The sequence below is a fragment of the Amblyomma americanum genome, chromosome 1 (assembly GCF_052857255.1).
Source record: "Amblyomma americanum isolate KBUSLIRL-KWMA chromosome 1, ASM5285725v1, whole genome shotgun sequence".
Lineage (NCBI taxonomy): Eukaryota > Metazoa > Arthropoda > Arachnida > Ixodida > Ixodidae > Amblyomma > Amblyomma americanum.
In genome coordinates, this window is record NC_135497.1 from 144,079,492 (window position 1) to 144,139,376 (window position 59,885).

General features: G+C 47.3%; 1 protein-coding gene and 2 long non-coding RNA genes across 9 annotated transcripts; 2 read left to right on the forward strand and 1 right to left on the reverse strand.

Annotated features, from left to right (window-relative positions):
- Window positions 1–533: 533 nt before the first annotated feature.
- Window positions 534–10,211, forward strand: LOC144113802 (uncharacterized). 7 transcript variants are annotated; one of them, XR_013310867.1, is made up of 6 exons: window positions 619–857; window positions 2,463–2,614; window positions 3,736–3,827; window positions 7,791–7,855; window positions 8,919–8,984; window positions 10,042–10,211. It is a non-coding gene; the product is annotated as an uncharacterized LOC144113802 (long non-coding RNA). The 7 variants fall into 7 exon arrangements; XR_013310871.1 differs by lacking the exon at window positions 2,463–2,614 and having other exon boundaries at window positions 572–857; XR_013310870.1 differs by lacking the exon at window positions 7,791–7,855 and having other exon boundaries at window positions 599–857.
- A 6,782-nt stretch (window positions 10,212–16,993) lies between these two features.
- On the forward strand, window positions 16,994–28,927 carry LOC144114117 (uncharacterized). Its single transcript, XM_077647623.1, has 6 exons — window positions 16,994–17,057; window positions 18,842–18,903; window positions 19,191–19,706; window positions 24,774–24,955; window positions 25,006–25,210; window positions 28,859–28,927. The coding sequence occupies exons 1-6, from the start codon at window positions 16,994–16,996 to the stop codon at window positions 28,925–28,927; spliced, it is 1,098 nt and encodes a 365-aa protein (XP_077503749.1).
- A 327-nt stretch (window positions 28,928–29,254) lies between these two features.
- On the reverse strand, window positions 29,255–30,847 carry LOC144136341 (uncharacterized). The gene is made up of 3 exons (XR_013315597.1): window positions 30,763–30,847; window positions 30,290–30,383; window positions 29,255–29,687 (listed from the first exon to the last, which is right to left on the reverse strand). It is a non-coding gene; the product is annotated as an uncharacterized LOC144136341 (long non-coding RNA).
- Between the last annotated feature and the right edge of the window lie 29,038 nt (window positions 30,848–59,885).

Consider the following 59,885-nt stretch of genomic DNA (forward strand, 5'->3'; position numbering starts at 1 on the left):
AGAATGCACTGCCTTTAGTGACCATTTCTACAAACTGCTTTTGTCCAACGCACGAAACAAGGTGCTGGTGAAATGTTTTCGCCATGCGTTCTCTCCTCGCAGTAGCGGAGTGCACGGTATATAAAACGTAATTTTTGATGAAAACACATATCTAGCAGTGTGGTAAACCAGAGGCCGGCTCGTTGGCGACCGGAAGGGACAATTCTGCTTTGTACATGTTCTCCCCCTCGCGCTATACCACAATGCAGCACCTTGGTTTCATGAGCATCCACGGGCGGCGCTGCATGCAGCGACGGCCACGCGCTAAGAATGTCCTATTTCAATCCGTGAGTACTGTATAGTTTAGCCCAACGCTTTTAACAAAGCTTGGTGGCGTTTTACATAAAGTTGATGCGTGTGCTTTTTTTACTGTTGCGAGCTCTTGTAGAACACTTACAGTACCACTTTCTCGGTGCTTGCGATCCGTGCACACAGCAGCCCAGCGCACGCTTCCCAAAGAAGGGAAAAACTGCGTGGTCGCGTTGTAGCAGGTCTCGAGGAAATGTCACTCTGAGCGAAGAAATATTTCGCGATTTTTTTCTTGAATTCAAGTAATTGCATAAGGCAGGGAGAAACAGGCTGTTTTCAGATCTGCTAATTTTTCGCATCATATGCTTTTTGGAAAGCAATGAACGCGACACACTAACAGATCCGTTTTCGTAGCTTGCCCTGTGTTTGCTGTCGCTTTCATTATTTTATCTCTCATTTTTTGTGTTCCAGTAACAAAAGCGGAGCTTATCCAGAGGATGTCGAAGAGAAAAATCACTGCGATGGACTTTGAAGAGTCTGAGCCAGGAACAACAGTTGCACAGATACATGTATGTACTGAGCGAAGTTTTACTGCGGATGCCTCTGCTAGTGCCACTCGCACGCTTACCATTCGCAATATGTACATTACATAGCATCATGCTTCAGAGCCAGAGAGGTGTCTCTCCCTGTGTGTGTCTAAAATATTTATGGTTGCAGGAAGCAGCCAGGCTCCCTTCAGCAACAGAGAGCCTTGTAGCTGATCTTTGAATTGTAGTATAGACATATTGCTTAAATGCTACCATTGTGAAAGATTGTGTAGGACACTAGAGAACCGCATGAGGAATGGATGGAAGCGTCGTGCTGTTTTTTGCTCTCTCATGTATTGTGTGCTTGATGTCAGGTCAAAGTTTCATTTTTCGTGTTGCCTCCTCGCGTTGTTGTCTGAAATATTTATGGTTTGGGGGTGCAGCCAGGCTGCCTTCGGCTGTAGAGAGCCTTGTAGCGAGCCCACCGATACGGCGTTGCGGGACAGCGCACTTCTCTCATTGCAGCGTGTTGTTCGTTGCTTCGGCTTGCAACTCAGTAGCCTGTTTTCTCAGTGCCAGGATGCTGGTTAAATATATGTATTGCTGGAAATTTATAAGCCCTGCTATTGTTAGGTTATGTGGCTTACCAAAGCGAATCGGGCCACGTGAAACGCGGCTAGAGCCTCTGATAATTATTATTCATGAGGGGTCTTTAACGTGCGTGCACATTGCACAGCCCTTGGGCACACTAGCATTTCATCATCCATTGAAATGCGGTACCCACGCGCTGATCCGCAACCTCAGTTTCGGTGACTGCTGGCTTCGCTATTTTATATTATTGGGGATCAGAGCTGATCCAGAAAAAGCGACCAGTGTGGCAGGCTATTACAACGCGCTACGAATAGGGTCCTGTGAGTGGTCGCTTGAGCTTCCAAATACATTGTCGCACTGCCTGCTGAATGCTGGAATGAATAGCATCCGTAAAACAAAAATTTCGTGATGAGTTAAACGTATTCTGATTTCTTTCAGGCTCATTACAACTGTTGATGTTTATCAGTTCTTTAATAAAATTTGATGTAGAGCGGTGCAGTCTGCGAGCACTTTCGCGCGAGACTTATTATAAGAGAGCTGTGGCCAAGAAGAATGACATTGATTTCATCGATCTGCACAGAGATTAGCAGCTGCTGCAAAATATCTCATCCGCCTCACACAGCACGCCCGTAAAGTGAAGTTGTCCGCTATCCGCGTCACTTGCATAGTGCGGTAAAGCTCTGAGGAGGCCTTGCCGCACTGGCTCAAGGCAGACCGCCCGACTGCAGTGTCGGGGCACACGAGATCGATCTCAGCTGCGGAGACCCCGTTTGAACGCGAAGCAGCTGTTTAATGCGCAATGTCAGTGCAAGTTACTCCCCTCCCCATCGTCGTCATCATTTGGGGCCATATTGGCGTCCCAAGAAACCCGATTCGCTTTGGTAAGCTGCGTAACCGAACAATAGCAGGGCTTATAAATTTCCAGCAATACATCCTGGAAATCCTGTCCTGTCCTGCTGCCATCACTTCACGTTGAAAGTTCCAGGATATGCTGTTATGACGCTGCATCAGCGCACGGAACCTAACAACCGTTACCTGCTTTTCTTGGACACCCAGGAATCAGCGGCTGTTGGGCCTTGCGTCACAAACACTGTGCATCATAATCTTCATCAACTGGCTACGCCCCCTTTTAACAGCAGTTTGGCAGTGGCAGTGGCAGTGGGGAGCGACGGACGTGGGCTTTGACAAGTTCTTGTGCATTTTTCCAGGTTTGTGGCACTTTTCCACATTTTCCTTCACTGTGTATGCTCAAACCGCTGCTGCTGCCAAGCTCGCTAGTTTTTTTGTTTGTTGCTGTCTTTTTTTTTTCTCTTACGAAGTGTACGTTTCTCATTGTCGTGAGTGATTCAGAACTTGAAATTTGTTTGGCCTGCAATCGTGAGATTGAAGTTGCTGACGACGTCCTTAAGTGTAAGCAATGTATGCACTCCTATCACGCCGAAAATTGCTCTGGTTTAGCTTCGAAGACCAGGAGTGGGAACTACCGCAAAAATTTTGTTTGTCCGACGTGCAAAACAGTTGCTTCCCGCAGTGGCGCGGCAAGTGCAATGGGCGCGTGCCAGGACTTTAATGTAGCCGCCGCTTTCGCTGAATTGAGTCGTTAGCTCGACTCCCTTTTGCCACTTAAAGAACAGGTCGACAACATCGAACAGTCTATTCAAACCGTGTCTGACCATTTTGACGACATTCTAAGCCGTCTTGACAACCAGGAGAAAGAAATCGGGCAGATCAAGAAAAGGCTTGAACATGTAGAGAACGTAAATTGTACCGAAGAGGTACCTCAGCTGCACGCTGATATATAAATGAATTTGAGTTTCGCAGCAGAAAAACGAATTTGGAGATACATGGCGTTCCGGTAACTGAGCAGGAAAATTTCCTACAAAAAGTAAATGATATAGCTAAACTCGTTGACTTGGCAAAGGTTGATGGCTGTGATTGTGAAGTTTGTCATAGGCTCCCATCCAAACCAAGTAAAGTGCCCGCTATTCTAGTGAGGTTTGGAAGGCAAGCACTCAAAGACAAGTGGATGGCAAAGAGAGCCTTGCTCAGAGAGAAGGACAGCAATCTGTTGTACATGTCGATAACCTGACGCGCCGTACTAAGCTTCTGCTCTCAGCAACTAAAGATTGGGATAACAGCAATAGGTACTGCTTTGTCTGGTGCTTCAGTGGTAAAGTGCTCATCCGCAGAAAGGAAGGTGACTCCGCACAGGTAGTCACTGACGCACGTGACTTAGCTAGGTTTGTCATTAACTGATAACCACCTGTTCACTGCAATAACGCGCCACTAGCTCTGTCATGGCTACAAGCGCACGTTATCTTTTACCCAGTGCTATACGGAACACGCTGCTCCCACAGTGGTCATCTTCTTCTGTGCTGAAATGTTTCCATCTCAATGTGCGATTGTTAAACAACAAACTAGGTGAGTTTCAAATTCTATTGCAAAGCTTCGGCTTCTCCTTTGATTTTGTTATGATTTCAGAATCGTGGCTTAATACAGATAACTTCCAGTTGCAATCATTTTCAACGTTTTCCCTTAACTACGACCGTCGTCGTGGTGGAGGAGTCTGTAGATCTGTCACATGTCTCCAGAGGTGGAAGTTTTTTCTGTAATAACCAATAAGTACTGTGTTTTCTGTGTTTTATAGACCACTGAATGGTGACATCTGTGTTTTTTTTTAGTATATAGAGCCCTTTTTTACATTTATATGTGAACATATTTACGAGTGAGTTATTAGCGGTGACTTTAACAGAGACATGTTATCAAAGGTTGCAAACAGTGTCAATTTCGACATAATTCTGCGCAGCTTCGGCATGGCAGTTACTATCAAAGACCCGACTCGCATAACCTCGAGCTTAGAAACTCTACTTGATTTATTTATCACCAATATCTATGCTTCTTCATTACTCTCCGGAGTAACTTGCAGTGATCTAAGCGACCACATGGGAATCTATCTATTATGTCACACTGTGAAACCCAAATTTAAAAAGCAGATTGTATCTTTATTCCAGGATATAACAGCAGCCTCCCTTGATGCTTTCCATGCGGAGATGTGCGTTGTACAATGGGACAACGTATATAACCAAAAGAACGCGAACGAATCATATCAAACCTTTGTAGAAAAATTTAACGCCATATATCACAAGCATTTTCCTCTTAAAAGCAAACAAAAGAACAGGAAAGTGCAAAAGCCGTGGTTATCACCAGAGATATTTGCGCGCATCAAAGAGAAGAATAAACTGCACAATTCTTTTGTTACATCCAAAAACATTTCCATTATGAAAGAATTCAAAAAATACAGAAATAAGCTAAACAATGATATACGTAATGAAAGGAGACGTTACTATGAGAATTACTTTCGTACGGTTGTTCGTCCTGATATACTTTGGAAAAAGCTGCGTTCTCTTGATGGCAAGTACATCAACACAGCAGTTGACAAGGTCACTATTGGCGGAAAGCACTATACAGGCAACAACTTAGCTGAAGCATTCAACACTCATTTCACGCAGTACGTTGAACCTGCCTCTGAATGGCACCATCGACTTATCACAAGATGTCCTGCTACCCTTTTTCTTGCACCTGTTGATGAAAGAGTTATAAATATATTTCACGAATTGTCAAACTCCACCTCTTGTGATGTTAACAACGTACAGATTCGTCCTGTCAAAGATAAAATTGAATCTGTCTCTGTCCCTCTAGCTTGTATATATAACTTATGCTTAGGAACAGCAACATTTCCTACATATATGCAGGTAGCAAAGGTGTCTGTCCTTTACAAAAAGGGTAACAAGAATGATTTCGGTTATTACTGGTCAATCAGTATTCTTCCCGTTTTTTCTAAGTGCCTGGAAAAAATTATTCTAATACGAATAGAAAAATTTCTGCAATCTCAGAAAATAATTACTAGTTCACAGTACGGATTTAGACAGAATAAATCAACAGAACTCGCCCTTCTTCACCAGAAGGAATATATATTAGAACACTTTGAAAGCAGAATGTTAGTATTGGGTATTTTTATCGACTTTACTAAAGCTTTTGACAGAATTAGTCATAACTATCTTTTTGAAAAGCTAGAATTATATGGGATACAAGGACAAGCCTTACTTTTTATGAAATAATATTTATCATCTCGAAAACAATATGTTCAGATTAGTAACTTATCATCACAACGTTCAGTTCGTACCGGTGTCCCTCAAGGCAGTATCCTTGGTCCTCTGCTGTTTAATCTATATATTAATGATATTGTTACTATTGACACATTCGCCCGCTTTATAATTTATGCAAATGTTACTACAATCCTCATACCTGGTGATACTTGCAATGATCTAAACATGCATGCTAATCGCATTCTGGACAAACTAGCAGAATGGTCAGACATGAATTCCCTCTCAATAAAGATGACAAAATCTAAAGCTGTAGTTTTCCGTCCGAAGAATAAGACTTGTAGTACAGAAATAGCTTTGTTTTACAAATCACAATTAATTGAAACTGTAAAATCATTTAAATCGATAGGTGTTTATATTCAAGAAAACATGCAATGGGATGACCATGTTAATTACGTCATGCTGAAGGCATCTAAGGTTGTAGGCTTTCTATCGCGTCACTGAAACATTTTACCTGAAAAAGTCAAACTTGCCTTATATAATTCTTTATTCTGCTCCCACCTAAATTGCAGTACATTAATTTGGGCAACAACAACGCATTCTAATTTACAAAGGATATTGGTGCTTCAAAAAAAAAATCGTTCATATAGTCTGTCTTACCCAGCAGACACACAACCCAGAATCTGATTACTACCCTCGGCATCATTACAATACTAAACCTTTATGCTTATAGACTGTTGCGCCTATATAAAGTTGAGCAAGAACGACGTATCGACACCATTTCCTCTCTGGCCAGTTTGCATCAGTCTGATTCGCCCTATCCGCACCGCCATAAACAACAGTGGGTTTTACCATTTACAAGAACCAACTATGGCCGTCAAATGGTTAATTATCAGTTACCGCTCGCACTAAACAAGCTAATTGAAGTTAACGTTAGCTTTCCCGATATTACTCTCTCCTCTCTGCGAAATATGCTATTTCATTTCAGTTACCAGTAATATATCAACCGTTTTGTATGATGGACCTTCCACTCTTATTTGTTGTTTGATGCTTAGCCACCTATTTCATTTCGTTCCTTATAATTCCTTGTATTTCTGTCGCATTAAGAACCAGCGCTAAAAAACACACACAGAGGACGAGCGTGTCTCTTCTCGTCCTGTGTGTGTTTTTTAGCGCCTGTTCTTAATGCGATGGATCACAACCAACTCGCCCAATCGTCAGTTTTTCTACAGTTGTATTTCTGTTTGAATGCGCACACAATGGTGTTTATTTTCTTGACTGTATACTATTGTATATTGAAGCTGACTCTTATGCTAAAAAACATGTTTCCCGTCCCTGTCACTGCCGCCTCAACAGGAGGTGAAAACTCGGTCAAGCGGAATGCCGCTTTTTTTTCTCCCCTCCTCCATCAAATTTTATTTGATCTGATGGAAATAAACTTATTATTATATTACTATTGTTATATATTTAACCGGCATCGCGGCACTGAGAAAACAGGCCACTGAGTTGCAAGCTGAAGCAAAGACAACACGCTGCAATGAGAGAAGTGCGCTTTCCCGAAACACTGTATCGGCACACAGTCTGGTGCGCTTCACTGCAATGCAAGCACAGTGCCTGTGCGCTTCTGCACTGTAACAGAAAAACACGAAGCGCCGCCTCCGGGCTCCTGTGCACCTGTGCCGCTTAGTTTCGATGTGCGCCTGCGCCGGATGCACTCCGCAGAGCGTGGCCACGCTGAGCCGTGTTCGCACATATTCTGAACGACCCTATACACTGCTTCGTACCTGCCTTAAATACCTGCCTTAAATAGGCATATTCCTTTACCACTTCCCTTACCTCGCTACCAATTGTGAACTGCTGTTCCCTTGCTAGGCTGTTGAGAATAGGAGAATACCACAAGGTAATGCATGTATAATAATGCCTTATGCCTCATTAGGAAGCAGAAAACACACACCCAAAAGATAGTTGTCTGTACTCCTTTAAAGCTAGTTTGTGCATTACAGAATGTGACAGCCACCAGTCACCAGTGTTACCAATCAAAGCCTTTAACATCATCTTTTGATCCATTGATTAAAACCAAGTTTTTCTGTGTTTAAGTTATTGGTGTTTCATTATTTCTTTGCTTCTTATTTTGAAAAATTATTTCTTGGGACTGACCAGGCTTAAGAAGTGTAATGTGATAGTAAACTTAAAATGTTTGAAAATCCCTTGAAGTTGCCTTTTAATTTACCTTGTACATTAGTATTTTGTAGCGAATGCAAACAGTTTTCATACCTTGCAGTCTTCCACTAGCATGGATCCTGCTGCACCACAGAACCCGGGTACCTTGCTGATTTGAGCAGCCAGGTATGATGGTGTCGCATATTTAGAATCCAAGACAGACAATTGGGCTTTGATGCCCCATCGGCCAGTGCTGCCGAAAGAGCAAAACACAGACGGAAGACGAGGCTGACAAAGTTCAGTTTGGTGCTCAGGAACGCTTGGCTACTGGGGTGCACCGTGCTAACAAAGATTGTGGCCGTCCACACTTCTTATTTTATTTGGGTCTTTACACTTGGCGGAGGGGCTGGGTGCGCCGTGCTAACAAGAAGTGTCGACGGCCACAATCTTTGCTAGCACAGCGCACCTTGGTAGCCAAGCGTTCCTGAGCGCTAAACTGAACTTTGTCAGCCTCGTCTTCCGTCTGTGTTTTGCTCCTTCTTCAGCACTGGCTGCTGGGGCTTCAAAGCCCAATTGTCTGTCTTACAAGAATCATTTTATAAGCTTGAAATGCTATTAGGTCTCATCCTTGAGAAATGCAGGCAAACAATCTAGAAACTGGAAACATGGGGATGAGCATCACTGCACACCTCTTGGAAATGGGAAGTTTTTTTGTCAGAATGATATGAAGCAGAAAAAAATTAGCTGCAGAGCAGCCTCAGGCACGATTTTATCCTGTGGCAGCTCAAAGCAGCTTTGCTTAGCGATGGTTTTTTGGTCGAAATCCGTTTTTTTTTGTGATCTAATTGTTGACGTTTCATTATTTTGCAGAATTATTTCTTGCAACTGAGACAAGGTTCAAGAAGTGTAATATGATAGTAAACTCAGCTTGTTTAAAAATCCTCTGGAGATGCCCATTAATGTACCATGTGGAGTCTTGGTCAAAAGTGTCAAGGCTATAGCATTCAGCTGCAGTGAAATGAATGTTCCTAGAATGATCCGTGTAGCAGGTCATTCAAAACAATAGTCAAGCAGGAAGCTTCTCTATCGCAAGAAGAAACCTTCTGCTAGCATTTCAAGGCCACTCGGTCTTTAATAGTGCCGTAATGGCTCTGTTATGCGGCTGAAGCGAAAAGCCTTTGGCCTTAAGACTTCACCAACACTGTACATTACTCTTGTTGCAAATGCGAACATTTTTCACACTTTCCAGGCTTCCACTAGCATGGGTCCTGCTGCACCACGGAACCCAGGTGTTCTTGCTGAGGTCAATGGCCAGGTACGATGGCTTCTCATATTTAGAACTAGTTTGTAAGCTTGAAATGCTTTTAGCTCTCGTTCTTGGTAACTGCAGGCGAACAATCTAGAAACTGTGGAAACGTGTAGGGGGTCATGAGGATCAGTGCACACCTCTCGGACTTACATTCACAGCGCAAAGACGAACACCGACACGAGGGGAGACACCACAAAGCGCTGACTTCAACAGTGTTTATTGCTGCTGCGCAGCGAATACATATAGAGTACAGCGGGCATGTGCTGCAACGAAAAGGAAAGTCATGTAAGACCTGTAGCAGCGCCAAACCGCAAGGGAACACATCATCATAGGTACGAGAAAGAACATAAAGCTAAACCCTAAAAGGCAGGACGCAAACAAGAACAAAAAACATAATACTCTAGTTGTAAATTCCTAAGACACGACGCTCCTTATCACTTAACAACATGGATCACTTGGCTACTCACTCCAAAGAAGAGCTACTCACTCCAAAGAAGAGCGTGATGTGTCATGTTTTATCATTAGTAGTGTGTGCAAGGAAAATTGCCATTTTCATAATGTTACATATTGCAGTCCTGAGGAATGGGGATTTTAGCAGTTTTAATGTGGCAAATAACTCTCTCCCGAACCTGTTATAGGGCTTTATACAAAGCATATGTGCAGCTGTTTTATTGCAGGTACACCTCGGGAGCGGAAATTGTCTGTGCAGATAGGTGGCGCTGGCTCCTTTCCCCGAGGTACAGACTGCTTCTTTTGCAAGGACGCCACAAAAGTTTTGTGGGGCTCCCCACAAAAGTGACGCTCCTTCCTGGTGATGCTCCTTCCCTGAACATCCTTCGGGGAAGGAGCATCACCGGCTCAGTTTACCGGCAATTCCTTAAGGCTGGTGCCATGCAGAAGCCTCGGATGAGCTCAAAAAAACTAGCCGCTGTGGGCAGCAAACCTCTTTTGTTTAGGTAGATTTCCTGACGGACATTCGTTTATTTAAATGTGCATGTCTTAAATATCTTTATTTTTACAGCACCTGCATGTCTTCAATTTTTTCATGATTAATACTTTTCAGATGCATTTGATGCATACATCAAAGCTGCACGAGCTGCCGAGGAAGAGAAAATTTGGAGAGCAGTTGAATCGCTACCTGGCGGCCATGCTGAGGGACATCAAATAATCATTGCCTGCACCTGCCCCTGGCCCTGTAGTCAATGACTGTAGTCATATCAAAATGATAAAATAAAGGCATCAAAAAAATTTATTTCATTGACTGCAGCTGGGTGTTTACTGCTGGGATGCAGCATTTGCTGCGCTGAAGGGTTGCAAGTTCATTCAGGTAACTTACATATTCAGAGCTATTAACTGTACACCAGAGTACGAGTTGCAAGGCCATGATGAGGGCTCCATGACCCCAGGTATGAGGGCCCCATGACGAGGCCCTCATAGCTGTCCGAAGGTTACGAAGCGCTCGTATATACGATGGATAGGTAATCCAATAATTGCGTATATATGAGACATATGACATATATACCAGATTTTTAAATAGCGCAGTATCTCTCACACATCTCAGCGAACACCTGATCTGGGCTGTAAGGGAAGGGATAAAGGAGGGACTAAGACAAGAAAGGAAGATGTCTCGTAATGGAGTGCTCTGGAGTAAATTCCACCACCTGGGGATCTTTAACATGCATGCAATGACCTTGCACAGCACTTCGGCGTTAACTTGTGTTCGGGAAAGGAGGCAACTCGGCGTCCAACACACCTGGCGACCCCAGCAACGCCAGCTTCAAGGAAGTGCTAAGTGACAACGTTTTATTTCTTTATTTTTTATGTTAGCAATGCTAGTTGCTGGTGGAGGTCCGTTGCCGAAGCGTTGTTTTCTTTATTTTTTGATGCTGGGAATTATGATGATTATGGATTTTTATGGCGCAAGGGCAGCTATGGCCAAAGAGCGCGATGTCACAAGGTATTTTTTTTTTACCCATTTCCCAAGCATTTCACCCTAAATAAGCCGAGCACCAGACCAGGGCAAAGCTTGTACCCATTGTATCACCGGTGGGTACCCGGCGGCACTGGGGATCGAACCCCGCACCTCCCGCATGCGAGGCGGATGCTCAACCACTTGGCCACCGCTGCGGTCGATGCTGGGAACTCTATATGGTGACGGAACTGCGTTGCCGCACCGTTGTGCTGCCGCAACACCCTTCCAGACGGCTTCTGTTCGAATGTCGTTCAGTTCGCTAAGTACTGAGACACGATGCCGTAGCACTGGGCTACGAAAAATTGGTTGTGAGGAAAGGAAACAGAGAAGTAATTGTCTTACTTCTCAGTGAAACAACCTGCTTTCAATCCAGCGCCCGTTCGAAAATAGAAGCGCTGGTACCGCCGTAGCGTTCTGCTACAATGAGGTGGTGGTTACAACTTTATTTCCACCAAATGGAAGGGATTAGTTGGGGCTGGGGAGAGCCCAGGGTGGCCGCCAGCCAGGGGCGACCTCTTGAGCTCGCGTGATGAGGGCCAGCTGCGTTGTTTTTCTTGAACTGACCAAAAGCTTGTCCATTCCTCCGCCGAGGGAGCTGGGAAGTGTCGTCGGAGCGGGTTTGCTAGTGCATCCGCATACAATATGGCCTTGGGTGGCGTGCGTCCCGTCACCGCAGTGGGGGCATGCAGGGTGATATTCACCGTTGGTGGTTAAACATAATCGGTAGGGGCTAAGAATGGCCTTTGTTAGTAGGCGTCTGAGTGCCGTGGCTTGCGCCCTGTCCAGGTCAGGGTGAGGGGTGGGATACGTGCAACTTAGCCCGAGTAAAAGTTAGTGATCTCCGCGTTGAGCGAGGCGCCTCGGCGGGGGCGTCCGCTCCCGTTCCCCGGTTGGTTAAACCTACAGTAAGCCACATTCACCTGTGCGTTTGTTCGAATGCCTCGCAGTTGCTGCGACACTGTTCAGATCATCCCTACTGTACGATCATCTACACTCTACGCATGATCCCTAGCTTCGAATGCCACGCTGTCCCATTTTGGTTTTTCTTTTGATCGCAGGTATGCTTGGTGTTTTCAGCTGTAAATTTGGAGGGGGGGGGGGGGGCTATCCCTTGCGGAAACTGTGTTGCTGTCGGCGCAATGTGTCATAACCGGAGTTGCAGACGAGGGAACATCCGCGAGTCCTTGAGCGAGAAAATGACACGTGGCCCTGGCAAACGGCGTCTCCGATATTGTTCCTTCTGTGGCCGCGTTTCCAGTGTGCTATTCCGAACAGGCTTGGTGTCGGTAGAGATAGCGTAGGCTGGCAAAGCGAAGGCCAAGATAAAACACTCCTTGGTGGCTTGTCCGCCCTCTAAGGATAGGGACGAAAGAGGAAGTGAAAAAAAAACGCAGTGAGAAAGATGCAGCGTAATAGAGGGCTACGCAGTAATTTCGGCCGCTTGGCGTTCTTTAAGAGCACGCATGTTGCACAGCACGCGGGCGTTTTCGCAATATAAAGGTCCCCTGAGGTGTCTGAAAGAGAGCTGCTCGATTGAGCAGCGTAACAGTCGAAGGGCCGCCTATACAATAGATAGCAACGCTGCACTGCAGTGTTCCAAATGTCCTACGCTAGAGCTGCAATTAGGCATGGATAGAGCAGGGGTGAAAAAGAGCATCTTTTGCTGAGACAGCCGTCGTCGCTTCTCCGGACGCAGTTGATGCAACGCACTATTCTCCTCTCAGTAGTTCCCCTCAAAGCTCCTTGAACTGTGCTTTGTTTGCAACGCGGCAGTGGTTGGGCATAGCTGGAGCCCGTCGGCAGGCCCGTGCACTTTCCTCTATCGTCCTGTAATCACAGCAACATGGATGGCTTAGGGAATGTATAACTTCGGACATGGATGTCTGCGATAATCCAATGCCATCGAACGCCAGCGTCGGAGATTGCCATCGAGACGCGTATCAGATATTAAGCGTATGCTAAAGTCGCCGCCTTGCCGTTTTTTTTTGTCGCCTTGCACACAAGCAGCCGTCAAAGGTTGGCTCCTCCTTACCGAGCGAGTGCTCCGGTTGTGACCAGCGAACCATGCTTCGAGACCTCCATCGAGAGCAATGGCCACCGCAACGACAGGACATAAACTGAGATTTGCGCCCGTGTGATGTTCGATGTCAGTGCAAGTTAAGATCCCCAGGTCGTCCAAGTTATTCCGGAGCCCTCCACGACGGCACCTCTTTCTTCCTTCATTCTCTTAGTACCTGCTTTATCCCTTCCCTTACGGCGCGGTTCAGGATTCGCGGGTATGGGAGACAGATACTGCGCCATTTCTTCTCCCCAAATATTATTCAGACTGTCACCTCACATGTGGGCAGTAAAACATGTACACTCCTTACTCCGAGACTTAACCACGCTAGCACGTGGCAATAAAATGAATTAAACGGGTGCATCAAAAATACATAGAGACATAAATAAAACCTGAAATGTTGAGAAATCGCTACAGTTATTTATTTGCCGCTTTCTGGTGTCTCAGTCATATGGAAACGCACGGACTTGGACAAAATGGGAAATGAATGCTAGCAGCACTCGTCCCATTTTCTCACTTTGTACGTCGGTGACATCGGTATGCGCCTCTGTATTTTCCGAACTAGTCCCTCTCAGCAAAGTAGCCTATAGGACTAGCTGGGTTTCGAAGCGCAGTTACCCTCCACTTGTAGTCTTCGAGTTCCACAGCGCGCGGGCTCGAGACGTGTCGAGCCTTTGCGTTCCCATAAGGAGCAGTGATAGCGCGACATCATACGACAATTCCATTTGGTTCTATACATTTTTTTATGCGTTCTTGGATGCACTTGGAATCGCCGGCACGCGCATGACGTCTCCAGCCAATGACGACGGAACACGGAGCGTGGCGTCGCATGAGCCAATCGCAGAGCGGAGAAGGCCACTATAAAGGAGCAACACCGCAGCCTTCCTTCCCTTTCTTCTTCTCCAGTCGCTTGGCCGGCAGTGATTAAGAGGTGCAATTACCAGCTGTGCTTGTGGCTACGGAGAAAGGAATGCGTAGTGCCTCTCAATGTGCGCGCCGTTCTTCTTTAAAATTACAATGCACAACGGCAAGAAGAAAAGCGACTCAGCTGATGGGCGTCCAGGTGCGTAGCGTATTTCCTTTCGGTTCTGTGGCCTTCGCCGCGGCAGCCTGGTTTGGGTGCTCCCTTTGTTCATCTGCCGTCACTTGGTGGCTGCTTTAGGCCTAAGCTAGTAGGCTATGATGATTGTGTTCTAAAGCATTATATTTTTGCGAGGCGGCTGAACGAAATACGTGAGCGTGGCTAGCCGGTTTGTTTCTCTATTATGCACCGTCGTTTTTATGTTAGCGTGAGTGACCGTGACTTGAGAGAGAGAAAAAAAAACTGGTCTGGTTGAGTCGAAGCGACCTCGACAGCCTTTAAATCGCGTTAAGGTTGGTTCACGTGCAAGCGACTGAGCGGCGCGTTGCAGCAAAAAATTTGCAAAATTTTGGAACCTCTTCACTCTGGCCGCTTGACCCGCCGCGACGGCTCGAAACGGTTTCGTGCGCCGCGGCGGCAGAAATCGCTAGCGTTTTCACTTGCATGTGAAGCGGCCTTTGGACTACGTACGTCGGTCGAGCTCCGGGCTCGCGCCACTCTGCGCGTCTCTTGTCCTCGTGCTTCCTAGTGTCGCCATATGCAACGCCGGTAATTGGCGCGCTGCCCCAGGGCTGTGAAGAGCCTTGCTTGGTTCGAACAAAGCGCGCACGCTTAGTGAAATGGCAAAGCCTTCAGCTTGCTCAATCTCGAACCCGCGTTGTGGACAATGCACTCTTTCGATATCAATATTCGTCTCTTGTTTGGGCAACCAACGTTTTGCATTGATGCTGCAGTCTCGGGAATATATGATCTAGCGGTAGCATTGCTACACGACAGAATGTATGCGGAATGGACAAAATTTCTAAATTCCAGGGATGCTACGAACGTCAGTGCTGACAGGCTATGTGAAATAACTAACCGAAAGGCAGAACCCAATACAAAGGATCGCGTCGCTTCGCTTCACATCATGTTTTTTTATTCTTTTGTTTTTTTTCTGAGAGTGCCAACAAAAGGGGGTCAATCCCAGCCGCGCATTTGTGACCGGCGGCGCGTTCCTGCCGTGAATGCGTTTTCGAACTTTCGCCTTGCGCATGCGCACTGTGCGTCTCGCCGCTCCTCGAGCACGCGCTTCTGCACGCGTAGCTCGTGCGCCTGTGTGGTCCGGCCGTGCTGCTGACCTGACACGGGGCGGGTGCTGTGGAACGCTCTTCCGCTTGGTCAGTGCCTTGATCCACGGCACGTTTCCGAGCGCTGTTGTTCTTGATGCATAGCAACCCCTCCGCAGCTCCGCGCCCCAATTACCTAAGCGCATTTGCGATTTCTTTATGGTTTATTTGGGTTTAACGTCCCAAAGCGACTTAGGCTATTAGGGACGCCGTAGAGATGGGCCCGGAAATATCGGCCACATGGGGGTTCTTTAACGTGCGCTGACATCGCACAGAACACGGGCTTCTAGAATTTCGCCTCCATCGAAAATCGACCGCCGCGTCCGGGATCCAACCTGCGTCTTTCGGGTATCGTGTTTCAGCGTCCTCTGTTTCCGCTGCATTTTTTGCTTGGGCTATCCGCATTAGCCGCCGCGCTGGCTCAGTGATTAGGGCGCTCGGCTACTGATCCGGAGCTCCTGGGTTCGAACCCGACTGCGACGGCCGCCTTTCGATGGAAGCGAAACGCAAAGGTGCCCGTGTGCTGTGCGATATCGGTGCACGTTATCGGTGGTCGAAATTATTCCGGACCACTGCACTATGGCACCTCTTTTTTCCTTTCTGCTCTCAGTCCTTCTAACTCTTCCCTTACGGCGTGGTGCAGGTGTTCACCGAGATATGCGGGACGGTTACTGCGTCATTTTCTTTCCTAAAAAACAATTTTCAGCCCCGACCCCGGCGGATGCGTTTTTATGGAGGAAAAACGCTAAGGCGCCCGTATGTTGTGCGATGTTAGTGCACGTTTAAGATCCCCAGGTGGTCGAAATTATTCCGGAGCCCTCCACTAGGCACCTCTTTCTTCCTTTCTTAATTCACCTTTATGCTTTCCCTTACGGCGCGGTTCAGGTGTCCAATGATATATGACAGATACGGCGGTAATTCCTTTCGCCAAGAAGCAATTACTATTATTATTATTATTGTTATATTATTATTATTATTATTATTATTATTATTATTATTATTATTATTATTATTATTATTATTATTATTATTATTATTATTATTATTATTATTATTATTATTATTATTATTATTATTATTATTATTATTATTATTATTATTATTATTATTATTATTATTATTATATCAGCGAAACCGACCGCGGCGCCTGTGTTTTCATGGGAGCAAAACGCTAAGGCGCCCGTGTGCTGTGCGATGTCAGTGCACGTTAAAGATCCCCAGTTGGTCCACATTATTCCGGAGACTCTCAGTACGGCATCTCTCTCTTCCTTTCTTCTTTCACTCCCTCCTTTATCCTTTCCCTTACGGCGCGGTCACTTGTCCAACGATATATGACAGATACTGCGCGATTTCCATTCCCTAAAAAACCTATTATTATTATTATTATTATTATTGTTACTTCAGCAAATGTCTATCTTTCCCCGAATTGTGGTCACTATTTATCGCGACTGAGTGTGTTTTGCTTGTAGGTAAGAGTGTGCACTCTATGGGGCTGCCGGGTAAAATCAAGCCGGCTTAACAACTTGGCGTCCCGCTGTGGGGCACGATGAGTGGCAGGGTTTTGTTGTTGGGACTGAGGGAAGAATGAAAAGTTCAGGGGCCCGTCCACTGGCTCAAGCTGATCCACAATCGCTGCCACTTGCAGATAATCGCTGCCACGGGCAGACAGTATGAGAGTTAAAAGAGATAAGAGAGGAAATAATGAAAGAAAGGACGCGCGTCGCAACGACCGCGTCATCTGAAGTGACGACGACGGTTTAGCAACTGGTACCTCCGGTGACAAGGAGCCCTCGCGACATGTGCGAGAGCCCCTGCATCGCAGCTCAGCAGGGCCAGGCAGCCACCTCATCGTCCCCTTCAGGTGAAGTGACAGCTTTACTGCTACCCTCCGTAGCTCCTTCGCCGTGTACGCGAGTTTGACCTTGAACCGAGGAGAAAGCGCGTGACAGCTATGACGTCACTCAGCCGCCACCGTCGCGTTCATTGTGATCATTGGCGTTGACGGTGTTCTGGACTCCGTCACTTTTGAGGAAAGAAGGGAACTGGGCAAACGTTTCCCACAACCAGCATGTGCTGACATTCTCCGTGGCAGCAAGCGTTGTCCGCGGTAAGGTGCATTATTTACGCCCGATATATAAATGTAAATAAATATAATGTGGACTAGTTCAGCTAATCTAGGATATACAAAGCGATAGATGTCGGCGTTCACTGTGTTCATTGGCGTTGACAATGTTCTAGACTGCGATGGCTTTGAGCAAAGGAATAATAATTGATCTTGGGGGAAAGGAAATAGCGCAGTATCTGTCTCCTATATTGTTTGACACCTGAAACGTGCCGTAAGGGAAGAGAAAAAGGAGGGAGTGAAAGAAGAAAGGAAGAGAGAGGTGCCGTAGTGGAGGGCTACGGAATAATTTCGACCACCTGGGGATCTTTAACGTGCACTGGCATCGCACAGCACACCGGCGCCTTAGCGTTTTACCTCCATAAAAACGCAGCCGCCGCGGTCGGCTTCGAACTCGGGAACTTCGGATCAGTAGCCGAGCGCTCTAACCACTCAGTCACCGCGGCGGGTAACTCCACTGACCCACGGAGCCAGTTGTGCGCCTTCCCTTTCGTGAAAATTAACGGCCTTTGCAAAGTTGTCAACACCAAAGAACTCTATGAGCGCCATCTGCTCACTTGTTTTGTTTGGTTTTTGAGGAAAGGAAATGGCACAGTAACCGTCTCACATATCTCGGTGGACACCGGAACCGCGCCGTAAAGGAATCGATAAAGGAGGAAGGGAAAAAAGAAAGAGAACTGAAAATTGAAACTTCGATTTTGAGGAAAAGCGCGGCACTGCGCTGCGGCGGAACACCTGTGGCTTGGTTAGAGGGAACCGCTCGGTGCTACTAGTGGCGCATGCGCAGTAGTGACTAGGGAGCGAGAGAGGAATATCCGCGGCGAGGGGCACGATGTGACGTCATGTGCCTCCTCGGAGTACCGCCACGGCGAAATCGCAAGTTCGCGGCCAGTAAAGCTTTCGCTCTAAAAAATCGAAGGCCGATTACGGCGCACGGTAATTCGGAATTTAAGCGCAGTTCTTCGCAAGCTGCCTGTTACCGCTTGGCAGGTGTCGTGCTACGTTGCTAGCCACACTCCGGAATCGTCCGGTAGCAGCCGCCTTCCGGCTGTCCATTCCTCTCGCCGTGTCAGGTGGCGCTTCGCTCTGCTACTGCCTGCCAACACGTCAGCTGTCAGGTAGCATGTTACACTGACTACGACGCGGAACGCAGGAACGGGCGAGCTGCGCTCTAGAATAAAATAAACTAAAGAAGTCACTGCAGTTGAACACGAAGCGAAAAGCTTCACCACGTTTGGTAAAGCAGTCGTCGCATAGGCCGGAGAAGAACATTGAATGACCTTCAGCCCAACCACGTTAGCCGTGTATGACCATACGTGGTACAGTTATGGCGTCGAACACTTGGCTCCTGACCTCGACTCATGACCTTTAAGTTGACCTCTGATGTTTGACCTTAGACATTGGGTGACATTTGGGTTCACCTTTGACCTTCAACACATTCAATGGAGGTGTAAGACCATGTGATACTACGTCTAAGCCACGTGGTTGTGTGGGTATATACTCTAGAACGGCTGTCCATCCAGGCGCTCCCATTGACGAGCCTGAGACGCTTGCTAAGCGTCTCAGGCTCAAGACGCTTAGCAAGGCAAGGAACAAGAGGTGCTCGTTATGACATGCATGACTCAAGCCAACAGTGACCGAACCAAAAAGCGTAGGGGATGTTTTTTATAAAATAATTTGTGGTCTTCATCAGTGGGGCTTAATAGGGCAATAACTTCTTAAAGAATCTCTTTGCGACGCTAAACACCCATAAAGAGACGAAACTTTATTAAGATAATTGATTAGAAAGCAGAAGAAAAACAACCATTTGCCGCCGGTGCGGTCCGAAACCCATGACCTCTGAATTTCGCGTCCGGTGCTCTACCGAGCTAGGGCGACGGCTGTCCAGTCTTCTGCTTTCGGTGGTGTATATATGCGTGTCGTAACGATCGCTATGATCGAAAACGCAGCAGATATATCAAGCCGACGTCAAATGGGCATTTTCGGCTCGCAGCGGTGCCTTCCGTCAGCGGTGGCAACCAAGCCACCGCTTCGCCCCCCGGTCCTTCGCGGGTTTCGTTCGAGCAAGCACTGCAGCAGGGCGTTGCGGCCAGCCCGCCGCCGCGCGCCGTCAGCGGCAGCCAGACCCCCGCAGCCGAGCGCAGCGCTCAGCCCAGCGTGGAGCCCAGCGGCTACCGACCCAGCTACGGGGCCGCCGCCGCCGCTGGTGCCGCCAACGTAGCTGCCAGCAGCCCCTGGCCTGCATCCGCGGCAGCCGCCGTGAGCGGCTGTCAGCCGGCAGCAGCTGCCCCACCACCGTCGCCGCCGTGCACGCCGCCCGTTGTGGTGACTGAGCAAACACCCGAAGCTGGCGACCAGACCACGCCCGGCGACGATGTCAAGATCAGGGTGCGTACTGCTTGCCGAAAAGGGCTTCAACTTGAGCCATTTGCTATGTATCTCGTTTAACCTCGTTATAACAAAGTAAAAGTTCGTTCCCGGCTGTTACTTCGTTATATGCAGTGTTGACCGAGTTTCCGAGGGGAATCGTAATTACTTCGTTACATCCATTATTTCGTTATAACTAATGCTGTACAGTTCGTTATGCCAGCGGTCTATATACAGTAGCACCTCTTTACAACGAAGTTGAAGGTTTCCGGCGATTACTTCGTTATAGCTGTAGCTTCGTTATATCCGCCCTAGGCCGAACTTCCACGTGCAAACATAATTTCTTCGTTATATCTGTTGTTTCGTTATAAACCGCTTCGTTACAAAGAGGTTCAACTGTGAGCTTGAAGGCTAGAGGAAAGCTCACCTCTCCAAAACATCGACTTACACGCAAGGTACGAGAACCGAACCCGGGTATAATACAACTGAAGAACGAAGCGGCATGTGCCTCTCGAAAGAGGCCCTCCAGCCAATGGCGATGACTGGTTTTCATGACGCCATGGTTTGTCAATCGTCTTGGACCTGTGTGACATCTCAGGGAGTTTCAGATGAAAGGAGATGAACCACCGTTTAAACAGATTGACAGCGGCGTCCGCAGATTCGGCCGACGCCGTTGGCTGCAAGGCGTCCTTTGTAGGGCATCCGTCGCTTCTTTCTGGAGCTGCAGCCGACTATGCAGGGCTTAGTTTTTACTACTGAAAAGTGGTGTGGGCAGCAAGAATCGTGGTAGTGCATGACGTATAGGGCGCTCTTGAAGAGAAACAAGATTTACTCCGCTGACAAAGTCAAGATCACGAACAACGTTACGGAACCACTACGACTTGCTTCCTTGGTCAACAATGAGGAGGACAAGGCGAGTGGGTGAAATTTAAAAGCGAAGTTTGTGTTGCAACGACCGTATTTAGATGAGTGGTTCGAACCCGACCGCTGCGGTTGCGTTTCGATGCAGGGGAAGCGCTAAGGCGCCCATGTGCTGTGCAATGTCAGTGTAGGTTGAAGATCCCCAGGTGGTCGAAATTATTCCGGAGCCCTCCACTACTGCACCTCTTTCTTCCTGTCCTCTTTCACTCACTCCTTTTTCCCTTCCCTTACGGCGCGTTCCAGGTGCCCACCGATATGTGAGAAAGATACAGCGCCATTTCCTTTCCCCAAAAACCAATTTTCAAATTTCACAGATTCTTCTGTGAGGTTCAGGGCCTCAGTCGTCGCCTGGATAAAGGGTGGCTCAAGCAATAGGTGCGTAGTCAGGTTTAGCCTTTGGGTTCAGTACTTACACACCGGCGGCCGAGTGTTGTCTTGCCACCGTGAGAAATTGTTTTTAAAGCGAAAGCTTTACTGGTCGCAGGTTGAGCTGTTTCGCGTGATACCTGGACAGCCGTGCTGCGCATGAACAAGGAGCAGTGACGACACAGAGCGCATTTCTCTCCCTAATCACTACTGCGCATTCGCCGCTAGTAGCACCGAGCCACAGGTGTCCCGCCGCTGCGCACCGCCGAGCCTTTCCTCAAAATCCAACTTTCAATTTTGTTCTCTCTTTCCTCTTTCCCTGCCTCCTTTATCCCTACCTTCACGGCGCGGTTCGGGTGTCCACCGGGATGAGAGACGTTTACTGTGCCATTTCTTTTCCTCAAAAACCAAACAAAGCAAGTGAGCCGACGGCGTTCATAGAATTCATTGGCGTTGACAACTTTGCAAAGACCGTTCATTTTCATGAAAGGAAAGACGCACAACCGGCTCCGTGGGTCAGTGGAGACCTCAATCTCGCTTTCGCTTTTATAACCTGGATTAGCGGGGCTAATCCAACCCGCCGCGGTGGCTCAGTGGTTAGGGCGCTCGGCTACTGATAAATAATAATAATAATTGGTTTTTGGGGAAAGGAAATGGCGCAGTATCTGTCTCATATATCTTTGGACACCTGAACCGCGCCGTAAGGGACGGGATAAAGGAAGGAGTGAAAGAAGAAAGGAAGAATAGGTGCCGTAGTGGAGGGCTCCGGAATAATTTCGACCACCTGGGGATCTTTAACGTGCACTGACATCGCACAGCACACGGGCGCCTTAGCGTTTTTCCTCCATAAAAACGCAGCCGCCGCGGTCGGGTTCGAACCCGGGAACTCCGGATCAGTAGTCGAGCGCCCTAACCACTGAGCCACCGCGGCGGGGCGGCTACTGATCCGGAGTTCCCCGTTTCGAACCCGATCGCGGCGGCTGCGTTTTTATGGAGACAAAACCCTAAGGCGCCCATGTGCTGTGCGATGTCAGAGAACGTTAAAGATCCCCAGATGGTCGAAATTATTCCGGAGCCCTCCACTACGGCACCTCTTTCTTCTTTCACTCCCTCCTTTATCGCTTCCCTTAGGCGCGGTTCAGGTGTCCAACGATATATGAGACAGATACTCCGCCATTTCCTTTCCCTAAAAACCAGTTATAATTATTATTATTGAGCTAATGCAAATTAATTTTTTTTTGGGGGGGGGGCAGTACCGGTCGCAGTACATGGCGCAGTACCTGTCTCACATATAGGCGGACGCCCGTAAAGCGCCGCAAGGGAAGGGACAAAGGGGGGGGGGGGGGTGAAAGTAGAAAGGAAGAAGTGCCGTAGTGGAGGGCTCCGGAATATTTGCGACCACCTGGGGATCTTTAACGTGCTCTGACATCGAACAGCACACAGGCGCCTTAATGTTTCGCGTCCATCGAAACGCAGCCGCCGCGGTCGGGTTCGAACCTGGGAACACCAGACAGCAGCCGAGCGCCCTAACCACTGAGCCACCGCTATCAGTGTATTGTCTTATTTTATCCATGCGTTATATGGGCTTTTAATCCGAGCGAAATTATGCACTGTCGGGCCCAAATATCCACTCTGGCAAAGTGATGTTTCCTTGGCCTGTAGCTGCAGTTGATTCTTTTAAATTACCCGCCTGCACATTCTCCTTTCACAGAAAGATTCCTGTTATTCATCTTTCGCTGTTAATGGGCGGCTGCGGCGTCTTTCCGACTTCACGAATGCCGAAATTTCCACTGTAGTTCCTTGTGCCGAGCTTCGCCGCCGGGCGCCGGTTTGTTTAATCACGAATAATTAAATTCTTCAAATTTTGTCGCCCCGATCGGGACGATTTCTGTGGGCGACCTTGGACGTGTGACGTCACCAGCTGCATGCCCCTCGACATTTGCTAGGAGTTTGCTCAAGAAGAAGAAAATTATGTCCTTTGTTTTTGATCATTTCACACAACCAGTGGTCTGTCGCTTAGTCTCCAGTTTAGTCAGTCAGAGCGACGAGAGGTTCTGCAACAGTATGCATGACGACTAGCTTCTATCTTGACGCCATACTTTGGGAGAAACCCAGTTTTGGTTTCCGCGTTCCTTGTTTTTCCTCTTTTAAAGGGCTTCTACTCAGGTTTTAATAACAATAATAATTGGTTTTGGGGGAAAGGAAATGGTGCCCCGCCGCGGTGGCTCAGTGGTTAGGGCGCTCGACTACTGATCCGGAGTTCCCGGGTTCGAACCCGACCGCGGCGGCTGCGTTTTTATGGAGGAAAAACGCTAAGGCGCCCGTGTGCTGTGCGATGTCAGTGCACGTTAAAGATCCCCAGGTGGTCGAAATTATTCCGGAGCCCTCCACTACGGACCTATTTGTTCCTCTTTTCTTTCACTCCCTCCTTTATCCCTTCCCTTACGGCGCGGTTCAGGTGTCCAACGATATATGAGACAGATACTGCGCCATTTCCTTTCCACTAAAAACCAATTATTATTATTATTATTATTAAAGGAAATGGCGCAGTATCTGTCTCATATATGGTTGGACAACTGATTGAAAAACGGTTTTTGAGGCACAGAGAAGGGACTCTTAAGAAATGTGATGGGAATGGGAACACAATACCACGTCTAAACACATTCAAAATCGTCCGCAATTACCATATGAGTGGTTCAGAAACTTTGCAAGAAATGCTTCTACAGCTGTGGCGCCATCATGGCCTTGGTTCCCTGAATAAAGAAATTAAGGGAGAGAAATTTTTGTTGAACATCCCGACCACGCAGTGCGGTTCCCTTATTTTGCAATCGTCCCGATCGTCCCTGTCATAGGTGCTCAAGATGGCACAAGGCTCTGAAACACCTTCCGAGGAAAGTACAGGGTCGGTCAGAAGTTCCCAGGCCATAGGGTGTTTTTGAGCTGCATAATCAGGCAGACATGACACCCCCAGACTCAAAATATCTATAGAGGGCGGAAGAGGTATCGTTCTATATACTCTGCGAACCCTGATAGCTTTTTTGGCATCTTAAATGCAACGATATGCCGATGAAAAAAGCAAACCCCGTGGCCCCTGAACTTTTGACCAACCGTGTACATAACCTGGCTCAACCACTACGTTCTCTCGCACAAACACCTGAACCAAATATTTCTACATTGAGCACAGTACCCACAATACCGAGCGAAGGTTGGCGAGCTCTTTCCAGCGACTTTTTCACGCCCGCGCAAATCTCCACCTCGCTCTCCTGCGTATTTCTGTTCAGATCTGTCTGTCAGTTAGATTCAGAAGTAAAGCAGCTACTATGGCCGGTGCCAGTAATAAGCGTCGGTTCAGCGGGTCAGAAAGGCCCCGCTCCCCCCCCCCCCCCCCCTACACACACACACGCCGGGGGAATCCCCGAACGGGACGGCAGCCGGCGGTTGGGCCCAGTGGGTAGGGCTGGTTGAAGAGCGCCGACCTGTGAGCAAGAAACGAGTGGCGAAAGGAGATGGAAAGGCTCGAAGACGCTCAAATTTAAATTTTACTACAGATAAATTCGCTTGCGCAAAACGTTTATAACGTTCTCACTTTAAGGTATTCATGAAGTGCCGTCCTTTAACGGGCTCGCTACAACACACAGGATGCAGGAGGCTTTTCCCATTAATACTCACCGGAACCGGTCCTGCACTGTAGTGTAGACCGAAGACCATTCGGCCTAACTTATGTGACGCTCAACACACGAAACAGTGCATGCCTACTTATTTCTTCATGCCCTGCTCTAATTACCACCAATTACGGCGCAGGAGCTCGAGCGAACCCTGCCCTCTAACTTCCCGCGGCGGCCCGCCCACGGCCAGCTGGGCCGGACCATACAACTTCTTGCCAACCACTTCAGCATTGAGATACCGACTGGCAGCGTCTACCACTACGACGTCGACATCTCCTCGGAGACTGCCCAGGAGACCAAGGTTCCTGAGCAGAATAAGTACGGATGTCTCAGCACGAAGATCAACAGGATTGTCATCGAGCTCCTAGTAAAAAGTACCGGCAAGACCTGGCCAACTGCATCCCGGCTTTTGATGGCCGCAAGAACCAGTACACGCGCCGCCAGGTCAACGTTCGCGAGCGGACATTCACTGTCGACCTCGAGGAAGACCAAAGATCCCAGAAGATTATAATCAAGATACAGTACGCGGCCACAGTGAACCTGGAGGCCCTGCATGGCCTCTTCGAAAAGCGCGTACAAACTGTGCCCCAGGAAGTCCTCCAGGCCATAAACATCGTCTTGAGGCACAGCCCCTCGATCAACCTTGCACCGGTTGGACGCTCGTTCTTCAGACCGCCGGGACCCAACGAGCACAATGACCTCGGAGGAGGCCGGGAGGTGTGGTTTGGCTACTACACGAGTGTTCGACCCGCCCAATGGAAGCCCATGCTTAACGTCGACATGTCAGCAACAGCATTCTACGAGTCGCTTCCACTGGTCGACTTCATGTGCAGGTTCTTAAGCGACAGCCGTCGTGTGTTGACGCCCGCGGACTTCCGGTCATTGCGGGACAACCAGTACGTGCGCCTGAATAGGGAGCTCAAGGGACTCCGTGTCAAAGTGACGCACCTTCCTCACCCGCGCAAGTACAAAGTGGTCAATATCACGAGGGAACCTGCGAAGGACATCTATTTTGAATCAGAAGGTAGTCATATCTCTGTCGCCGACTACTTCCAGAGCCGCTACAGGCGCTTGTCGTACCCGAACTTCCCTTGCGTGCAGAGTGGCAGCCCGACGCATCCGGTCTACACTGGAGGTGTGCGAGCTGGCCGAAGGCCAGCACTGTCGGAAGAAGCTCGACGAGAGTCAGACCGCCGAGATGATCAAGCGCACGGCCAAGCCGCCAGCCAAGCGCTTCCACGAGATTCGTCAGTCTGTGCGCGACATGGTCAGCAGCTCGGACAAGTACCTACGAGAGTTCGGCGTCAAGATCAACACTGAACCCACTCAGGTTGTGGGCAGAGTGCTCGACCCGACGGGGTGGGCAAGTTCCGCAACGTTCCTCCCTGCACGACCGTCGTCGTCGTTGTTGTTTCGTCTAATACGATTTATTCGATTTTAATCTCCTCTTATAGTCGCGAATCTGTAATGTTAATAAATCTGTCAATAAATAATAATGTCATTAAATCTCGTGGACGTGTAGCGCCAGCTCCGTAAATAATGGCATAGGCAAACCTAAGGTTACTAACATCTGCGGTTACTTCTAGTGCGCATGTGGCACGGCTAATAAAAGGCCACACACACCACGACCGTCGACTCGGTGGTCGCGCACCCGCTGGACTTCGGCTCACTTCGGCATCCAGGTACGCGACCTCTTCTCCGCTCTTGTTGCGACTGTCAGCGGGAACAAATGGTCTGCGGTATTTCATACATATCGCTCGAAGTTCCGTTGCCCATGGTTCCATATCCTATAAGCATATTAGAATAAATGGGCCCCCTTCTACTGTACAGGCAGGGGCATATTTGTTTACATTCTTTTTTTCTGGCTGCCCCACCATAACTTTTGTCCGAGTTGAGGCCCTGGGCTGCAGCCGCCCCCCCCCCGCCCCCCCCCCCCTTAATCCATCGCTGCTCAGGAAGTTTATTGACGCACCAAGCCTACATTTTCGAACTGTTTAAGTACCCTGCGCCCCGGCGCCAGTGGTTATTCCCGACTTCCCGACGCAGGCCTACAGCGCCACTTACCAACGGCGCAGCTCGACTACCGCCTTCAGCGTTCAACACACCGCGTCAAGATGTCGCTCCTTTCTGCTCCCCTATAGGGTGCCTCGATGCCCGCGCTTCCGTTTCAGGGCGGGGACACCGACTCTTTTCGCCGCCATCTTGGTTCTTTCCAATTCGGAGGCGCAGGGCGTGCAGATTAACTATCGGGCAGAAAGAAAGGGGCGCGGGCGTATGAGGGCGATACCACCGTTATTTAAATGCAAATTTTCTGCTTTACCATCTATTGAGCATTTTGTTTGCATAAACTGTTCAGTTCCAGAGTGGTTGTGGCGACACTTTTCGCGTGCATCACAACCTGATGTTGGCAAGATTTGCATCTGAGGTTACCCCTTTTTATTTACTCATTTCACTCGTACACGTCATACAAACATTACTGGAATTGCACACTTGGATGAAATTTATTGTTTGCAGTACTTTCGTAACAATTTTGTTTCTTATTGTGTGTTTCCGGTCAGATTTATAAAACTAGGAGAAAAATGAGGAGACGCCGCGTAAGTTCGCCGAAAGCAGCTCACGTCCTAACGGAAGAGCAAGAAATGCACTAAAAACAGTCTTCAACAATCAAACACGTTTTATTTGTAAAATAATCACTCATACTCCACGTTATGAGGTCTCAACGAGGTTATAAGGCTGAAATGTAATTGCCTTACTGGAGGCTCCTACCTGCTACAGTCTTGCTAGCGTAACACTCAGCTGGCTTTTCTGGAGTGTTAAGCCATCGCAGATAGATCTGAAGCCTTGTGGACACAAAGCGCTGAAGAAGTTTTTCGATCACATCTTTGTGCTGACAACATGGGTTTTCCGGCAAGGTTACATTGTTTGCAATAATTTCCTTCAGTGCTTTCAATGGTGTTCTTAGATGGCTCAGATTTTGAGCCTCAGCAAAGGACTTGAAGGCGCTCTCACATTTTAAAACAAAGTCCAGCACTTGTCTGCTTGCATAAATTAAATTCCTGCCACCTTTAACATATTCCTTTAGTTGAGTAAGGTGGTGTTCCGGTCCAGGTTCTTCTGCCACTAGCATGCGCATGCATAGCAGTGATCCACAGTGCGGACAATCGGTTTTAACAAGAAGCCCGCCAAGTGGGCGAGCACATCTTCCTCAAGAGAAGACACTTCCTCTAAGTCAAGAACGAAGTCTCTTCTCTCATCGCTCTCTTCCGACTGGATGATACTTTGAAACTGTTTAATTTCTGGTGAGAGCAAATCGACAAGGTAGGTGCTGTCATCGATTGTGTATCCAGACGCTTTCGGTACCTTGAGGAACTGGCTCACCGACACTATTCTTAGTGCGTTTTTCAAATCGTAAGCACTCGGTACTGGACTCATCATTCGTACTACAGAGAACAGGTTTTCAAGGCAGTCTTGAGCGAGCCTTCCAGTCAGCACAAATGTGTACCCGCGCTCGTTAATAAGAGCAGCATGTAGTTTCATTACCACTTCCGTTGACATCAAGACGCCAGACTGGCATGGCTTCCATACACCCTTGACGCCAATGTTGAGACCCCTGATCACATCTGAAGCAAGACTCAGAGTTGATATGGCTTGCTTGTATTTTGCGTCATCGAGATGGCTCAAAGCAACTACGGGATGGCGAGCTGTCATGAGCGTGTACCATTGAAAGATAAGCTCAAAGAACCATGCTGTTGTTTCAGCTTCAGGAGGAAGCATTTTTTTTCAATCCAGAACCGAATAACTGGTGGTACCTCTCTGAAAAACTGTACGGCAATGCCAACCTTCATTTTCGTGAAGTGGCCATTTGATATGTGAACATCACTAAGGTTTGAGGCCACCTGTAGCTGGTCATCTCGCTGCAGCTCAATCACACGTTCAACATGCTGTATCGAAACATGAGCACTTGGTAATCCATACTTGGATACAATGTCATCACTAAGGCGCATAGTGTCCTTTCGCACAAGGTGCCCTCTTAGGTTTTTGAGGACATGCGCAGGGTCCGGCATAAAGTGAAGTTCCTTTTGTTCATCACAAGGGTGTGGTACACTGCATGTAGTCACTGAATTGCGTGAACAGGAGAGATTTAAAGTCCGCCACATGGCACGGTTTGACGAACCCATGTCACAGGTTACACATAACACACGCAGCGATATTTGTGTGCAGAGACGTATCAAGTGGGACACGAAGTCTTTCAGCGTGTCTCCAGAAACATACGCCCCGGTGAAGTGGTAGGCGATCACCTGCTTCCATCGGGTGTTCATTCCACCAACCATAAAGACAAGTGCATGGTTAGCAGGTTGGTCACTCTCTGGAAGCGTTGTCGTTCCAAGGAATGCATCACTGCCACGGTCAAGTTCGAGTCCCCTTCTTATTTCCATTTCGTCCAAAAATAAAACACAGTCCTTCTCAATGTCTGTCATTGCTGCAACCTTTGTTTCCATGATGTCAAATATCTCTTTAAGCACACCAGGTTGAAATGAAAGATGTTGAAGCCGCCTACAAAGAGTTCTTCTAGAAGGCAAAGGATTGCCCTGCTCTAACAAAACGTCATAGCCTGTTGAGCCGCAGGCAAACTTGAGCTGGAGAGCCTTCTTCACAGTCTCGGCACTCCACACGCACCCCTTTCTGTTCCGCTTATGCAAGGCAGACTTCTGATCCTCATTTAGAAACTTCATGTTTGAAGTCAAAGCAGACATGTTTTCTTGAAGACGCTTTGTTCGTTTTGCTTCTTTCTTTAGTTTCTTCTTGGAACGTAACAGCTGCTCATTGAGTGCAGTATTCTTCTTTTGCAAGTCCTGCAATTTCTTGATCAGCTCGCTTGGTTGCAGAGAAAAGACATCAGCGGACTCCGTCACTGTCTTGCACTGCTCAGCAATATCGGAGTCACTACTGTCACAATCCCCTTGTGCAATAGACGAACTCTCTGAAGCATCGACGACAAGGGTCGTGGGCAGCGTTCGCTGACACGGAGGCTTTCTATGCCTGGGCCGAGCTGCAAAAGTGAAAATTACAAATATCAATAATTATGAAAATTCTGTATATCTAAAACCACCTAGATTAAGCTTCGAAGCTTGTGTGCAGTTAGTGCAGCCTCAGTATCTACTACACAAACAAGTGGCGAAAAAATGAGGACAACACCTTTGAGAAAAAAGTCGTAACCAATGGGAGCAATAAGTTCATAAAAAACAACAATGAATCCACCCTGAAAGCAGACGGCCCACAGAGCTTGTTACCCATGAGAGCCACGTGATTAAGGAACTGGCAATGACAACACAATAAGTGCATATCATGGGAAGCACAAGACCCCTGCTGCTAATAATTTGTAATAGTTTTGACCTAATTAAGGATTCAATAATCAGTGAGTCCAATAGAGTAATAAAATATACGCTTGCATATTACAAACACGCGTGTAAGTTCCGCCGATCTTCTACATAATGAGCAATACATGCAATGCAACATATGCACACTCCTTGAGCAAAGCTTAAACGAGTGCAGTCTGCGGAAAACAAACACGAAAAATTCGCGCGACTGCAAACTTTATAAGATTTTTCACAATAGCAAAAGATAAAAAACAACAAATTCATGTTTACGTACGCCTAAAATCGAAGAGAGTAGGCAAGGCGTTCCATTTGAGCAGCCGTCGTCCATCCAGACGATTTAATTCATATTGATCCTGCCCAAAGTGGAGCTGTAAGAATGAAAAAAGAAGCACAGCATGTCATTGAAAGATGAGGTGGCAAGCAGAATCGTAAAGGCACTTTCTTCACACACACCCCAGTCGACGAATAAATAAACCCCTCATGCCTATCGAGATCAATGCACGAACTCGGAAACGAACCGAGTTTATAAGCGCCCCAATACTTCAAGATAGAAAAAAAAATGCGCAGTTCACACGTCTAGAAAAAACCTACGCCGTTGCAACGAGTCAAACACGGCGATCGCACCATACTGCAGCGTGATCACTACAAAAGGCACGCCAACATATGCATGCTGCTGTATTGAGATGATGAAAAGCAATAGAAAATGACATTATTCATAATAGTGTATCACAAAATCATGAGCCTTACCTCACATATCTTAGTTGTATCCGTCGGTTCCCAGCCGTCACGTTTTACTTGCGCTGCCTATTTCTTTCTTCGTTCAGCATCGCGGGGGAAACGAAATACCCGCTGCACTTTTGCGCTCGATCCAGTGCACAGAGCGGCACAACAGCCCGTCATGTTTCGTTAATAAGCGCGCACATCCCAAGAGACCACATAAAACACGAGCTCTCGCACCGCAACACCACAAAGACAGCAAATAGAACGCGACGCGCTTCCGTTCAGCTCGACGGCCGGCGGGAAAGAACCAACATGGCGCAGAGGCGGCGCGGAGTGCTACAAAGTGTGTCCCCACCCTGAAAAGCGGCGCTGGCATCGAGGCACCCTACTCCCCTAGCGGTTGCGTGGAGGTGTGTTCTTAATCCTGCTGGTTGGTTGGTTGTAAAACTTTATTTCCAGCGGATATAGAGGAGCGACACGAAGTCGCCCCCCGCTTAAACGGCGGCCGCTATCCCTTGGGCAGCGGCGGCGTCTTCAGCCAGCTGGAGGAGCTTGATCTGTATCCCCGGGTCGGGGCTGAGCAATAGAGCCTCCCAATGAGCAGAGTCGGTAATGAAGTGACTCGCGGGTAGGGACTGCGGGCAGTTCCAGATCATATGATTTAGATCGGCTTTCGCATCACAATTTTTGCATTTGTTTGAGTAGAGTCCTTCCGAATAGAAGCTACACAATTGGGGATTTGGATAGGTGTTAGTTTGAAGTTTACGCCAGGCTTTGGCCTGTTGCTTGGAGAGCGTTTTATCTGCTGGGTGGAATTTGAGTCTTGCAAGCCTTTAGTGCTGCAGGATTTATCTGTAAGAAAACAACCTGTCCTTGCCAGAGTATAGGGCGGGTGGGCTGCACGACCCAGCTCGGCGGGACAGTTCTCGAGCTAGGTTATGAGCCGCCTCATTACCAGCAAGGGAAGCATGAGCAGGCGTCCAAATTAGGCGAATGCGCCGCGTGGGCTGATAATTGGAAGCTTTTCCCTGTCTACGATGCGTTCATTTCGTGCATCGATGATTGCACAGCCGCAAACAAAATTTATTGCACGTTTATATCTTACAAAGCCGTAGGGTGGCAGGCTAACCTTCCGATTAAACGATTACTGCATTGGCCCACAGTCAGCTTAGTTTATTTATTTATTTATTTATTTATTAGTTACCTGCATCGCCCCGCAGGGCATTAAAGCAGGGGGTACAGACTTCATTTATAGGTATAAAGCAATTATTGCAGTGCATGGAAAAATGCTTCGTTAGATGTAATACATACAATGCTCGATGGCAAACTGTTCCCGTCCCGAACAGTTCTAACAAAAAAAGAATAACGCAAGACGTCACCCTTGCAAGAAAATTCTGTGACCTTCAAGCAGTGGTCCAGTCGCTTTGAAATATAATGAGGAGCCTGGATATATTGTTCGCGGTTTATGTCAGTTTTTGAATAATAAATCTCATGGAGAAATTTCAATCTGATGTACCTTCTACGGTCCTTCAACTCTTGCCAGTTAACTTTTCGTTTGCTTTCCGTCATACTAACTTGCCAGTTATAATTACCAAGAACAAATCTAACTGCCCTATTCTGAATTTTCTCTAATTTTCCTACACACTCGGATGTGTGTGGGTCCCAGCAAACACATCCATATTCAAGTATGGAGCGTACATAACTGAAATACAGCTGTCTTTTTAAGTTACATGGTAAATGGCTAAAATTCCGCCGTAGAAAACCCAAACGTAATGCTGCCTTATTCGCAATATAATTAATGTGCTTATTCCATCGTAAGTCCGATGTAAAAAAGACGCTTAGATATTTAAATGACTTGCTTATGTTGAGAGTAAAATCATTAATTCTATACCTATACGGATGATTAGCACGTTTTCTTGTGAAGGTGACGTGAACAGTTTTCGAACATGTTCGAACATGTGCCCTGCGCCCCGGCGCCAGTGGTTATTCCTGACTTCCCGACGAGGGCCTACAGCGCCACTTACCAACGGCGCAGCTCGACTACCGCCTTCAGCGTTCAACACACCGCGTCAAGATGTCGCTCCTTTCTGCTCCCCTAGCGGTTGCGTGGAGGTGTGTTCTTAATCCCTCTGATGGAAGCTTTTCCCTGTCTACGATGCGTTCATTTCGTGCATCGATGATTGCACAGCCGCAAACAAAAATTATTGCACGTTTATATCTTACAAAGCCGTAGGCTGGCAGGCTAACCTTCCGATTAAACGATTACTGCATTGGCCCACAGTCAGCTTAGTTATCGAGTGAATGATAGAAATTCGGCTTTGGAAGAGGCTAACTCCGTGTTTCATTACTGCTCTGCAATGTGGTGCATGTACTGCCGGCAATAGTCGACAAGACGCTGGCGCGACTGCAAGGAGTGGAAGAGGCGGTTTCATTGTGTGACGTCACACATGAACGCGAGAATTACGAAAAATGAGGAAGGAGCAAGAGGCCAGTGAGACTGTCAGATGTACGCCAAAGGTAAACTTTGAGCTTTACTGTATTTGTACACGACTGATGCTTGTTAGTACGCAGTGAAGCAGTGCTTTTTTTTTTCGGTGCAATTTATATATGTTCGATGTAAACTTCACGATGAAGACGTTTCTGATACCCGGACTGGCTGTTTCACGGTCACATTCTGCCAATACGTTCAGCTTGCCCTTCACGCGTAGTACATGTGGAGCGCATGCTCTCGCAGGCACGGTCGTGCAAATAACGCATCAGTTCAAGAAATATGGCTGAAACAAGTAAAAAAAATCAAGTTAATGTGACCCTGAGAAAAAAAAAGTTGGTCTGCACCGGTAGAAGTGGTTTCTCTCGCTGAACAAGGCGCTTTTATAATCTGGAAGAGGTAAGAAAATTTGGCGGTGGTTTAGCTCTGGTTAAACCTGGAGTGACATGATAGCTACATCTGGCCGAGTGGAACGCGCTGAGTTGAATTGCAAAGTCAGTATTTCGCCGCTCCGTTTGGCTGGGCGTTCCTTCTTCATCTTCGTTCCACTTGACACAGCGCATGTGCACACCTGTGGCAGCTCGGTTTCGCCCAACGTTACTAGACTAGGTTCCTAGTCTATTAACGTTGGGTAGCTGCTCCGCACCACGTGACCAACCACGTGACAGCGTGGTGGCGCCGCCACGCTGAAGGCTCGAAATGCTAGCGTAATGTAGCTATCGCTACAAAAGAATACAAGGGGAGGGGGTGGCACCAACGGCCCTTTTCGCATGCAAGCTGTGGTGACGTCAAGACAGCAAGACAGTTTGAAACGCGGATCCCTGAGGCTAGGCTACACCGTCATTTACTTCTAGCGCTCATCACAGAGTCCTTTTCGGCCTTCACCTCACGAGTCCGAATCGAGTGGCGGGAATAAAGGTTCTACTTTTAAATACAACTTTCTCACAATAAACGCGCATTTTGCTGTCAACAAACATCAACATAACCAGAAAGCGCCGCACAATCGATTTTTACCCAGGAAAAAATTGGATGGAGTTTTCAATCTTCCAGTATTTGCGTTACAGTGAACTCTTGTTATTGCAACTCTCTTGATTAGAGGAGCCGCTTAATTTGAACTGACGCTTTGGTGCCGTCACCATCGAGAGCATTAGAAAGCCTCCCGCTAATACGAACAGATTTTCAGTTTCCTCCGAGTTCAAGCTCGGCGCCTGGCTTTAAAAGGGCGCCCGCGAAACGAACTTTTGTAGTCAAAGTTCTGCAAAACAAACCCTACGGCACGTGGTTGTCGCATCAGAGTGACGTGGCGTCATCGGGCGCTATCAGTTCGTTTCCTTCGAAGCATGCGCTTAACAAGGGGCATGTTCAGGTGCCTGCACTAGCGCTGCTCCCGCTGCTGTTAAACGGGCTCTGCTTCACCGTGAAACTTTCCTTCAACGCAGATTTTCATGCGCACGCTGGCTACAGAAATACAAGTGAGCATTTGAAAAGAATACAGCACTATAATGGTGTTCATGGGAGGAAGATTTTTTTTTTCTATCGGAGTCTTCGAGCCCTTTTGTCTGCAAGCCCTAGATTGCTGTCTCATTCTATTAATTCTCTTACGCTGTATCCCAAACAAGCTGACTCTAAATCAAAGGTGACTATCGGTACAGTGTTCTACGTTCTTATCTTACCGTACAGGGATTGTAAAAACCCGTCGCCCATGGCCATCCAATTCCTGTGTATGGGCTTCATACATCTGCAATATGACGCGGTGCAGGGGTGACCCTTAATTGTTCTATGGATTGCTGATTCTTCACGCACCGAACAAATAAAACAACTTCTGTCTGTATAATAGACGCGTAAAGAAACCTTATATACCTCGTTCGCACAATTCCCTGAGCGTTTCAAGGCACTGCTTGTGAGCGAGGCGAGCTTCGCTTCACAGCTCTGAGGAACGGCTCCTCACTATGCTCTCTCTCTGTCTTTCTCTCTTTTGCACAATTGTAATCTTGAATGGTCACAGCTGTTTACTCACTGGCGAAGAAAAATCACGCCTAAAAAACCGCTCCTCGAGGCTTGAACCAAGCTACAACCAAACTTCCCGCGAATTTTATCCCGTACAGCGTGTCAGCCATGGTGCCAGCCGTCGTCTGTTACGGCGGCACGGGATGGGTGGCGCTGCCTTCCAGGCGCGTCTCTTGCGCATTCAAACAGCGCGGTTCTTCACTACGAACTGATTCCAACTAGGCCGAAATCTTACGTTGCCCGTGAGGGCCACGCCAGTCTCGCCTGCAAGGATGGAAATCGCTTTTTGAGGAGAGGAAATGGTGTCCGCCGATATATGAGACAGATACAGCGTCATTTCCTTTCCCCCAAAACCAATTATTATTATTAAGAAGAGGAAATGGCGCAGTAACGTCACACACCGCTCGGTGGACACCTTAACCGCGCCTTAAGGGAAGGTACAAAGGAGAAACGAAACAAGAAATAGAGGAAAAGGTGTCATGGTGGAGGGCTACCGAATAATTTCGAACACCTGGGGATCTTTAACGCGCACTTTCATCTGTACAGCACACGGGTGCTTTTTGCGTTTCGCCTCCATCGAAACACGGCTGTCGGGGAAAATAGGCACAAAGGCGCGTCGGCAAGCGCACGGAAGAGGAGTGGGAGAGCAGTGCAACGCTGGGGTTGGATTCATTCACCTCAATAGGGTGACACCGCACAGCGCATCGCGTTGGCGTGGCGACCTGAGTCGGCGCTCCTATCTACGTTACTCCGTGAGTCACGCTTCGAACCAGTTTCCCACTCTGTAGGATCGAAGAACACTGATTTCACCAGAGTGTGGTAACGTGATGGGCACACGCACAGCTTAGTTTGGCTCCATCGAAGGGGGGTCTAGAGATTCGAGCGCAGGTGGAGAGGGAAATAGAGAGGGAAAGAGGCTGGCAGCCTGTGTTACACAAATCATTTTAGACAAAAAGGTGCAGTTATAGTCAAGAAAGAACTTCGTACATACAGAATGAAAATAAGAAAAATATTGCAAACTATAGAGACATCAACTAATCTCTTCCCTGGGAGGCGGGAAAGAGCAAGAAAAAAAAAAAGCTTCTGAATGGCTTAGAGCCTTTTTGGATTTGGGGAAGCTGGGAACTTTCTTTAATCGTAAAGGCTGCCGGGGGGGACTTTGCACTATGTTTCCCATTTCTATTGGGCAGCCTTGGAACTTCCTGCCCTTCCCTGCCCTGCCCTGCCTTGTCAAATCGAAATTGCAAATCCTTATGTCATCGGTACTAGTATGCCCGAGTCTGTAAATTTACCGTCAGCAACAAAGAAAAGCGAACAAGAGAATTTAACCACGAAGAGCAAAATGACAAGCTCCTAAGATCACCTCAATACTAACAGAGGAGAATTTCAGTTAGAAGGCGCGAAGACGGTCCATTAGAACTGTTACTCAACCTCACTTGTGTTTCCCCTCCAGGAGCTAATACGTTAGTGCTTTTGTTCGGAACTTCAGTTTTCTTGTTCGCGTTTCGTTCGTTGCTGATGGTACGTCAAGCAAGATCTTTTTATTTTCACCATAATCTCATGGTCCGTTTTGGTCAGTTGTCGATACCGATAAAATCCGCCAGGATGGCTCAGAGGTTAGAGCAGGGTGGTAAAGGTGAGCCCGAAAAGTGGTCCAGGGCAAGGCGCTAACATCTTCCAACTCTCATCTAGGATATGAATTTCTAATTGCACTAAGTGCATATATCACCGCGACGTTTGAGCAGAATGTTTCGGTTATCATATTTTGTAGTTCGGAGTGCAGCGTTTTTCATGGATTACGGTCGCGCATGGGCGCGAACGTGCGCAATATTGCATCTTCATTCTTAAAATATTGCAGCAGACGACCCCTTCTGGGCGTCAATATATCAAGAATAATGTTACTAAAGGTAAACGTGCTCTGGGCCGGTTTACGCGAGTAGGCAATAAAAACTTTGGCATGCCTCGCGACATGTTACTGTTTCTCTATAAGGCTTATATGAGACCGATTCTGGAATCTGGTTGCGTCCTGTTCTCTGGTAGCGCAAGTTGCAAACTGCAGCCCTTAGCCTTACTGGAAAGGTGTGCCCTACGGCTCTGCTTCGGGCTCCCAAAATCAGCTTCAAACGCTGACCTTTATCTAGAAGCCCGTATCCCGGATCTCTATTCCAGCATCCAACTTCTAACGGTGCGTACTTTCCTTAGGTCCTTTCACCCGGCTCCCGGCGTTAATACTCCCATATTTCTAACCCATTTACACCTGTTTCGCTAATCATTGGCCACGTTATCAGCTTCCGCAAGTTATGTTCACGAGAACCTGTTAGCCCGCTTCAGGTCGATCTGATCTCCTTGCAACGAGTCGCTGATACGCAGGCTGACCCCGTCTTCTATTACGACCATATATTTCCGTTCCATGCTAAACATGCGCCCTCAAATATCCTAAATGGTCTTGTTGCTGAATACCTACAGAATTTTGTTCGTCATACTGTTCTCTCCACTGATGCCTCTGGGAGCGGTAAGAAGGCGGCGATTAAGCTATATTCGCAGGATCTGGCTTGGAGCTATTCCGTTCGTATCCCTGATTATACTCCTACATTCTTTGCAGAGGTTTTGGCTTTTGGTTTGGCTCTTCTCAAAATCCTGAGCCATGTAGCATGGGCTCTTATCCTTGCCACACTGCCTTTCATTTTAGTCTCTCTCCAAACTTCCGATAAATATCTATTTAATCGTTCCCTTAAGTTTTCTCTTCCGCGCACAGTGAGCGAGGTCCGTTCTGTCTGGGTACCTAGTCGTTCTGGTGTCTATTTTGGCAAGGTCAGCTCTCAGCACCCCTGTAATCCATCCCGTCGCTCATCGAATTGCTTTGGGGACTTCTCGTTTCCAGCGGTTCCAACATATATCAGCCAGCTTGAGTGATCAGTTGATCAATAGCCATGATTTTCAACACTTAAAGCACCTATGAAATGCCCGGTCGTATAAATCAATTCTGTGTTAGGCGTCACTGACTCTTCTGCAATGCATAATCCCTCGCATAAATTTGTACTTATGCAGATGCGGGCTCGCTACGACAAACCCTTATGAGTCATGTGGGGAAGTTGAAACAATACAACATTTTCTCCTCTCTTGCCGGCGGTTTGCATTTCAGAGAAAGCAGTATTTATAGGTCGCTCTTGCGACGTTAGGAATCCCTCTTCCAGCTCTTTTCTCGTTCGGTGCGAGCGCCAAGGGATTCTCGTTAAGTAGTGTTCGCGGCTGCCTTCGTGATTACATTATTGCAACTGGTCGGTTACCACGTTATCTGCGCATAAAATGCTGCCGCGTGTCCAAAAACTGTATTTTATTCCATTCTTGGTGCTTCAAATTTGTTGAATTTATGACTTTTTCAACAAATAAGTATTTTCAGTTTCAAAAATTCCATTATTATATTTCGTCCCCTAACGCCTTTTTTTTCCCCTGTGCATATATTTCCTTGGCATTCACCATCGTACCCTGGCCAGTCCCCCCGCGTGGGTACATGCCATGTTTACTGAGGAAAGCAACTACCACATCGTGCTGCTCGAGGTGCGTCTTGGGTCTTGGTACGCGACTCGCCTAAATCGAGACGACAGGATCAAGCCTCCGAGTGTGCCGCATACCTTCTTCGCCGCGACCCTTCCACCCCTGTAGCGTCCTGCGACTATAATCTGTCATGGTCACCTCAGATAAAAAAAAACTCCGTGCGAGGATTACTGCAGCATAGCAAGTGTTCAGGTTCATGGCGGGAACAAGGTGGGGTAGCAACTGCCGATCAATGCTTCTGCTTGAAATAGCCTACGTTGAAGGAACCTTGCGCTACTGTCTACCAGTGCTTCAAAGATTATCTACATCAAGCAATAAGGCTCTCAATGCCGCACGGAACAACTGCCTGCGAATATGTCTTGGCCTCCCAAAGGGTTCCTCTGCATCAGGAACAGTAGCGGAGGCAGGATGTTTCCCACTAGAGGTAATTGCCGCCCAGGAAACTATGCGTACCCATCTCCGCCATGTCCTGCAAGGGAAGAAGCACTTCCTACACCGTGTCCACCTAACTCGCAGCAACTCTAGCTTTGGCCAGGCAGTGCAGCTCCTGCCCCTTCCTACTATTAATCAACCTCAGAAACTACTACCTCTGGCCTTTCCTCCAAGGACACTCTCTCCTCTAAAGGTGAAGAAGTCTGTTCCAGGTGTGAATGCAAAGAGCCGCATGCCACAGGCAGCACTTCTGCAAGCTACTCTCGCCTACTTAATCGAAGAATATACGCAGCACACCCACATCTTCACCGATGGTTCAACTACTAAAGAAACTTCTTCTTGTGGCCTTTATGTGCCCTCAACAGGCCATGCCCTTTCTTACCGGCTGCAGCGGAGGACCTCCTCTACAACAGCTGAGCTTCACGGCATTAAGGAAGCTGTTTCTTACATCCTGCGCCGAACCGCCGGCCGTTGGGTTATCTTCACCGATTCAAAAGCATCTCTGAAGATCCTGGCCAACCTGCTGAAGAAAACGAATCACCAGCCAGTTTCCCTGGACATTGGGTATATCCATCATTTAGCTATTGCCGCAGGCCACTGCATAACATTTCAGTGGGTACCTGCTCACTGTGGCATTATGGCTAACGAAAAAGCAGATGAAGCGGCCCGTAAGGGCCATCAACATCAGAGATACATTAGAAGTTTTCTCACGAAATCTGATGCGTCCCAAATGGCTTAAAGTTTTGCGTACGAAGAAACGTATCGGCTTTGGAGTTTGCCGACACATCAGTACCAATTTCTTCACTCAATCGACCCACATCTTAGATCAAGACTCTCACCCAGAATTCCTCGACAACTCGAAACACTTTATCACCGACTTCGTCTGAATGCTGCATATACAAATGGCCTGCGATACCGTTTTGGACAAATGAACAGTCCGCATTGTGACAGCTGTGCTTCGATAGAAACTGTGGAACATATCCTGCTTGAGTGCCCTGCGTATGCTAACGAGCGTGCGTACTATGAACATTGCATGCAGAAGCTCTGCCCAGTGCCCCTAACAATGGACAAAGTTTTAGGCCCCTTAGCCTGCTTCAGACAACAGAGACTTGCAATGAACTTTCTTTTTACATATTTAAAAGACATTGGACATCTCGATAAGCTCTAAATTCACTTGGAGGTTACCTTCATGCATTCTTCTTGCAGTGAACTTCGTCAGCCCATTCGTCGGACTATGCAGTCCATGATTCCATAGGTTACATCAATACTCGCCACTGCATCCTTAGTACCCATTTCATGGCTGCATTTTATCTTCGTTTTTTTTCCACCTCTTCCACGCTGCTCTCCTTAAGTCTTTATCTCCCAAATTCCCCTCCCTGCGCAGAGTAGCATGCCAGCGATATTGAAACGCCGGCTAAATTCTCTGTTTTTTCATTAAAGAGTCTCTCTCTCTCTCTCTCTCTCTCTCTCTCTCTCTCTGCTTCTCCTTGAACTTTGCTGCAGCGTCCTCTCGACTCTCATCGGTTCCTGGTGAAGCCGCTCCAGGTTGGGGGGGGGGGGGGGGGGGGGCGCACGAAATATACCATTATAACTTTCATCTCGGAGACTCGCTACTTCTGCCGCCTTCATATATTTCTTCCCACCGCGGCCATCAGTTCAAGGTTGAAGTGCCAAGCAGTCGCACCAACATCCATTTCACCTTTTCATCCCCGAGACAGCTAAGGAATGGAACCACCTTCCCGCTTTCATCGCATCCATTACAAACTCCGAGTTAATTAAGAATGTTGTTAGTGATTGTATAACCCAATTGTGCTGTACCAATATTGTTCTTGTATTTTTTTTACTACCCACTCCCATCTGTAATTATTCGGCCAGAATAAAAAAATAAATGAACAAACCGTCGTCAAATAGAGTTGTCGCTCAATCGCATATTAGTTCCATGATTTACAGCGGCTCTTACTTATGCATAGCCGAGACATTATTTTACAGTAGGAAACCCGGCTCTCTCCTAATCGGTCCTAATCACGTAAGAATTTCCCTGTGTTTAGAGCTGATCGCACGAACGGGGCGGGGGGGGGGGGTTGATATTGATTTCATCAAAATTATTTCACCGCGCGAATGTGTCACAAAATATAATGCGCTCGGATTGTAGATATTTGCAGTTGATATCCTTGTACCGCAGTGTGTCGCTCTAGCAGTTGGGAATATTTACCTCCCTGCTGGCATTCCTAGAACGGATTGCTTGGGTGCTCTATTGCGCAATAAGTTTACAACGTGGTTTTTGCGGGAGGCTTCAATTCACACCATGTTATTTATATGGGGTTTCCGCACAGATTTCAGTGGGCAACTACTTCGATCAGAGATGTCTGCAAATGATGCTCGTTGTCACAACAGCGATGCTATAGCTTTTATTCGCGCTCATTCGCGTTCAGCGATTGATTTGACTTTCGCTGTTAATGGGGTTGGGATATCTTCATGGTCGCGAGTTGACTGTGGCACGTCGAGTGACCACTACCCGATAACTTTCACTATAGTGTGCAGTCCCCTAAGGGCGACCGGTTCCACTCAAAAATTCGCAGCAGACTATAAGGTCACTGGTGGCTCAGTGCTACACTTGGTCCCGGCTTTACGTGGCGGGGAATGCAGTGCATTGAGCCAGTGGGGTGCCCAAGTTTCCAACATTCTGTACTGCACACTTGTGTGCTACAAAAACAGCCGGGTTCAATGCTTGTATAGTGACATGCGTCATTTCACTGTAATTGTCCGCATTAAAAAGTTGGTTTGTGAATTATATGCTTTCTTGGCATTTCCCCTGTAGTGATTGAATATCGAGAACATCACTCTTGCTACACCATGCAAGTTGCACGCGTTTGAAAAGAATTATAGATGCACGGAGTCTAGGTGGATAGCTTAGAGTGTATTGGTGTAATCAGTGGTGCAAGAATGTGCTTGCTACACATGTACTGCTTGCGATATGCAGCAGATATGGCGTTCAAAGTAGAATTTTTGATTCAGAAGGAATCTACTTTAGCTGTACTCGTACTCCACTCTCATTATTCGACTGGGTAGGAAATATGCCTCCCTGCGGTACCTTTGGTAGGTGGGTGATGCCCCTTTTCAGACTCTAAGGAAGGTGGGAGAGCGGCACGGAGGAGCAATGACAATAGTGTAAGTGCATAACACTCATTTATGTGGAGGAGCTCGTAGAAGCTGTAGAATGCTTCGGCAAGCATTTTTTCTTGTGCTTTAATCTTTAGTCACGAGACCCTCCCCCTTCCTCTTAATGACCGAGGGTGGCGATGCATTTTCCTTGGATGCAAAGATTGCAAAGGTCTCGGTAGAGAACACATTTTGCACCAGATCTGGGTTTCTAATTGCCAAGGAATGGCCCATGTGAGCCCAGGGCCCACCCTTCGAAGAAATGAAGGAGTGCACGTGTTTTATGCGCGTATGAGCGGCAAAGAAAAGCCGAGGACGCCCATAAAGTACAAACCAACAGGCAGGAATTAGAGGGCAGCTTTGTGAGAAATACTGTGCAGATGTGCAAATTGATGCTTAGATTGCAAAGTTTTTGTAAATGTGTTATACTGAAAAGTGTAAGGGCACAAAGTAAAAAACTGCATTCTGGAAAGTGCACAAGATGTAAACCAAGCATAGCCTTGAAAGAAAAACCTAACTATAAGTGCTGTTTCTGAAAGGCAGGAGGCAAATTTCAATGCCTATTAAAGTGATTACTAAACAGTAAAATGATTTTACTGTGGTGCATGGCTTGTTTCTATTGACGTGCACATGTATTGTACCTAATTTTGTATTCTCAGAAAAATGATATGGGTAACACACATAAAGGCACTTCCTGTTAAATGCTTTAGTTCAAGAGCAAGGAAGGATGGCGAAATGAGGGGCTCATTACAATGTACATGGAGGCAGGCAATAGTCATTGACAATTACTGAGAGTTGGATTTGAACGTTATACATCTTTATACTGCCACTTTGTACTGGCCTCGTACAGGTCGCCTTCCCAACCATATCCCACATCTTTGCCCAACACTTTCCCTCGAACGGGTGTCGGCTGGGACACCCTGGTCACGTCGTGGCCATCATCTGCCCATGTCATTTTTGAAGACGGTGAGTGTTCATGTTCAGAACTTGCAACTATCTGTCTGTAAGCCCACCCTTCACGCATTAGCCCAAAAGGGGTCTTCAAGTAAATAAAATGAAACTTGGAGCATGAAGAAACCTTTGCCTCTGCCAACAGCCTGTCGACACCACCATGGCCTGCATTTCTAATTTTGCAGGCATGCGCAAGCAGGACGAAAGAGAACACTCAGTAATTGTGAAATTAAATTTTAAACTTGAGAAGGCATCAAACGACTCGTACATCTAACACAAAACTTTGAAGAATTAAATATGCTGCTCACTAGCATATGGGGAGTAATCACTGCCTGCATGCCCAGAAGGACTTGCCTTTCATATTGCTTTGAGCGGTTCATCCATACTTTTGCATGGAATGTGGCCATCTCTGGGTTTCCCATAATAACCTTCTGTAACTAAGACCCTTGCTTATTGGCACTTTTGCATTGAGCAAACTATTTTGTCCCAAACTCCAACTTAACCTGCTTCTTGTCAAAAAGTTTGTTACACTCCGGTGGCTATAAGATGTTCATGAATGCAACTCGGAAAAAAAAATTTCAGGACTTGTTAATAGCAGAATTCGGTCTATCTCAACCAACAACTCACTGTGCTTCTCTCTGCTATGCCGTCTCCAAGACAGTTTCTCTCACATGTAGAGTAACCGGCCTTTGCAAACGCCATCTCTCCTCCTCCTCGTTGACAGGTGCAATTAAAATATGAAGTATGTGTCTTGTGACCCATCTGTGCCATGGCAGGTTTGCACCAACGCCCATCACCTGGACATGGCTGATCACAACAGCACGCTACACATCGCACTCTGCTAAAGCTTGAAAATACCTGGTGCACTGGCTAAGTGGCTGCGGCATTAGATATATGCACCAAAAGTTGTGGGATGGAATCCCAGCCATAGTGACCGTCCATCAAGACGTTGCAAGTCAATACTGCCGCTGGTAGAGTGGTGAAAGAATGAATCTGAAAAAGAACTGTTACAAATTGCTGCCCCTGGATTCCAAACTGCATTAGTATTTTTCGAAACTGGAAACATGGGGCAACGCTGTTTTTCAGTTACTCTGAATTGATTCTGGATTCTGTCAAATTATGCTTCTCAAGTGCCACCAATTTAATTGTGTTTACTGCAGTGTTCATACTCCTGCATGCGTTATGCATAATTACATGCTTTATTACCAAGTTTTCAGTTATGTTTTCACTTTTGTGTTTTGTATTATGAGCACTGCTTGATTTTGTGTTCGTCCCTAGTGTGTGTTTCTAGTGCGTTATGAGCGTAGCATTGGACGTTAGAGAATTCTCCTGTGTAATTCTCTGTCGCGTCCTTATGATGCCCCAAATAAATATGGCCGTGAATGTACCCTTGGCTGCCAGAGTGTTACTCTGAATTGAAAAGAGGATTGTGGAGAATTCTTGTGCGTTTCCAGCAACATGCACATGCTGCTGCAAAGAGAGAATTTATCTGCTTTTCCTGCTACATAATGTTTGTACCATTGGCAGGAAAAGTAAATGAACCAAGAAAACGAAATTTAAATCTTATTGCTTGGAACCTGGCATACTCCATCGGTCCTGGCATACATACCTGAGTGTTTACTCCATTAGTAGATGCCAAGCATAGTAGATCGCATTTGTCATGCTCGTCATTTTCTGACTTCATGTGCTAAGCTGTCCTGGAGTAAATATTCAGTCACTTCTGTGGTCCATTTACTTTTCCAGATATTCCTTACATAGATGGCTTGCCCTGACGTCATTCCAACTGCCATGTTCAATGACCACAACCATGGCATGAAACTTAGCGTTTAAGTAACCAGCTTCGCATTGCCACTATTGTGAATGCCGAGTGTTACATCATCACCTGCAGGCGGCCACCTACTGATTGCCCAGAGATAAATGTATAACCTTTCAGAGGCCAACAATTAGGACTAAGCTTTGTTGTACTAGCTTGTAAAGATGACGAGATCAAAAGTTGCTGCAGTATTAATAGTACAGACGTATGACACTGCAGTCTTTTATCGTTGTTTTGTTTCGTTTGCGGGGTTTAATGACCCACAGCTGTACATGGGCTACGGAGGACGCCGTAGTAGAGGGCTCTGGAATAATTTAGACTACCAGGGGTTCTTCAGCACACTGACATCGCACATCACATGAGTGTTTTTCATTTCACTTCCATTAAAATGCGGTCACCGCAGCCGGGATTCAGCCTCAAGTCCTTGGGCCCAGCAGTCGAATGTCATAGCCACCAAGGAACCATGGCTGGTCTACACTCCGTCATGTACGTTGTATCCCGTGAGATGGTATGCAAGAAAGTTATTTCAACTCTTTTCATTAAAGTGAGCAGCGGCAGCTGGATTATCCCCACATTAAGGTGTTTAGTACAATGCATTCCACAATGTGCTACTACAGTTCACTGCCACATGGTGCGAACCAAGCATGTGGCATGGCACGCACACATGCACACCTGGCACAACACACATGTAGCGGGCTCCAAACAAAAGCAAGTCGCAGAAGCACACATCTTTAAATGTGCTGCGTTTAACGCAATTTTCTTCAGTGCTCACAATTGACTCTTCGAACACATGAAAATCACTGATAAGAGTATGCTGTAATAGTACGATTTATTGCAACAAATGTATACTAAAATACAAACTATGTTCATAGAAAATAAAACACATATTGAAAACGAACTGATTAGCAGCCACAAATATACCCTGCTTGCCTCGTGTTTTAAGTATTTTCGAAGTGTGAATGGTGCATCAATAAACAGTGAGGAGGGGAACAAACGTCATTACTGTTGGTTTTCGGCATTCAAGCTCTTGGAATATTTTTCTCGCAGAATTCACAACCCCTGCATATTTCCACAACCAAGCAGAACTCGGAGGTCACTTGAAAGGCACCTTTATGTTTCGTTTTATTGCTCTACTGCATTCATGCACTGAAAATGTTCTTTCAACCATGATAGGTGGCATCAAGTTTACTCCTCATGTTCAAGGGTGTGATGTAGAATTATGAAGATAAGCAAACTCTCCACACATACTCAAAAAATTTGGTCTAAAGCTGAAACTTGGAACAAACACCACTTCTTTTCACAACTCACACAAGCTCACAACACCTACAGGAATGTTTGTCCTTTAGCAACTACTTCAAGTTAGAAACTGGATCACAGATGTCCTCATTTCAGGTTAGAAGGCAACAGCTGTAGTCTTAAAATGTTCACCAAACAGCCTCTGAATATCAGCTTGCATAAGTTGCTTCTTCAAACAAGTAGCACGGTAAAAATTTCTCCCCTATAAGTGCAGTTAAGCTCACTATAAAATTACATTAAAGCAACTGCTAACCTTTTGGTTGAGAGAAACTGAGCAGAGATGATAATGATGTAATTTCCATGCAATGCAGTCGCTGGAAGGAGTGGCATGACCGTATTGTTCTCGATGTATGAAACTCCGTTTAGCTAGTATGCGCACTTCCTCTACGCTGTCCCTATTACCAACCATGCACTGCCAATATATCAGCAGGAGCCGCCGCCGTGGCTCAGTGGTTATGGCGATCGGCTGCTGACCCGAAAGACGCGGGCTCGATTCCGGAAGCGGCGGTCGAATTTAAATGGAGGCGAAATTCTAGAGGCCCGTGTACTGTGCGATGTCAGTGCACGTTAAATAACCCCAGGTGGTCGAAATTCCCGGAGCCCTTCACTACGGCGTCCCTCATAGCCTGAGTCCCTTTGGGACGTTAAACCCCCATAAACCAAACCAAACCAATATATCAGCAGCTTAATCTATAAAACTGCAGAGGAACACTGCCCGCGTGCTCATCCTCTTTACCTTGCGACGAGAGCAGAAACGCCACATCTTAGGGTTAAAAGCCCAATGACCCTATAAATCCCTCGTATTTCGAGGAATAATGCAGGTGATTTCGGCTGTACTCACCTTTCCTCGCTCTCTCTTTCCACATGGTGTCACATGGCAAAGATAAGTAATTTTATACAAATCAGTTTAACGTTCCGAAGCGACAGATACATGTCTCGGCTTTGGAACGTTAGTGTCGTTTCATTTCGGTGCTTTCAACTCAACAACCCAGAACTTTATTGCGCTTTCCTGTGTCTCTCTGTTCGGGGTGACCTGAACTCTACTACACCCTCGAGGCTGTGAGCCTAACAGCATTGTCGCGCTTTACGCGATAGCGTATACAGCTTGTTCGGTCGATAAGCCGTCGGCGCAGTAATAGCCTGCACAGAGTGTTGGAAATAATCGGGGGCTGCGGTAAAATATCGTATCATGGTTATTTGTGGTTGTAGTGATTGATGAATGATTGGTGTGTAATAAGCGATGGCGAGTTAATGAAATCATTGTAATGAATAGATAAATTAAAGAAATAAGAAAATGGCAAAATTGGAAAAAGGTGGTTCAAAGGTATCAAAATGCTCAGTATGAAAAGCCAATGCTTGATGATGCTAATTAAGAAAATTTAGTGTGTGCAATTGATAGATTAATGAACTGCAGCAATTTTAAGAAACGAAAAATGCGTTCGAAGGTGCCAAACTGCTCAAGATGGAAAGCCTAAGCCAGTACGCTATCGTGTCATACCCTTAAGGCGTAGCTTAAAGGGACAGTGAGCAGAACTCTATCAAATATTTTCGTTAGCTAAATCTGATAGTTTGGAATTTCATGGATTTGTTGCCGCTTGTTCGGGAGCGAAAGATGCATTTATTTCAAAGAAATTTGGATTCGAAGTTGAAAAAGTTTTTCCTGCAGCTAGTTGGCGGAGGCTGCAAACGGGAACTTTAACTTACATATCCTACACAAAATGTATCCTACACAATTCAGGGACACATGCCCGTGGAGCGGGGCAACCCCCACGCTATACCATATCACCTGGGAGTGCGAACGCAACTACGCATTTCACCAACACAAAACCCCGAGTGCGGGGCAATGGGAGAGCCGGCTCACCAGCTGCGAGCTCACTGCCCAAAGGGCACTAGTGCAGCACGCAAGCGAAACAGCTAGGCTCAGTGGAGCCCTGGAATAGGGGCCCAACCCTGCTGAAAGAGGTCAAGCGTCGACAGCGATGAAGACGGACACCGAACCGCCAATCTCTTAAGAGACCTCAATAAAGTTTTTTTATCTCTCTCTCTCTCTCTCCCGCCGCTCCGATTCAAACACGAGAGCTCTTCTGACGTCACGTCGAACTCTTGTGACGTCATAGAAAGGAGTGACGTAAAAAGTGACGTAAATGCAGACTCTGTGGTTTCTGGCGGCTAGCGGTGCGGTCTAACAGCTGCCGAAATGAAAGCTACCGCCGCCGCACGTTGAAGGCATCTATCGGGGGTCGCTACCGTCGCTTCGTTTACGTTTGCACCGGCGTCCTGCCAGCGTTACGAAGGATCCCGTTCCCGAACCCGACGACGATGTTCTCGCAAAAACTCCGGCCTGCATTTCAGCGACCACAGGCCCAGAGAGCGTGCGATGCTTTTGAGGGAGCACGGTTAGATTAGGCGCCGGTGGGTCGTTTCCCCCTTCCGCCGTGAGCAGCCGTTGCAAATTAAATATCATAACCCCATTGCGGGGAGTCGAAAGGGGCAAGGACAAGGACGGCGCGTTGCGCCCATCGGAGGCTGGGCGGTTCTTTGGCGCCAACGGATTGCGATTCCTTGAACGGCGCGGTTGCACGGTGCAGCAGGCGGCGTCGAGGTCTCCCATGCATGGTTGCCACAAAAAACGGATGGGTGCTTGTGGAGTTCGCTGACCTTTCCGAGAACTCGTTGGCCTTGTGTTCGCAAGGAAGGCCGCTCCAGCGGGGTCGGAAGTCCCCAACAAAGGGGCCCGTCCCGTCCCTGCCTCCCCTTCGTGCAGCGGACGTCCTCGTTTGCGCCGCGCCGTCACGGGGATGACCCGCCGGGAAAAACGCTAACCAAGTACAGCTGTCGACATGTGGTTGTTAAGGGGCTGACGAGGTTTCGGGGGCGCACGAGATACGGCTGAGTATTAGCCGAGTGACCGGAAACCCACTATTCCCGTAACGACTGTGTCCGTCTCGTGCGGTGTATGCAGTAAACACTTTAGGGATCGTTTTGTAGCGTGTGCGAAAGAAAGTGGTAACGGCTGGGCCGTGGGTGCCGTGGGAGAGGGTGGTCGCGTTTGTGCTGTTTGTCTATTTGATTGCAACCTCTCCTTTCCCAAATGTTTAATCAGCACTCTTTCCCCAATCTGTGATTAGTTGGCGGAAACCTTATTTTTCTTTCCCTGACCACTGATTGGTGAGGGGTGTCGTTTGTTATCTTATTGGTTGCTGTCCCCGCTAAGGGCGGAGACAGAGCGTTTAAAACCAAGCGCTCTGGGTTGAGCGGGGGCTGAATTCGTCTGATCCACGATTTAGTCATGTAAATAGTTTTCTCCTTGCTTTGTTTCTTCTCGTTTTTTTACCTATGTTGTAAATAAATAGTTAACCTTCTCCTTTCCTTGAGTAATGTGAATGTTTGCGAGTAGAACCACCGGGTCATCAAGAAACCCCGATTTCATCATCAAGTAGTTTCCTCTCATCGAAACAGGAAGGGGATCGTAACTGGCGCAGTCGAGACAGGATCGCAACTGGCGCAGTCGACACAGGATCGCAACTTCTTTCTACTCAAGGCATTGGACGGAAGGTGAGAAGAACAAGTCGGTGGACAAGCTGTTTGTCCTAAAGGAGAAAACGTGAAGCTGCGTCGCAAGACTGACGTCGAAAGCTTCAGGATCACGGGTCGAGTTCGAGAGGACGTCGGAGGCTCAAGTCAGCTAGGAACTGAAGGAGCCGGGCAAAAACAAGCCATCGAGGGTTCGAGTCAGCGAGCTCCTGAAAAGAACCAGGCGTCCACATCGAACGGGTTCGAGTCAGCGAGCTGCTGAAAAGTAACCAGGCGACCAAGTCAAGCCAGTCAAACGAGGCAGAAGTCAGCGAGCTGCTGAGAGATCCAGAGCTCAAGTCGTCCGCATCGAGGAGCCTGTCGTCATCACGGAGGACGACGAGATCACCGGGGCAGAGAGCAAACAGTAAGGTAGGAGACCTTTCTGCTTTCTCGAATTCACCATGTCGGTGTAGTGTTTATGTGCTAGAAACGATAGCGCGGAAAAACGGAGATGGCTGCTGTACGGTATGATCAGGAGGGCAGGATGCGATGCATTGAGCAGGAGGAGGCTGAACAGCTAAGTGAAATTGAAAACTTGAAACTGCAAATTGAGCTGGAAACGAGAAAATTGGCGCAAATGCAGATAAAATTAAGGCAGGGGACGAAAGTCGATAGCGAGGCCTTATTCGCAGCAGTTCAATGTTTTAACTGCATGAAATTTGGGCATTCGATGATTGAGTGTTCGAAAAAGCAAGAACAAGATATTCCCGCGGTGAGGAGAGAGGTGTGCGAGCTAGTAGCTCAGGTGGAGGTACCGGCGCCTGATAAACCAAGTTCCCAGTCGGAGATGGCTGTTGATAAGGTCAGTCAACCAGATAGGGTAGACGATCTGGCATGCCGCAACTTGGAATCCGAAGGTCAAAATTCTGAAGCCTGTGTGGATTCAGGGACCGAAATTACAAAATGGCAGTGTGCGGCTCTCCAAAGAGCACAAGCTGATCTAGCGTTGTGTGCCGTGCCAGAACAGATCGCTGAAGGCATAGAGGCGTTAGTCACCCCTGTGAAGCATTCGCTGTCAGAGCGAGCACATATAGAGCAGACCAAAGAGGGGCAGGAGTGTACTTCTCGTGAACAAGCGTTCAGCGTTGCCCAAGAGCAGGTCGGCGCTAGCTCTGAGGCAGCGGGAACGCGCGAGGAAGATGTAAATCAGGATCTGATAGCGGGCACACTCCTTGCAGGTGATGGTAAGCTAGCTGCCAAAAATGAGTTGGTTAGCAAGCTGGAGCTGACACTGTGCGCAGTGACAGCAGATGTAGCTGCAGGTGTAGGGAAGTTGATAACACTTGAAACACACTCGGTACTAGAGCAGCCAGAAAGGAACCAGCCAGATGAAGAACATCAGAGCTCAGATTTCGATGAGCGTTTCAGAATCTCGCACGAATCTGTTCGAGACAGACTCGAGGCTTCAGTGGAGCTTCAGGCAAATCCGGAGGCTACAAATGTTTCTGCATCAGATTGGGAGCTGACAGGGGCAGCTGCAAAGAGTTTCGCAGCACATAGGAAACTGGTGGATGCGGGCAATGCCTCCATTCCTGTAGGTTTCCACATGGAGCAACCTGCCCCATTAGCAGAAGTGTGGAAGCAAGGCGGCGAAGGTGATCGTAAAACGATAACGAATGAGCGCATGCTTTTCTTTGAGGAGAACGCCGGCTGTCAACGCTGGAAACAGCTAGCACTGCCGGAAACTGCATGTCAAAGTGTAGGTCAAGTTGCCGATGACAGGCCCAACCCTATTCTAAAATTCAAAGTAAGGGCGAATGCAGACGCAATACCAACAGCAGCCTTCGTGGCCCGTGGGGAGTCTGTAAGCTCTATTAATTTTGAGAAAAGCGACAAGGGAGATCCGATAGCGGCGGTAGCCTTCACAACCGGCGCCGTGCCGGATAAATTGGAATTTTGGTCCAATCCTATGGGCAAAGCTAAAAGGAAACATCTTCTTTTTCGAGGTGTAGGTGGCTAGAACTCATTCTGCCAATTTGGTGCACCGATCTGACATGGTGGTTCTGGAACGTGCAGATTGGTGTCCTAACCTTGTGTGCACGGAACGAAATGAGGCTGTGTATGTGTGTGCACAGTGCTGCTTGGAACCTTGTGGCCGGACTTTAATGTCACACTGACAGCAAGTGTCCGCGTGACATTCTTGGTTGGGAGGTGTGGAGTTCGCTGACATTTCCGCGAACTCGTTGGCCTTGTGTTCGCAAGGAAGGCCGCTCCAGCGGGGTCGGAAGTCCCCAACAAAGGGGCCCGTCCCGTCCCTGCCTCCCCTTCGTGCAGCGGACGTCCTCGTTTGCGCCGCGCCGTCACGGGGATGACCCGCCGGGAAAAACGCTAACCAAGTACAGCTGTCGACATGTGGTTGTTAAGGGGCTGACGAGGTTTCGGGGGCGCACGAGATACGACTGAGTATTAGCCGAGTGACCGGAAACCCACTATTCCCGTAACGACTGTGTCCGTCTCGTGCGGTGTATGCAGTAAACACTTTAGGGATCGTTTTGTAGCGTGTGCGAAAGAAAGTGGTAACGGCTGGGCCGTGGGTGCCGTGGGAGAGGGTGGTCGCGTTTGTGCTGTTTGTCTATTTGATTGCAACCTCTCCTTTCCCAAATGTTTAATCAGCACTCTTTCCCCAATCTGTGATTAGTTGGCGGAAACCTTATTTTCCTTTCCCTGACCACTGATTGGTGAGGGGTGTCGTTTGTTATCTTATTGGTTGCTGTCCCCGCTAAGGGCGGAGACAGAGCGTTTAAAACCAAGCGCTCTGGGTTGAGCGGGGGCTGAATTCGTCTGATCCACGATTTAGTCATGTAAATAGTTTTCTCCTTGCTTTGTTTCTTCTCGTTTTTTACCTATGTTGTAAATAAATAGTTAACCTTCCCCTTTCCTTGAGTAATGTGAATGTTTGCGAGTAGAACCACCGGGTCATCAAAAAACCCCGATTTCATCATCAAGTAGTTTCCTCTCATCTCCACCGGAAGGGGAAACTAAACTGGCACAGTCGACACAGGATCGCAACTGGCGCAGTCGACACGATCGCAACTGTGCTCAAGGGCGCTCGCGTTTAAAGTTGGCGGCCAGAAACTAAAGCCGACGCACTACGCTCAACGGCTTCCGCTGGATCCAACGGGTCCACTGGATTGGGCCTCTCGCCACTTGCATGTACCTTCAGATGTGTACTGTGAATGGATTAAATTAGCCGACAGCTCGAAAAGAAGAGCTCCGCCCAATTGCCGAAACTATTGAATTACGTCACAATGCGCACCTCGCCGCGGAGCCGAATCGGTCTGGCCGGGCCGGCGGCGGCTGGCGCACTCGGCGCGAAATAGAGACATACCCCGAGTCTCCGCCAGTGCGGTCAGAGTGCGCCGAAGCCGCCGAACGCTTCGGCGGTCAAGCGCAGTTGGAGTATAGAGGGTCTCAATTTGGCCGACGTGACGTCCCCGTGCAACGTGCGCGCGCGCGTTACGCCGGAGTATAAATGCCCCTTAACAGAGCCTGCGCTTCAAACGCTAACCAACGTACTCGGTGGCGGCATCTATGGGAGCCACTGAAACGCCCCGCCCACTCACTGAATAAAAAATAAATACACTGTGCCGAGGCTCTGAGTCGAACCAGGGCATTCGGCGTTTAAGGCGGAGACGCTGCCACTCAGAAACGACGGCTCAAGGTATAGCCATCAATAAAGGCGCATATAGAGAATGCACTCTTCTGATGCAGAAGTCTCCGCGCTTTCGCTACGTATACCCTGGCCTAACAGAGCTAGGCAATCAGCAATTTTTCTTAACTGCCTTGTACCTTATCTCCCGTCCCTAATAAACGATTTCCGTTAAGTAGTTTGAAGTTGACTGGCACAGCCGGGAATGTTTCGCCGAGCGAGCGTGCGAAGACCCAAGTGCTCTTTATAAATACTGCGAACTGCCTTGTACGAGCACCGACCATCGTGCCATCATAGTTTTTCATCGACCGTGGCGATCATCTGACCGGCCTTAACAGGCACCTTCAAAGGTTAACTAGCACGTTAAGCGGCACTTGGAGTTCCTCTGCTGTTCGGCGCTTGTAAACCGAGGCGCGTCAAAAACAAAACCAAGGGGCACGCAAATCTCAGACGCGAAGTGCCATAACAAATCGAAAAACTCCTGACCGCCTGTGGCAACGCCAAACATCGATTTTCTTTGCTTCCAACATTGAGCTTGTCTTTTTTGTCTTATGTAACAAAAGTGCACTATCGGTTTTAAGACAAAACTTACTTCAATATTGAACCGCGCCACCTTTCTTTGTCAGCCTCAGAGATTCGCGAACCCATGTAGGAAGGAAAATTCCTCCGAGGTGACGTCTCTTGTCCTATGACGTTATCGCGCTTGTAGTTGCGAGATTGGCATGTAGCGACGATACCTGTATTTTGGTTATTGCTATTTTCTACCTAACAAGAGCTTTGTTTTCAGTAAGAGTGGCGTTTTTGTTGTCTGGAGCTGGTATTCTATCGATACAAGTCAACTTAAATTTCTCCTCAGTGTCCCTTTAAGTGTCCTCTCCAATTTTTTTCTTACTCACCAGAGTGACCAGTACTTCTTCCAGACATGAAAATATTATTTCAGATTAAATTTAGAAGCGTCTTCATTATTGGAAACGTCTCCTTTCTTCTTTCACTCACTCCTTTATCCCTTCCCTTACGGCGCGGTTCAGGTGTCCAACGATATATGAGACAGATGCTGCGCCATTTGCTTTCCCCAAAAAACAAATTGTTATTATTATTATTATTATTATTATTATTATTACTATTATTATTATTATTGTGTGCTGTGCTCCCGTCCGTTTTTTGGTAAGCAGCAGTTTTTTCGTGGTGCCGACTGCAACAAACGTGTACACGCGAAGTGTGTCACTTGGAGTGACGACGAGCTGCAGCTTTTGAAGTCCGGCTCGCGACCATTCATGTGCAATCTGTGTTTGTCGTCTTGCGGCGGTGCTAAGCCTAGCGACGGTGGCGTGTCAGCGGCTGCATTCCTTTCTTCCACGGCCCACCAGCCCCATCACCCGACCGACCCGACCGGTTCCCTCGCTTCCTCCCCGACGGGCGAACCTGACGGTGCGCTTGCCTCGCTTCGGGCTCTCCTCCTCGACGCACTTGAGGGAATCTCGTTTCTGAGCGACGAGGTCGCCCAGCTGCGGGAGGAGAATGAGCGCCTTCGTGGTGACAACTCGCGGGCGCTCGCTCTCCAGGCCGAGGTCGTTGCCTCTCTGCGGGCTGATGTTCGCAGCCTACGCGAGGAGCTTGCGAGGCGCCCTGCTTCATCGCAGCGTGATCCGCCTTTCGTCGAGCACCTGTCCGCGAGCAGTCCTTCCCGTATGTTCCAGCCATCCAAGAGCTACTCTGCTGCCCTTCACTGTGGGATGGCAACTGTTGATTTGGCCACCTGCCCGACATCTGTATCTGTCCCCCCACTTGTAGTTAATTCGCCTGAGGCGCAGAAGAAGCACCGAAGCCCAGCCATCACTGGCTCGTCGAGCTCATCCAGTCTGAACGTCGCCAGACCTCAGAAGCGCCCGAAGGCTATTTTCGTCTCCAAGCTGTGCCCCGAGACAACGTCGGCTGATCTGACGAACCATCTGAAGTGCGTGAACGTCACCCCCCTAACCTGCCGGCAGTTGAAAACGAAATATGACTCCTACTCGTCCTTCCACCTCACAGTCAGCGCGGAATTTTACGATCAGCTTGTTGACCCTTCGATGTGGCCTACGGGCTGCATCTTCAAGGCTTTTCGTGGAAAGCTCCTGGATGGTATGTTGCATCCTTCCGAGCTGACGGTTGATCGCAGTCAACCCTAACTTGGATATATATTATCAAAATGCCCGAGGTCTTCGGACTAAGGGACCTGTATTTTTTTCTAATGCATTAGCCTCTTGTTACTCGGCTGTTGTAATTACTGAGACCTGGCTGTCTAGCGAAGTTAACTCAGGTGACTTCTTTCCTAATAAATATTCTGTTTTTCGAAGTGACCGCCCTGAATCAGCTTCTAAACAAAAGGGAGGGGGAGTGCTCATTGCTATTGACAGTTCCGTGCAGTGCGTTCGGCGTTCCGACCTGGAAACCATCGAAGAATCTGTCTGGTTAGAGGTCACTTTAACTCGACATCAAAAACTCTTATTGGCAGCTTTCTATATTTCCCCTAATCTGCCTCCTCCTGCCTACGATGATGTACTACATTCTATTGAATATGTTATCACTTCTCATAGCAAGCACAAACTGCTCATTTTAGGGGATTTTAATACTCCAGGTATTAACTGGAATACCTTTACATATTCACACAACAATCATTATGTAGTTAGTAAGTGCAACCGGCTTTTAGATTTCATAGCTTTTAACACCTTGCAGCAACACAATTTAATTGAAAACTGTTGTGGTAATGTTCTTGACATTTGTTTATCTAATTTTGAAAATGTTCGAGTTTCGTCATCTGACATCTCACTTACTCGCTGTGACAAATTTCATCCTCCAATTCTAATAACGGCTTCGGTTTCTGTCCCACCTTCTGCTAATTCAAATCGTGCGGGGAATTCCCCCCGTTTCGCTTACGCACTTGGCGACTATGTTGGTCTCTTCGGTTTCTTCTCTTCTGTCGACTGGTCTGTTTTAAGCGAAATCAGCGATGTTGACGAACAAGTCAGTCGCTTCACTGAAATAGTTCTCAATGGTATGCGCCAGTACATACCTATGCACACTCCTACTCGCAGCAAGTTTCCGTTCTGGTTTTCCAAAGAACTTAGAACAGCGCTGAAACTTAAGGAGCGGGCCCACCATAAAGCGAAACGCCCTGGGCTGGATACATGGGCAGATGAATTTCGCCGCTTGCGTTCCCTTTGCAAACGCCTGTACAAGCGGGATCATGAGTCCTACCTTGATTATTTAGAGAATAGTGCCTCTAATCGTCCTACTGAATTCTGGCGATACGTTCGCAAGCGTTCTAATAAATCTGATAGTCATATTCACTTAGTTGACTCTCATGGGAATGAAATTCGGAATGTCGCTGACGGCTTTGCTCAACACTTTTCCTCCGTGTACAAATCTCCACTTTTCGACTCCGTGTGCCTTCCAGCTGGCGCACATAATTCCGTTCTTCTCGACGAGAAGTTAGTAAGTGAGAGTCTTAAGTGTTTGAAACCATCTTTATCCCCTGGACCTGATGGCATTCCAGCCGCCATAATAAAAGCCTTCAATAGTACCTTCGTCCCTGTTTTAACCACGATATTTAATAACTGTTTGAAAAATTCTGCCTTTCCCCGCGTGTGGAAAACGGCGCGTGTTTTCCCTGTCTTCAAATCAGGAAACAAATCTGATGTTTCGAACTACCGCCCCATTTCTCTTCTTTGTGCAACCTCTAAGCTTTTTGAATTAGCTTTGCACAAAGTACTTTCCTTCCACCTCAAAAATGTAATCATTCATAATCAGCATGGTTTCATAAAAGGTCGTTCTACTACAACTAACCTTGTGACTTTTATGACGTATACATCAGCTGAAGTCCTTCAGAGGAGTCAGGTAGACGCTGTGTACTGTGATTTGAGCAAAGCTTTCGACGTTGTTACTCACTCATTACTTCTTCAAAAGCTTCTGCTGTTTGAGATCGACGTTTCAATTGTAGCCCTCCTACGCAACTATCTTCTTGATCGGTCCTGCTTTGTCAGTGTAAATGGACAGACCTCATTTGTTTACACTCCAACCAGCGGAGTTCCTCAGGGCTCGGTATTAGGCCCGCTTCTGTTCTCTGTTTTTATCAATGACGTTTCCTCCGTGGTCAAAAACTCCTCATTTCTCCTTTATGCGGACGATATAAAAATGTTCAAGGCAATACATACTCTTCACGATTGCTTGTCATTGCAATCTGACATATCCGCCTTCTCTGATTGGTGCTTGAAGAATGGGCTCACTCTCAATTCATCTAAAACCAAGGTTGTCTCATTTACGCGTAAAACGCACAGCCTTCTCTACTCTTATTCTGTGAATGGTAGGCCGCTGCCCAGGGTTGATGAAATTAATGACCTCGGCGTACTTTTCGACCGTAGCCTCAGCTTCTCCTCTCATACAAAACGCATTGCTCTACGGGCTATGCGTACACTCGGCTTCATCTGCAGGCTTTCGAGAGAGTTTCAATCCCCACTTCCTTTCTTAAAACTCTACCTCTCCATATGCTTGCCGCTTTTGGAATATGCGTCTGTTGTTTGGAACGGCACTTGCCAGTCGAACTGTGAAAAAATCGACAGAGTTCAGCTAAAGTTTTTACGCATATTTCAACATCGGTTTTCTTGCAAAACTTCCAGCTCTCGTCCCAGACGGAGTAACTCACTGCAGCTTCCTTCTCTTAGCTGCCGTCGCGTGAGGGCAGATATAATTTTCTTGTATAAACTTCTTCATGGTCACATTCTATGCCCTCAGCTCCTAGCGCGTATCCTTTTGCGTGTACCGCGAAAGAGCATAAGGGAATTCAGACCATTCCAAGTTTCTGCGCTCCTGCACTCCATCTCCCCTCTGGACAGAATGCAAAAGTTGTTTAATTCTCTTTGTCCTCACCTAGATATATTCGAAAATTCTCTCCCTTCCTTTATATTGGATGTCCGTGACGTTCCACTTTGAGCACTCTTTTTCTCATACATAACTTCCCCTTTCATGCATTTTGTCTTTACTACACTTGTGCGTTTGCACCGGTATTATATTGTTTTTTCTCTCCTTAATTGTTCATCACGTGTACTTGTTTTCATTAATATTATTTCTTTAATACTGTATACTCACGCCTGATTGTCTGCAACGCGTTCACTAATTACGTTTCTTATTGTGTATGATTGTATTTCTAGCTTGTATTTCAGAGGTTTCATATTCGTTCATATTAGTATTGGCTTTATTCTTGTTTGTATTTTGCTATATGCTGTACTTGGCTGTTATCGGTCGTTCATTCTCTTTGTTTATTGTTTCATTAGTTATTTATATGTCTGTTGCCTGTTCTAGCTGTTTTCATTTACCGCTGTTCTCGCTGTTTTCTTGTTTTCGCTTTTTTGCTTCAAGCTTGCTGTCACGCCTAGTTTATATGTCTTTTTTTTTTTCTATCGCCGTGACTGCTGCATTACCTCCCCTGAGTGTCTTCCTTTGTAGTGAAATAAATTTACATTTTGTGCGTGTGAATGGTGTACCAGCACCAAGACCTTTGGGTTGTTCCTGGGCACCGAAAAATAAAGATTGATTGATTGATTATTATTATTATTATTATTATTATTATTATTATTATTATTATTATTATTATTATTATTATTATTATTATTATTATTATTATTATTATTATTATTATTATTATTATTATTATTATTATTATTATTATTATTATTCCTCACTGTTCACTTCCATTGCCGGTCCTTCGAGTCATGGCGGTCCAGGAACCCAGTGCGCAGGATCATTGCGCCTTTCGCTAGAGGTGGTGACGCGGGGACGGAGTCTCAGGATGTGGACCCGCGAGAGTTGATGGACGTGGTCATAGGAAGCATCGGCGAAGTTAGCCAGCCATCTTCTCCGCAGAGTCAAGACGACGGCGGGAACAGCCGACGAGTGCCCTTGGAACCGTCGCCAACCATATCGCCGGAAGACCTGTCATCTGAAATTCAACAGCCGCTGTACTCGTTTGGGCCATTCGCGAGCTTCGTGTTTTGGTAGTTAAACTTACAGTTCCGCCCAGCTTTGTTTTAACCTTTTAACGTTAAAACAGCACCTTAAGGTATGGTATAACGGTTTTCGCTTTCTGCTCCCTGCGTTGGCAAGACAGATTTCATAACCTCTTAAAAATACATTAAAAAGTGTGGCGTATAATCGCGTGACACCACCAAACAAGGACATTCTTCATGTTC

What these genes read in the sequence shown, in the direction of transcription:
- LOC144114117 (XM_077647623.1), top strand. Translation starts at nt 16,994, where the DNA reads ATGTGCGAGAGCCCCTGCATCGCAGCTCAGCAGGGCCAGGCAGCCACC. An exon ending in GGCTCAAGACGCTTAGCAAG is followed by an intron (nt 18,904 to 19,190) that starts GCAAGGAACAAG and finishes CTACCGAGCTAG; the next exon opens with GGCGACGGCTGTCCAGTCTT. An exon ending in GCGACGATGTCAAGATCAGG is followed by an intron (nt 19,707 to 24,773) that starts GTGCGTACTGCT and finishes ATTACGGCGCAG; the next exon opens with GAGCTCGAGCGAACCCTGCC.